The sequence below is a fragment of the Phaseolus vulgaris genome, chromosome 8 (genome assembly GCF_000499845.2).
Source record: "Phaseolus vulgaris cultivar G19833 chromosome 8, P. vulgaris v2.0, whole genome shotgun sequence".
Taxonomy (NCBI): Eukaryota; Viridiplantae; Streptophyta; class Magnoliopsida; order Fabales; family Fabaceae; genus Phaseolus; species Phaseolus vulgaris.
In genome coordinates this window covers 27,166,287-27,238,375 of record NC_023752.2, presented here as the reverse complement: position 1 = coordinate 27,238,375, position 72,089 = coordinate 27,166,287, and the positions used below count along the sequence as shown (strand labels likewise).

At 43.8% G+C, this 72,089-nt stretch overlaps 1 protein-coding gene across 1 annotated transcript; it reads right to left on the bottom strand.

The window, feature by feature from the left end:
* Positions 1-39,959: 39,959 nt before the first annotated feature.
* Positions 39,960-57,944, bottom strand: LOC137824140 (RGS1-HXK1-interacting protein 1). Its single transcript, XM_068629607.1, has 9 exons — positions 57,597-57,944; positions 57,322-57,388; positions 57,142-57,219; positions 56,661-56,713; positions 55,337-55,420; positions 46,992-47,044; positions 46,838-46,902; positions 46,670-46,728; positions 39,960-40,365 (listed from the first exon to the last, which is right to left on the bottom strand). Exons 1-9 carry the CDS (start codon positions 57,831-57,833, stop codon positions 40,276-40,278), a joined length of 786 nt encoding a protein of 261 aa, XP_068485708.1. The 5' UTR covers positions 57,834-57,944; the 3' UTR covers positions 39,960-40,275.
* Positions 57,945-72,089: the final 14,145 nt, after the last annotated feature.

Here is a 72,089-nt window from a genome sequence, read left to right as displayed (position 1 = left end):
CCCACAACAAGCCCACCTGGCGCCTCTCCAAGCAGCAAACCTTCCCCTTGAGGTCACAAGGATGTGGGAACCTCTAACTGCCAAGCTGAAAACCATAGCAGAGGATATCCCAGCGATCATAACCAGGGCTGTGGAAGGCTCAACCAGGAGGCTCCAGGACGACCTCTTCGACCTCAAAACCGAAAACAGCACCATGAGGATCGAGGTGGAGAAGTTGTCCTTCAGCCTGACGCTCGCAGAAATCGAACACTCCCGAGTGGAGGATGCAATGAATACCGAGCTCAGGCTGGCGCGCAAGGAGGCTACTGACCTTCGCCGCAAAGTTCACGAACTTGCCCAAGAGAAGGTCGAGCTGGAAAGCAAAATTGTGCCCCTTCGCGCCAAGGCGGGCGACCTGGAGGCTCTTATGAAAGCTGACGCCGCTAAGGTGCAAAAACTGGAGCAGAGGTCGATCGACCGAGAGAAATTACTTGGGCAAGTAGAAAAGGCGAGGGACGACGCCATGGCTGATCTCGTCGAGGCCAACAAAGAGAAGGGAAAGGTGGCTGCTGAGTTGGCCCAAGCACAATCAGAATCCAAGAAGGTTACTGAAGACCTTCTCCAGGCTCGAGAGACCAACGAACAACTTAAAAAACAGGTTGAAGAGCTGGAACAGCAGAATAAAGAGCTGAAAGAGCAAACTGGAGACCTCAAGAAGCGGATTGAGGAACTTCAGGGGCAAATCGAAGAACTTAAGCTAAACTCTGCTCAGATTCTGGCTGCTGGATTCGAAGCTGCTCGGGAACAATTCGCTTGCCTATTCCCCGATCTGGATCTCAGCCTGGTGTCGCTGAACAACGAAGTAGTAGATGGAAAGGTTGTTCCTGCTGAAGACTAATCAACTCCACTTCATCTGCTACTTTTATGATTTCCCTTGTATATACCTTGTAATAAACTCGTGCATATGTGCTTTTAACAGATACTTATCTCAATGACAAAGTTTGGATATTCCCTCTCCTGACTTCTTTAAGCGCTTTAACCTTCTTTGCATGTTTAACTTTGTCGGATTTAACTTAACGATTTTGCAAATACGACTTTGACTTAACTGCTTCGAACCGCTTCAAACTTAAGCAATAATCACTTTAAACAACTTATACTGTTAAGGCAACTAACCTTATTGTAAGAATACCTTTCAAGCAACGAACTGTAACTCAGTTATTGGCTCAAACACCGTCCCACTCGACCTGCTTCATCAAACAAGTCTTTTAACCTTCTCGCCGCTGTTTGAACTCTTCCCGATCGCCAAGAACTCTTGGTAACATCAGCTTTTCCTAGCCTCATGCTTTGGCAATTGTTTCTTTGCATGGGGGCAGAGACGCCTTTTGGGATCTCTCTTTACCCTCCTGGACTTCAGAACAAAGACCGGCTGACTAGGCGTTCTCTTCGAACCTACCTTAGCCACCTTCCAAACTTCTTCCACCCTCTGCGCCATACCTGAACTCGTTTGAGACGAGAAGGATTTTATCTTGCCTAAGCTCGCACGTAAGCGAGAAGGTCTTTAACTCGCCTGAACTCGCTCATCGGCGATAAGGTCTTTATCTGGTGCCTCAACTTGCCCAGGGTGTACATCTCCCCCCCCCCTGGATGCACTGAGGGCCTTTCTCTTTCTCGCCTGCACTCGCTCGACGGCGAGGAGGTCTTTAACTGGCCTTAACTCGCTCGACGGCGAGAAGGACTTTATCTGGTGCCTCAACTTGCCCAGGGTGTACATCTCCTCCCCCCTGGATGCACTGAGGACCTTTCTCTTTCTCGCCTGCACTCGCTCGACGACGAGGAGGTCTTTAACTGGCCTTAACTCGCTCGACGGCGAGAAGGACTTTATCTGGTGCCTCAACTTGCCCAGGGTGTACATCTCCTCCCCCCTGGATGCACTGAGGACCTTTCTCTTTCTCGCCTGCACTCGCTCGACGACGAGGAGGTCTTTATCTTGCCTCAAAACGCGCGAGGGCGTCGAGGTCATTCATCTGGTGCCTCCGATCGCCGAAAGACGATGAGGACTTTAAAACTTTAACTGGTGCCTCCAATCGCTGAAAAACGATGAGGACTTAAAAACTTTAACTGATGCCTCCAATCGCCGAAAAACGATGAGGACTTAAAAACTTTAACTGATGCCTCCAATCGCCGAAAAACGATGAGGACTTAAAAACTTTAACTGAAAGCATGCGATATATCTTTTCTTGCCTTAAATCACTTACAAGTGACAAGGTCTTTCTTCAAAACTTTTGGGAAACAGCAAACATGCAACCAGAAAACGCCTTATACTTCGAAAACTCTTCTTTTATTGGGTGGCCTCATTAAAAACCCTCCTTAGGGAAAAAAGAGTGCCCCCTTGAAACTGTTTTAACAGAGACATTGTAATATAACCTTTGTGTTTGTCTTTACTTACAAAGCTCTTAACTATAGTACAACTTCAGGTGTGTGGCGTTCCAGGTGCGAGGGATCGCCCCTCCTTCCAGCGTCTCTAAGCGGTAGGCCCCGTTCCCGAGCGCCTCGGTTATTCTGAACGGTCCAGTCCACTTGGGTGACAGTTTATTCTCCATCTCGTACTGGTGGGCCTTCCTCATCACCAAGTCGCCCTCTCTAAACTGCCTTGGCATCACCTTTGAGTTGTATCTTCGTTCAACCCTTCTCTTCACAGCTTCAGCCTTCAACCTCGCCTCTTCCCTGACCTCATCCAGTAGATCCAGGTTCAGCCTTCTTTCTTCATTCGAGTCTTCCTCTACGAAGTTCTGGAATCTCGGCGAGCTCTCCTGGATCTCCACCGGAATCATGGCATCACACCCATAGACCAAGCTGAACGGGGTCTCATGGGTTCCTGACTGCTCGGTGGTGTGATACGCCCAAACTATACGGGGCACCTCCTCGGCCCAACTTCCCTTGGCTTTCTCAAGCCTTCTCTTCAAACCTCTCAACAACACCCGATTAGCTGACTCCACCTGGCCATTTGTCTGAGGGTGCTCGACGGATGCAAACACTTGTTGAATTCCCACCCCTTCGCAAAGCTTCTTCAACAGGTGGCTTGCAAACTGCGTCCCATTATCTGACACCAGGCGTTTAGGCACTCCAAACCGGCACACGATGTTCTTCCATACAAAACCTTCGATCTTGTGTGCGGTGATCTGGGCCACTGGTTCTGCTTCAATCCACTTGGTGAAATACTCAATCGCCACCACCAAGTACTTCATCTGCCTGATCGCCAGCGGGAAAGGTCCCAGGATGTCGATTCCCCAAGTATGAAACGGCCAAGGGCTATAGATCGACTTCAACTCCTCGGGAGGTGCCTTATGCCAATCGGCGTGCTGCTGGCATTGTTTACAACATTGGGCATATTTCTTGCAATCTTCTCTCATGGATGGCCAGTAGTAGCCGGCACGGAGAGTCCTCGCGGCCAGAGCTCGACCCCCGACGTGGCTTCCGCATATACCCTCGTGGAGCTCTGCCATGATCCTCGTGCACTTCTCGCCGTGTATACATTCCAGGAGCGGGTGAGTGAACCCAAACCTGTACAGATCGCCATCAATCAACGTATACTTGCTGGAATTTTTCTTTACCTTCCTAGCTTCTATCGGATCCAGTGGGAGGAGGCCATCTGCCAGGCACCGTTTGTATTGTGTTATCCAAGTGTCTGGCTCATGGGTGGTGCAGACCTGCATCACATCCACCTTCTCTCCTCGACATGCTCTAATTCTCGGCGATCTCAGAGTTTCTTGCGTCAAGGACTTATGGCTTCTCGCTGCTCTCTCCGTCAACTTGCTTATTTGAAGGACCAGGTGATCTGCTACAAATGCCCTTGGCGTCTTCAGAGTTTCTTGAATCACCGTCCTCTGCCTACCCCCCTTGCCTGAGCTGGCGAGCTTAGCAAGCAAGTCAGCTCGGGCATTCTGCTCTCTGGGCACATGTACTACTTCAAAGGAGGCAAAGGAACTCTTCAATTCCTGCACATACGCCAAGTAAGCCGCCATTTGTGGATCTTTAGCCTGGAACTCGCCCGTTACTTGCCCCGTGACTAGCAGCGAGTCACTCTTAGCCATCAGCACCCTAGCTCCCATCTCCTTGGCCAGCAAAATCCCGGCGATCAGCGCCTCATACTCTGCTTGATTGTTGCTGGCTTTGAAGGCAAATCTCAACGATTGTTCGATCAGCACGCCGTTGGGTCCTTCCAATATGACTCCAGCACCGCTGCCCTGCTGGTTCGACGATCCATCCACCGAAAGTACCCAACGGAAATCGTCTCCTTCAACCTGCGTCGCCTCTGATGAGAGCTCAACCACGAAATCTGCAAAGATTTGCCCCTTGATCGGGCCTCGGGGCTCGTACTTAATATCAAACTCTGACAACTCTACCGCCCACTTCACCATCCTTCCCGCAACGTCGGGTTTCTTCAAGACCTTTTGGATGGGCAGGTCAGTCATCACCAGTATTGTGAAACTGTGGAAGTAGTGGTGCAACCTCCTCGCCGAAAACACCACAGCCAGCGCAGCCTTTTCCAGGGCCTGATATCTCGTTTCTGGGCCCTGCAACACCTTGCTCACAAAATAAATAGGCTTCTGAGCCTGATCTTGATCCTGGGCGAGCACCGCACTCACCGCCCTCTCGGTCACAGCAAAATACAACCTGAGAGGGATTCCCGCCAGCGGTTTGCACAGAACCGGCGGGCTTGCCAGATACTCCTTCAGTTTGACGAAAGCTTCCTCGCACTCTTTCGTCCAAGCAAACTTATTATTGCGCCGCAGACATTGAAAATAGGGATGCCCCTTTTCTCCGATAGCTGACACGAAGCGAGATAGGGCTGCCATCCGACCTGTTAGCTGCTGGACTTCTTTCACTGTAGCCGGGCTCGTCATCGCCAAGATGGCGGCACACTTGTCTGGGTTGGCTTCTATTCCTCTTTCAGTCAAGAGGAAACCCAAAAACTTTCCAGCCTCCACGCCGAAAATGCATTTCTCCGGATTGAGCTTTAACTTGAACTTGGCGATCGTCGTGAACAATTCTTCCAAGTCTGCAACGTGCTTGCTTTTCTTCTGCGAGGTCACGACCATGTCATCGACGTAGGCTTGCACGTTCCTTCCCAGCATCGGTGCAAGTACTCGAACCATCAGCCTCTGGTACGTGGCCCCCGCGTTCTTCAGCCCAAACGGCATCACCTTATAGCAATAACACGATCTCTCCGTCATGAAGGCTGTCTTCTCTTCATCCATGGGATGCATCTTGATCTGATTATAGCCTGAGAAGGCATCCAGGAAACTCAGCAACCTGCACCCTGCAGCACTATCAACCAGGGCATCAATGCTTGGTAAAGGATACGAATCCTTCGGGCAAGCTTTGTTCAGGTCGGTGAAATCGACGCACATGCGCCATTTCCCGTTACTCTTCTTCACCAGCACGACATTTGCCAACCATTCAGGGTACTAGACTTCCCTGATGTGGCCTGCAGCGAGGAGTTTCTGTGTTTCGTCCCTGATCGCCTGCCTCCTCTCCTCGTTGAACTTTCTTCTCCTTTTTCGCACCGGTCTCACCATGTTGTCCATCACCAGATGATGGCACAAGAAGTCGGGATCAATCCCGGGCATGTCCGAAGCGGACCATGCAAACGCGTCCAGATGCCGCTCAATCACCTTGGCGATCTGGTCCTGGAGATCGACCTCCAGAGATCTTCCTAGCTGAAGAGTTTTCCTCCGATCTCCTTTTCGAGCCACTGCTCGACAGGTTTAGGCCTGGATTCTCTGGCGATCACCGCCCTGGCGATTCCCTGTTCCCTTGCTTCCTCGGGGCGATTCCGCGTCTCTTCCTCCTCCAGGCCAGCATTCCTCTCCCCTAGCTCAGCGTCTACCATCTCTACATCCCTTCCGGCGGCCTCCTCTGTTACCGGCGGTCTGGGCTTCACACCGGGAGGCGGGGTGGTTGTTACATAACTCACTGATCTTTTGTTTTTCAGGCTATTCTCATAGCACCTTTTCGCTTCTTTCTGATCAGACTTGATCGTGATCACCACCCCTTCCATGGACGGCAACTTTACCTCCATGTGCCGAGTTGACGGAATGGCGCCTATCCTGTTAAGCGTGGGCCTTCCCAACAGGATGTTATACGCTGAGGGGGCGTTTACGATGAGGTACTTGATTTTCTCCGTCCTCGACCCAGCCTCATCTGTAAACGTGGTTCTCAGCTCAATGTACCCCCTGACCTCCACCTGGTCACCAGCGAACCCATATAAGCACCCTCCATAGGGCCTTAGCTGGTCAAGGGGCAATTCCAGCTGTGTGAAAGTCGGCCAGAACATCACGTCTGCCGAGCTTCCTTGGTCCACCAGAACTCTGTGGACCTTCCTTCCCGCTGTAACCAATGAAATAACTATGGGATCGTTGTCATGAGGCACAACGTCCCGAAGATCCTGCTTTGTGAACGTAATGTCCACTTCCGGCGAGTGATCTTCAAACATGTCCACTGTCATCACCGATCGCGCATACTTTTTCCTCTGCGATGCGGTGCATCCACCACCTGAGAAACCCCCTGCAATGGTGTGGATCTCCCCGTGGATAGGCATCTCGTGTTGCTGGGCTTCTCCACCTGCTGGCTGGGAACTCGACGCTCCCCCCGTCCTCCTGTCCAGCAGATAGTCATTTAGGAACCCGCTCTTAACCAGATCGTCGAGCTGGTATCCTAAAGACAAACACGAGTCCAAAGTGTGGCCAAAACACTGGTGGAACTCACACCAGGCGTCCGGCTTTGACCCCAGCACCTTGTCGCCCACCTTCTCAGGCGCTTTCAACCTCGCAGATATGTTAGGAATGGCGATCAGATCCGCTAATCCCATGACAAATTTGTGCTTAGGTGGGCGATTGTATTCCCGGCGTGCTGGTTTCTGGCGTGCTTGGCTTCTTCCCTTGTTTCTCCTATCGTAAGGATGGCGAGTCCTTTGGTCTTTCCTGGCCGCCGCCGCCGTTTCCAGCACCCTCTGCGGCTGGATCCTGGTCTGGGCCGTGGCCTGGCGGGAGCCACGCTGCCTCTTTTCTCGGCGACTTCACTCTCGTCGGCGATGTGAGCCACCGCAAGTCGCCTGACTTCAGCAAATGTCGCGGGGTGAGCCCTGATCAAGGCCTCGCAGAATGGTCCTGGCTGCACGCCCTTCTTGAATGCATAGACCAGCATTTCCTCATCCTTGGCCGGCGATCTGACCATCTGCGCCCCAAAGCGATTCAGGTAGTCTCTGAGGGACTCTCCCTGGTACTGCCTTATATCAAACAGATCATAAGACACCCTGGGCGGTGCCTTATTCACGATGTACTGCTCAACGAAGATCTTCGAGAACTGTTGAAAACTGGTTATGTGGTCGTTAGGCAGGCTCACAAACCACTTCATCGCCGTTCCCTGGAGCGTACTCACGAACATCTTGCAGTAGACGACGTCTGACCCTCCCGACAGCATCATCTGCGTATGGAACGTGGTCAGATGAGCCTCTGGATCCTCCACGCCGGTAAAGACAGCCTTAACCGGAACCACGCTCGTGGGAATTGGCGTGTCGGTAATCGCCTGAACGAAAGGCATTGGGAAAACACGAGGTGGCGTCGACGGCGCCGCCTCTTCAACAGAAGAACGTCCTTGTTGCTCTTGAAGAGCTCGACGCAGCTCCTCAGTCACCTTGCTGAGCTCCTCGTTTCTGGCGCGAGAGGCGACCAGGTCCTCATGTATCCTTGCCTGCTCTACGCGCGAGGCTTCCACAGTTGCCTGCAACGAGCGCATCATCTCTACCATCTGCGCCATGGTCATGGCGGCGTCGCCTTCAGCAGCGACAGGCGCCACGGGACTGGAACGATTGCTTCTCATTTTTCTCATTAACTTCAGCGAATCACAGGAATGCAGCGAACAACACTTCAGCCTCGATCGAATCAGTGATCAATGGGAGAAAATAGCGCGAAACTTGCGCAAGAAAACTCAAGAACACCGTAAGCCTTCAAAGAAAACCACAACTTCGCCAGAAACCACCGCTTCTCCGCGAACAATCCAAACAAGCGAAAGAACTCGAACCTCCACCAAACAGATCACGTGCAAACAGCAGGAAACCTTACTCCACCGATCGAAAAGCCAAACGAACGGCACAAAACGCAAATTCACCGAACGAAACTCAAGCAAACCGCGAACGACGGTTGCACCAGCACACAACCACGCAGAAAACTTCGAAAACTTCCAAGAACTCACTCTGTGGATGGGAGCAAGTTTTACACGGCCCCACGGTGGGCGCCTGATGATCCTGCCTCTTGACCGGAACGCTGGAAACTGCCTCGTCAAAGGATCGACGTGCGCACCGCTTCTCACCTCCGTTCCTCTTCGGGATCTACCTCAAGAACCTGCAAAGAAACAGTACGGCGCCGCTGCGGTCGATCGCACTCCAACGCTCAAGTCAGTGACGGTATCACCAAATACTAAGAGAACAAGAACCGTGCAAATCCTCTCTCACAGTCAGCTCTATCTCTCGCAAGCGTAAAGTGTATGAACTGAACGTGCGTACCTCAAAAAGTTTGTTAAGAACTCTTATATACCTGGTAGCTTTCTCTCTCCTGGCAGTTACAGACTTGGACACGTGGCTCACATCCAACTGTACACGTGCCATCATCTGGAGGCTCCCTGACTTGGCGCTGCTTCTACTCTCATTTTGGCTAAGTTACTTATGCATGGTACTGCCCAGTGCATAGCTAACTTAGGAGTGCGATCTCTACTGGAACTGGCGCGTTAGGGGCCTTCATACACTTTCCCTGTGGTCTCGCCGGCCGCCTTCACAATCTGCTTCTCCTTCATCTTCGGCGATGTGCTCGCTCTGGCGATCTCCAATGACTAGGTCGCCTGAATCTACATCTGGCGACTTCATCTTCAACCTGGCGATCGCCGATTCTGGTAAGCTGGAAATCGGAACACGCCAATATAACAACTGGCGACTACACGAGCCCCCTGACTTCCTTCCCTTCTGCCAACCTGGCGCCTTGTCAATACGCCTATACTGTAGGAGGATGCCACGTCATCACACCCGACCACCAGGGCAGTACAGAAACGATGCCCCCACTTTACAGCAACTCATGGAGACCATGAGGGCTCTTCAAGAAGCCAATGAGTAGTATAGACAAGAGCAGGAACGGATCCAACAAGAAGCTAAAGTCAAGCAAGAAAAGCTACGAGCAGAAGCTCGAGCTGAGCAAGAGCTTCTGTAGGAACGTTTAATGGCAGAACTCGAAACCTCTCGACTAGCTATGGAGGAGCACGTGCAAACCAATGAGGAGCTACGAAAGAGTTTGCAGCGACGTGACCATGTTCCATTAAGGAACTAGCTATGAATTTGTCATTGAGAGGAAATCCCTAGCCATTCTCACAAGAAATAATAGTTGAGGCCATACGATGGGTGTTAGGTCGGCTTCAGGGAAGATCAAGTAGAAGTACGAGGGTACGTTGAGCTGAGCACAACCTTCGCTGATGAAAACACGGGTAGGACCATTGCCATCAGGTATATTTTTGTTAATGTGTCTTCTACTTACAAATTTCTTTTAGGTTGAGCATCCTTGAACAGGTTGAGAGAAGTAGCCTCAACAACCCATATGAGGATGAGACTACCTTTTGATGAACGAGGAGTAATCACCATAAAAGCTTATCAGAAGACAGCAAGAAAGTGCCACATGAATAGTTTGAAGAATCGAAGGAGAATGTAGTTGAGGTGCTCGAGAATTGAGCGTATAGGCTGAAGACCCTAGAGGGGGAGCCATTCCTCGAACATAGAATGTGGAAAATCTAAAGTTTTACTTTAGTTAATGTATTTAGCTTTAATGCTTTCCTTTTGAACAATAATGTTGTTTTAGGTGACGCTCTTCTTCCCTCGAAGGGGTTTTTTAACGAGGTCACCTAATGAAAAAAAAAAACTTGTCCTTGAAAAGTGGTGCATTAGATTTGTTTATTTGTTAGCACATAATAAGGCGACCTTCCTGGGTAAGATTGTCCGAGTAGGCGCCATGTGTGTACAACTGATTGTTTGATGCTAGGTAAGGCGACCTGTTTTGGTGAGATTATCCGAGCAGGCTCTCTACGCACGAATTTTTTATCTATCATACAGATAAGGCGAACTTTTTCTTGGTAAAATTCCAAGTTCAGGCGCTCTGAAGTACAATCGGCCATAACTAAGATTGTTTGGCTTGAAACAGGTAAGGCGACCTCTCTCGGTGAGATTACCCGAGACGGCGCTTTGTGGATTGAAACAGGTAAGGCGACCTCTCTCGGTGAGATTATTCGAGTAGGTGCTCTGTGTGCAATTATTTTATCCATGATCAGGTAAGGCGACCTGTCTAGGTGAGATTATCTGAGCAGGAGCTCTGTGTGCGAATTGTTTATCCATGATCAGGTAAGATGACCTTCCTCGGTAAGATGATTAGAGTAGGCGCCTTGTGTGAAATTGGTTTTCTGTTGTCAGGTAAGACGACCTTTCTCGGCAAGATGATCCGAGTAGGCGCCTTGCGTGTAAGTTGATTTTTTGTTGTCAAGTAAGATGATATGTCTCGGTAAGGTTCTGAGTAGGCGCTTTACATGCAAATTGATTATTTGTTGTTAGGTAAGGCGACCTTTCTCGGTAAGATGATCCGAGTAGGCGCCCTGCATGAAGTTGATTTTCTATTGTCAGGTAAGACGACCTGTCTCGGTAATATTATTTGAGTAGGCATCCTGTGTGTAAATTGATTATTTGTTGTCAGGTAAGGCGACCTGTCTCGGTAAGATTATCTGAGTAGGCGCCTTGTGTGTAAATTGATTATCTATTGGCAAGTAAGACGACCTAGCCTAGTGTCAAGTATGACCATTTGAGTACAGGAACTCTGCAGTTTAGTTTGTTATGGTTAAGTTGTTTGATGTAATGCAAGGTAAGATGACCTAACTCGACGTCAGAACTAGTTATAGGCACTTTGCAAGCAGATGTCATGTTTAAGTTGTTTTGGTGCATGGTATAGGGGGCTATCTCGGTGACCGAATGATCAGATGATGAGCCGAGTAGGTGCTCTGCGAAACAAAGCTTGGTGAGATCAAGATATATGGCCCCGTGCCAAGTTTGCGAGATACACCTATGCAAGTCAAGAGTGAGCATAGGCTTGCTGTAGATATGGGTGTATAGTTCATCAAAAGGTTAATTCTTTGTTAGTTGAGGACTCCACGGTTTTTCATGCTTAGATTTTGCCTAAGTTGCATTCTTGTTATCTCTATTACTTTATGCTTAAGAGGTATAGATGGGTTGGCTCGCATGTGTGTGTGATAGTAGTTGTTATACTTAAGCTAGTTTGCTATATGATAAGTTAAGTAGCGAGCACCCGGGAATAAAGGTGCACAAGTTTCTCTTTTGTTGTTAGCACCGTGAGTAAAGGTGCCCGTTGGCAGAATATTTTTATGTTATATATGTTTTCAGTTGAGATTATATTCTCGTAAGCCTCTTCGCCTAGTCAAGCTCGGCTCGAGCCTAGGGGGCTTGTGTACTGGACAAGAATGCTTGGCACCTCGGTCCAGGTACTTGGGGGAGGTCAGCTCGGTATTTGGGCCCAAGAGGTGGGTAGTGAGCTCGACCCAAATGTTGGTCACCCCAGAAAAGGTAGTTAAGATAAAAGATAAAGAGGTATTTTATCTGTTATCGTATTATTCTGAAGATAAAGAGATATTTTATCTCTTATGATAATATGCAAGTTAGTTGTATATTAATTGTACCGATCAGGTAGTCGGAAGTGATGACGTGGCAGCAAGCGATAATATAGGCGTGTTAAGCGGAACACCTGGCTGACAAAAGGGAAGCACATCGGGAAGTTTGTGTGGTCACCAGTTATTAGCTTGGCGTTCTCCGATCTCTAGTATGTATAACCGGCGGTCACCAGGCTCGCGTCATAGTCGTCGTATGTGAGTTTTAGGCGATCAAGTGGTTAGAGACCGCCGAAAGGGGCACATCGCCGAAAGATCAGGAAGGCTTGCTTAAGGCTTCCAAGGGGTACTAGTACGAAGGACGAAGTTATCAGATGATCATTCCCTAGCCAGAGGTCGAGGCAAGGGAACAGTTTACCAGAACATGCACGATGTGCAAGTGAAGCAGATCATGATAGCGGCAGGCGAGTCCACAGAGAAGGTGTGCATGGTGACACCCCGTACTCGCCACTTAGAAGAGATCGCGCTCCAAGGAAGTTACGCACCGAGTTACTCCTTGCATGGGTAACTTAGTCGAATAGCTTGAAGAGTAGAGGTGACGCTCAAGTAGAAGGGGGCTCCAAATGGTGACACGTGTACAGCTGGATGCGAGCCACGTGTCCAGAGGTGTAACCGTCAGGAGAGAAAAAGTGCTCAGGTATATAGGGAACTCTAACGAACTTCTGAGGTACGCGCGTTTAGAACACTTCTTTACGTTTTCCAGAACTCTTGAGTACGCTGAGAGAATTCTTGCACGGTTCCTTGAGTTGAGATTTTCTCTCCTAGTATTTGGTGATTCCGTCACTGACTTGAGCGTCGGAGCGCGATCGGCCGCAGGGGCACCACTCTGTCTTTTTCAGGTTCTTGCGGAGAATCGAGGTGTGAAGGACGGAAGCTAACGTGGTGCGAAGCCGATCCAGAAGGAGAAACCTTTGACGTGGCAAGGCTCTTGCACTCAGGTCAACCGGCAGGATCATTAATTATTACATGTTAGTTACATATTAGTTAATAGTTGTTGAGAATTATATTTTTGTCATATATTAATATAAGATTATTAGCAGAATATGTTTTTTTAACCTAACATATAAGTGTGTGTGGTTGTTAAAATACGTAAATACATGCATACAGTGGTTGGTTGAAAAGATAAAATTGTTAAGTAAGAGAATCACTCTGAGTAAGGGTGCCCACGTAAAACATTATATTTTCTTGCAGTTAGCACCTGAAGTGGTGCCTCGTTAACAAGTGATTTTCGGTTATGCTTTCAGTAGAGATAAGATTCTCATTAGTGAAAGCTATTACAAGAGTAGTTATAAAATGAGCTTGAGTCGCCCGGTAAAGGTACATTGTTTCTAAGAATGAAACTGAATACTTCTTTAATTTTTAGTAAGCTCTTAGTGACTTAATCGTCGGAGTGTGATCAACAGGTAGAGTGCCCTTTGTTTCAACGAAGCCACGTTCCAGTGCAACAAGACATAGAACAGATTCCCGAGGAGACAGACCGAAGCTAGAGCTGATCACCAGAATCAATCGGCTATGAAGTCAACTGGCGAGAACAGATTCGTTTGTGAAAATCCTCTTAGTAGATGAGAACCCCCAGAAGGTTTTTGAATATCATCCTTAAAATTCTTTATCAAAGATGTCAAGTATTTAGAATGATTTGGTAATGAAAAAATAAGGAAGAAGAACACCTTGGAGATGTAGTTTGTATTTTTGTACTGGTCAACATGATTGTTTTTACTACGTGAGGTGAGGTACTGATACTCGTTTTATCTTTTCTTTCTTTATTTTTTTAATTTTCTCTTTTTGTTTTCATTTTTATTTGATCCTCATTAACCTCTTTCGAAGAGAGAGATTTTAACATAATTTTGTGCCCTTGGAAGTGGAAAGAAATTTTATTGGTATGGCCATCATGTAAAAAATTTCTATCATATTGCCAAGACCTTCCCAAAAACACATGTGTGACTTCCATTGGCACAACATCATATAAAAATTCATCTTTATATTTTCCAATGGAAAATGTTATGAGGACTTGTTTATTAACCATTATTTCACCCTCTTCACTAAGCCATTGTAATTTATAGGGCTTTGTATGAGAGATAGTGGGTAATCTAAGCTTCTCCACTACTCTTGTACTTGCCACATTACCACAACTACCCCCATCTATGGTCTTGGAACATAAGTTGTTGTTCATAAGGCAGTGGGTGTGGAAAATATTTTCTCTTTGGGTTTCATCAAAAGGTTTTTGAATAGTACCCAACATTCGTTTTACCATCAATAAGTCACCTTCACAAGGCATCTCACACTCGTCCTCACTTGGCGTTTTTTAAGAGGAAGGGGAAATAGCTCTAGATGCTTGGGAACTATGATCACTCATGACTATCCGCCCTTTAACCATCATTATTCTTTTACTTGGGCAATTAGCAGTAATGTGCCCAAAACCTAGACATTTAAAGCATTTTTTACTTAAGGTTTTGTTGGGTGATTTAGGAGTAAAAGTATAAGGTTTATATTTACAATTTTTATGATGTGGGGTGTTTTCTTTTGAGAAACTGGAAGGAGAGTCTTGGTTTTGAATTTTTTGTTTGTCCTTCCAAGAGGATTTGTAACAGCCATCATTATGAGTATTTTTAAAAGAATTTCTCTTCAAAACTTGTGATTCAACCTTGATGGCTAAGTGAACCAATTTTTCCAAAGAAGTATACTCATATAATTCTACAACATCTTGTATTTCTCGCCGTAATCCACTCACAAATCTAAGACTCTTTGACTCTTCACTTTCATGCATATTAATTTTAGTCAAAGTTACTTCTAAATCTTTGAAATACTCGTCTACACTCCTAGATCCTTGATGAAGTCGTTTGAGCTTCAATAAGAGTTCCTTCCTATAGTGAGTAGGAACAAAACGTGCGCGCATGCATAACTTTAAATCACTCCAAGAGATCACAATTGGTCTCTTGTTTAGCCCAATTTCCATTATAGTTTGATGCCACCATTGCATGGCATAATCCTCAAATTCTAGGGAAGCTCACTTAACCTTTTCGTCCTTTTTGACCTCATACACATTAAACATTTGTTCTACTTTAGCTTCCCATCCTAGATAAATGTTTGGGTCACTATCCCCACTAAAACTAGGTAACTTTATGAAAGGAATGAACATCTTTTGTTGATGGCGCCTGGCTTCAAAATTTTGCACTCTCCAATCTTCTTGACTTCCATAGTGCATGTAATGTCTTGTAGCTTTTCTAGTCTCCCATCTCCTTTCCCTGGCTTATATCTCTTGGGTGTCTTCAAGGCGTTGCATCCTTTCTACCAATTGTCTCATGCCTTCCTCCTTTTGAACCAAGCTCCTCTTGGCCTCTTCAAGTTCCACCAAAAGGTGTGTCTTTTGAGGAAAGAGTGGTTTGGAAGATTCCCTTGAGGATAAATGATGCATATTTGCGTATAATAAAAACTAAACAATTAGTTTTAAACAACAAATAAGGCACCCACTAACGTGTATCACTTGGCTATTTAGTAAAGGATGGGTAAAAGGTTGAATTCATTCAATAAAGGTTTTCAAATGTGTTTTTGCTAAAGGGTCTACACTTGGTGGCAACACTTCAAGTGAAAGAGATCAAAGATTTTATCACTTGCTCATATATAGAATCCCCGACAAAACTTTAAGAGACTTTAAAGACAAACAAGAAAAGTTGAAAGAAAGAAAGTTAAACCAAAAAGGAAGTAAGATGATTACAAAACTTAAACAAGAAAAACAAGAAAAGCACTTTTGAAGACTCAAAGAAACTTACTTAAACTTTTAACTATGAAATTTTAATTTTCTTAGAAATTATGAAAGCAAGAAGGATAAAATTCAACAAATATGAACACAATTTGTCACACAAAAAGAATCCTCTTTTAACATTTTTGAGGTTGAAAAGTGAATTGCACTAATTTTGTTTTTGTCTTAGTTTTTGTTTTATGGATTCAAAATGTCCATAATCTTGGCATGCATATTTTTAATTCACTTTCAATTTTCACAAATAGATTGTGATTCAATTCATATGATCACTTGAATTCTTTGTTTGGAACTAAATCAACTACCACTTAAACAAATTCTAATTACTTTGACTTCTTCACAATTAAAAGCAAAATACGTAGAGTGAATTTAAAGACTCTTATAACACTAAGAACATAAGACTCAAACAAACTAGGTAAGGTAAAAGAAATTGCACAAATAATTTAAAAGCAGAATTTAAATTGCCTAATGAATAAAAAAAAGGTAAAATTGTAAATGACAAAGAAGTTAAAGACTGAATTGAAAGGTGCTGAATTGTAAAGTGAAGTTCAAATTGTTGGAAGATAAAGACATAATTGAAATGTTATGGAATTTTAAAGCAGAAAATCAACTCAGAAAAGATAAGCACAATTAAAATCATGCTCTAATAGCACATGATGTGAGTTGATTTTTAAGATAGCAATTATGGTGAGAAACCCAAAGAAGATTCCCACTGGACACGAACTTAACCAAATGGTTAAGTAAGTGTGAAGGTGCACTTCTAGAGGGCAAAGAGAAAACACAAGTATGGTGATTTTGATGATGAAGGTGCAGAAATAAAAGACATGAAAAGAAGCATAAGATGATGAAGAAAGCTAAACATAAATGAATAAAAGTATGGAAGAATGGCGTAAGGAAAAGGAAAGAAAAACACAAAGGTGAAGAGATTAAGAGATGCTTATGGAATAATGAATCATGCCACTTGGAGGGGGAGACTCCAAGATATGTGGTGAAGAGCCGCCACTTGAAGTTCACAAACACCCAAGATAAGACCCAATTTCTAGGAGACAAGCCTCACTAAACACTCATGCGGAGTTTCCTTTCTATTTCAAATTCAAGTGTGAAATATATGAGGCAAGGCACTCTATTTATAAGAGAGATTGTCTTGGAGAGCAAGATAGAGGGGTAGGGGTGTCATTGGTGAGAAACCTTCTAGAAGGTAGGTAAAAGTGGAGTGTCTCCCAAGCTAGCCTACATTTTCTAGAAACTAGGTTAAAAACCTTAATCCTAGTTGCATTGTCATGAAAAGTGGGCTTTGGCACAAGCCCAAAATATACTAAGTGCACCTTACTCTAGCTTATTCTTCTATTTAGGCCCCCAGAATGAACCCAATTCATTTACATAAACTTGTCTCTTAAAAAGACTAGAAGAAAGAACATCTTATGCTCTGGCCTATGTCCAGTTCTTCTTTTGTTGAGGTCCTTTTGAAGTTTGGTGGGGCCTTGTCTTGGATGCTGGGATGACTGACTTAATTGTGAAGTGTTTATTGTGCCCTTGGTTATCTCCTTGTCTAATTGGGTTGTATCACAATATCCTCTAAATCCTCTAGTCCAAACCAAGGCACTCAAATGATACAAACCACAACAACCAGCAGATGAGGCAGTTCACAAAAAGGTCCCTTGTCTCAGTATACAAAGCCAAACCCTACCAAACCTCGAGAGAGCATCAACAGAAGAAGAACCAGATACAAAGCAGAATATCAGAAGTTCTTACTTCTTGTCTTTCCACAAGAGAAAATTATTTGGGCATCCAAATAGAAGAATAGGCTAGAGTCGGTTCATATATCATAAATGAGAGTGTATGTGGAAAATTGGCTTGTCCCAAGCCCACTTTTTCGAGATAAGACACCTAGAATTAGGGTTTTTAACCTAACACTTAGAAGCCATGCCTAAGGGGAAGTTTTGACCATGGACAACAACCCTAAGCCGCCCCCCTCCCCTTCCCTTTCTACCCTTCACTTGTCTTGCCTTCCAAGTCACTCCTTCCTATATAAAAGGTGCCTCCTCCATGTATGGACAAATTAAAATTGAATAGAAAAGAAACTCTGCTTGAGTGATTAGTGAGCTTTGTCTCCTAAAGTTCTTGGGTCTTATCTTGAGTGTAGTGTACCTCAAGTGGAGACTCCTCACCACTCATCTTGGAACCATCCACCATTCCATGTGGCATGATTCTCTGCTCCATTTTCCATAAGTTTTCTTCATCTCTTCATCTTTTTACTTTCTTATTTGCGCCATTTCCATTCCTTTTTATGTCCTTGAGTTCTTCCATCTTGTTTCTTTCCATTATATGTTTTTATTTTCACACCTCATCATCATCAACACCATATAATTGTGTTTTTCTCTTCGCCCTTTAGAAGTGAACTTTCACACTTACATAACCACTTGGTTAAGTTCGTGTCCAATGGGAATCTTCTTTGGGTTTCTCACCATAATTGCTAATTCAAAAAATCCTAAACAAAGTGCAACCCATAAAATGTGCAATCCTAAAATCAACTCACATCACTCTAAATCCTATAGTCCAAACCAAGGCACTCAAAATGAGGATATGATGCAATCCATGTTGATGGATTATGGATGAAGAATGGAGTGGCAACGAAATAGGAGTGTTTGCATCAAGAATTGGAGGTGATTTGGTGAAGAATGTAGTGAGAAAAGGTGTTAGAATTAGAAAAGGCTTGAGCCAACTTTATAGGGTTCCCTAGGCCTTTGATGCTCTCTAGCAAAAAGAGATTTGGGAGAGAATGAAGTATCAATATTCAGTTTACCCATTCAATTATATCAAACTTGAATTCAAATGTGTAATAGGCATCTATTTACAGACTTCCATGGGTGAAGGTAGCTCAAGGTTTAAGCTACCTTAACCTTGGTTAGTCTAGCTAACCTATGGTGAGTTCTTGATGCTTTTTTTAGTAGTATGTTGTGTTCCTATGAGCTTTAAAAACCCTTGCTCGTATGTTAAGTGAGGGTTTCTAGAGTGTACATGTTTTATGGTCCAGAAATATAAGACTTGAAACTATTCTACTTGTTTTTACAATATTTACAGACTAAAATAGCTTATTTGTGTTGGACATTCTTTTTCTCTTAGCCTTGTGTATGGTGATTGGAACTTATGGATAATCCTCCATCAGGATAACTCTTATCCAATACAAGCTTTCTCACAAAGAGAGTTAGGTTGAGAAGCTTCAAAAAGAGCATTGACAAGGATCTCATTAAAACCTTGCTTAATCATGTAGAAGAATTAGAGGCTAACGCCAATGACGAATGGTTCATCAATAAAACATAGGAGATGATCAACAGGGCAACATATACTGTCATGAAAAACTGTTGTTGATGTACTATTTCGTTTATGATTGCAATATGGTTATCCTATTATGCTTGTATTTTGTGGATTGCTCTATCCTTCTATTTTGCAGGATCTCCTTGTATCAAAATCTACAACACAACATCAGGGACTTGTCTTCATGAAATAGGGGGAGATTGTTGAACAAGGAAGCTTTGATGATTTCCAAATTTGTCATGAAGACCTGTTATTATGTGTGTGTCTCGCTAGGTAGATTTTGTCTTGTAAATTTACATCTAGTTATGATCCAAATAAACTTTATTTGAAATCTCCTTTAAATATTTTGTTTTCCAAATTTGTGTTTATTTTAACTAGTTGATTCATATATTAATTAGTTGAAATTACTTTTGTTTAAGTTTGATGACTATAGCAAGTATTTTAACAAATTGATTTGTCATATCAATCAGTTGAAAACACTTAGAGGTTTTTAAAGGATTTAAAAATGATTTGTTTACTTTTTGTCTTTTCTGTTAAGTAAAATCAACTAGTTATTTCAATAAATGAACCAACTTTTTATATGGTGATTTCATCAGTTAAAGAAAACAATCAGTTTGTTCCAAAAATCAATTAAATGACTTTAACATAATACTTCTATTAATTGATTTAAATTGATTTCATTAAAAGATCAAATTGTTTTAATAATCTTTTTGTGCCTATATAAATTATCATTTAACATAACAATTTTTCAAAAGAGAAAAGAAAACTATTTTAAAATCACTCTTAGAGATTGCATTGCAATCTTGGATCATTATTGTGATGTGAAGTAGGTTTTGGGTTATCATTTCGATTGTTTTTTTTTTTATCAAACCCTAGTGTATTCAAAATCTTTGTACTATATTGTGTTGTAAGCATATTCAGGTAAGGTTTGTAAATTTTTTGTGTGGTTTAGAGTGTTGAGTGTTCTTGAAGGGTTCAAGATCAACACTTTTGCCTGTTTTTGTAATCTTGTTTGATTGCTTTAATGAATTTTGAATGGTGTGTTTAGGACTGGATGTAACTCTTGGTTAAGAGTGAACCAGTATATTTCTCTTGTGTTATCTCTCTCTCCCTTACTCTAATATTTGTCATATAAACTATTTTAAGTGTTCTGCGTGTAAATCAATCAATTGAATTCTTGAATATATTTTGGTAATATACCTGTTATAATTTTTATAATAAGTTGAATAGGTTAATCAATTAGTTGATTGAATTAAATTTTTCATTCCAACACCAGTATTTGTAAAAATCTTACGAAAACAATTCACCCCCCTCTTGATTCAAGCCACCTATTCTAACAATTGGTATTAGAATTAAGTTCTTGTATGTTATTCAAGTTTCGATCCTAAAATCTTTTTTTTTTTAAATAGCTGAAAAACTACCTTTTGGTAAAGGGACTTCCATAAACAAACCACCGCTATTTTGTGGAGTGAATTATCAATTCTTGAAAGTTAAAATGAAAATCTTTGTTGAATCAATTGATAGAAGAATCTCGGATGCTATTATAAATGGTCTTTTCATTCCTAAGCATGAAATCGATAAAGTTTTTGTTGAAAAACCTTGGTCTCATTGGACCAAGATTGGGGGAAAGAAAGCTCGATATTATTGTATTGCCAAGAACATAATAACTTCTGCTTTAAGTTTTGATGAGTTTTTCAAAGTTTCTCAAGGTGCCTCAACAAAGGAAGAGTGAGACATCCTAGAGGTGACTCGTGAAGGGACAACAGATGTGAAAAGAGCAAGGAAGCATGACTTGAATCAAGAGTATGAGTTGCTCAGAATGATGAAAGGGGAAACAATTCAGATGTACAAAAGTGGTTTACTCATATAGTAAATCATCTCATCAATCTCGACAAGATCTTTGATAGAAAGGTCATTGACAACCTTGATCACTGCATCTCTGCTTGGAAAATCAGGGAGCACAAACTTGAAATGAACATGTTGAATAAGCAATAAAGTGAGGAAAAACAAGTAAAACGGATTGCCTTGAGATTTGCAGTTCAAAAGACTGATCAAGAATCCAGTGACTGTAGTGATACATAGACTTTTAACCTATTAATAAGGAAGTTTGGTAAGTTCTTGAGGAAGAATAGGAAGGACAAATCACAGCCCTCAAACAAGTATAATTCTAAGAAAAAAAAACTAATTTTAATTCCTCAAATTATACTTTGTTTTGGTTGTGGCAAACAGGAACATATCAAAGCTGAATGTCCAAATGTTGTTAGCAAAGACAAAGTTCTTGACATGAAATATGAGAAAAAAGGAAAATCCAAAAGAGAATACATTGCATGGCAAGACAATGATGACTCTTCATCAAACTCAACATCAAGGAATAATGAGGAAGTAAGTATGAGCTTGATGGCCAAAGAAGATTCAGACACAAGCAGTGCAAGTTCTAATTCCTCTGCAAATTTTGAGAACTATAGTCAATTGCTTGATACTTTCAAAGAAACCCATGAAGAAGCTAACATGCTAGCCTTCATACATAATCGGTTGAAAGTTTTAAGCAATTGGTTGGAAAATAAAGTCAAACCCTTAGAAGAAGAGTTAAACAATTCGAAAAATTATTTTCATTTATAAAAACTCTTCTTGTAAGTGTGTTGACTTAAAGGATTGTGAAAATTATGACTCCAACCAAAAAATTGTTCATTATCTTTTAAAAATTGTGGACAAATTCTTAAGAGGGCAGTCAAATTTTGAAACTGTTTTTTGCTTCTCAAAACTGTGTTTTTGGCAAAGATGGCATGAGTTACAACCCAAGCACCAAGAACAAACCTTTTACAAGTTTTTTTGAAAACAGAAAACCAATATTTAAACATGTCATAACTTTTATTGTTTTTAAAATCTTAGAAAAACAATTCACCCTCTCTTGTTTCAAGTAGGGGTGGCAGTGCGGGTGGGCCGACCCACAGTCTGCTAGCCAAAAGTGCGAGACAGGCTCACTAATCCAACCCGCTGACCCCTTTAAGCCCGCCTCACGTAACCCGCAGCCTACGCGGGCCAACAGTCGGGTGGGGCAGGTTGGCCTGCTGACCCACGTAATTTTTTTTTATTAAATTTTAAGTTTAAGCACCAACCCCCTCCCCCCAAGTTGTAGGTAATATCTCATTTTCCCCAATTCAAACCTAATTAGGTTTGCCTCTACCTTTGCATCTGCATCCGCTACGTGTTTGCCTCAGCCTCCGCTTTGCACACACTCTACGTCTGCCTCCACCTCTGCTCTACGCACACTCCTCGACCCTCACTTCACACACGCCCCTTTGCCTTCACTTTGCGCATGCTCCTCGACTTTTCCCTTGCTCTGTGCACGCTCCACACATCCTTACGCGGGCTACACCTTATGCGGTGCAAGCCAAATGCGGGGCGGGCTAGCCTGCATTGCCATCCCTAGTTTCAAACCACCTATTCTAACATACTGGACGTAAACAAGTTAACCAACATGTTCCTAGGCTTGAAGAGAAAGTGTGAAAAACCACAGAGTAAGATACGTATCTAATCCAGCATATGGAGGCATGTTGGAAGTCTAGACTTGAAGATCTAACCCTTAGTGTCTCCATCAGATCAACCAGGCTCTTAGTGGCAACCCCTATTCTGGAAAAACCTCTCAGCCACCACACTCCCTACGACTGTGATGATTTCTTTTCTATCTCAAGCTACCCCTTTTGCTCATGTCAAAACGGGGGGAATAAAGTTTGTTTTGTTTTGTTCTATTTTTCATTTATTGTTTTGTATTTTAAATTCAATAAAAAAAAAATTAAGAGTGAATCTTTTACCAATTGTGCATAAATTCTTAAACAATTGATATTATCACTTGTAAAAACACAACAGTGCACTCAAAGTTTTGTCATGATCTAAAAGGGGGAGATTGTTAAGACGATTCAGTCTTAGACTATCTCATAGTAAAAGAATGTATCAAACACATAAGATAATATCACAGACAAGGGTCAGATCATACAGAGCCACACTAAAGGACTTATCAAGTTGACAAACAATGCGTGCAACAGAACTCATTGGAGAAAGTGTCATATTCTAGTGTTAGATGAAAGCTAACATATAAGTGCTTAAAGCTAAAAGCGACAGACTATGTTGTTGGAAGCGTTGGACAATACATTGAGATGAACATATAAACCATGAGTGTTACACATACCAAATGATCTTTTGCAAAACAGTTTTAATTGAGATTCATAATATTTTATAATAAACTCCAATGAATATATCACGTGACTAAATTGTCCATATATTGAAAACTTGTTTGAAACACAGTGAGCATAATTGATACATCTTAAATGCTTAATGAAATATATTTTCTACAAGCACAATTGTACTTCAATTTATATTCAAATTTGTGTTTGAAAAGGATTTCAAAAAGTAGAGCACACATGTATCCTATTTATTTAAAGGTTTTTCAAAAACATATTTTGTGGAATATATTTAAGAGAAATTAAAATGTGATAGATTTATTCTAAACTTGAATATATTGATATTGTTTGGATTAATATATAAGAATGGAATGTATTGATAATTCTAAGATACTAAGAGATTATTGTTTAGTGATATAATTGCTTAGACATTTTGAAAATATTAATATCACTAGTAATTACTGATCCTGCCTGTTGACCGGAACGCTGGAAACTGCCTCGTCAAAGGATCGACGTGCGCACCGCTTCTCACCTCCGTTCCTCTTCGGGATCTACCTCAAGAACCTGCAAAGAAACAGCACGGCGCCGCTGCGGCCGATCGCACTCCAACGCTCAAGTCAGTGACGGTATCACCAAAAACTAAGAGAACTAGAACCGTGCAAATCCTCTCTCACAGTCAGCTCTAACTCGCAAGCGTAAAGTGTATGAACTGAACGTGCGTACCTCAGAAAGTTTGTTAAGAACTCTTATATACCTGGTGGCTTTCTCTCTCCTGGCAGTTACAGACTCGGACACGTGGCTCGCATCCAACTGTACACGTGCCATCATCTGGAGGCTCCCTGACTTGGCGCTGCTTCTACTCTCATTTTGGCTAAGTTACTTATGCATGGTACTGCCCAGTGCATAGCTAACTTAGGAGTGCGATCTCTACTGGAACTGGCGAGTTAGGGGCCTTCATACACCTTCCCTGTGGTCTCGCCGGCCGCCTTCATAATCTGCTTCTCCTTCATCTTCGGCGATGTGCTTGCTCTGGCGATCTCCAATGACTAGGTCACCTGAATCTACATCGGGCGACTTCATCTTCAACCTGGCGATCGCCTATTCTGGTAAACTGGTAATCGGAACACGCCAACTTAACAACTGGCGACTACACGTGCCCCCCGACTTCCTTCCCTTCTGCCAACCTGGCGCCTTGTCAACACGCCTACACTGTAGCAGGATGCCACGTCATCACACCCGACCACCAGGGCGGTACACAAGCCCCCCAGTCTTAAGCGAAGACTTGTCTAGCGAAAAGACTAAAAGAGCCTTCGTTAACACCGATCTACATGGCCTTGACGCGGAATTCCAAGCGGTTGTACCTTCTGCTGCTCTGACGCCCCACCAAACCCCTCACTCATCGCTCGACACGTGGCTTCATCAACGACTCTCTTCATTTGCCGTTTGCGCTTCCTAAACCCATTTCGAAAAACCCTTACACCCATTTCGCTTCACTGTTCCATCACTTTCTTCGTGCTTGCAAACGCTCTAACTTCCTTCTGCGAAAACTCTCAACGCTCTTCAACGCTCGAGATCACCATCTTCCTCCATCGTCTTCCTGATCATCGAAAGGTAACTACTTTCCTTCATCTGCTGGTTTTCCTTGCATTTTCACCGATTTGCATCATCCTGTAACTGCTTGGTGCATACGCTGTGGGTTGTTTTTCCATTTCTCCTTCTGCGTAACTTAGGGCTTTGTCGATCGTCGCAACGAACCTACATTCGTTCGTTTTTTCACCTTCCTTCTATGATCGAGTCAGCCTCTGTAACCCCCTGATCATTTTTCCTTTCTTCTTCCTTTGCAGTTGCTATCATGACTCGCACAAAGATTACCCCGAACCCCCCTCCTTCAGCACGAAACCTCCCTTCACGAGCACACGACCCAACACAAGTTCGTGGCGCTTCATCCTCGCAGGCTGAGAGGCCTGCGTCTTCCCAACCTGTCCTGGCCCAGGCGACTCCATCTAACGCTGGAGGAGCCCCCGTTCCTCCGCCAGACTTCAAAACTTTATACCCCTGGGCTAACTCAACCCTTCTGAAAGAAACGTCCTCTGTGAACACCGCGGGAGCAGTCTTGCGGCTGATTAAGGGGGACGAGATCTACCAATCGTTTCACAAGGAGCACGACGAAAAGATGATGGTGCTGCCTTGCCCCACCGACCTGCCCGTGTGTGCTGATGACAAAGTAAGCGCCGACGGGCCCTTCTGCTTTGTCTATACGACTCTGTTCAAGAAGGTCAAGCTCAGGTTCCCTCTCACCCGATTCGAGAGGGAACTTCTTACCGAGCTCAACATTGCGGCCGCCCAGCTCCACCCCAACAGCTGGGCGTTTGTTCGAGCTTTTCAAGTAACGTGCGCCCACCTGGGGTTGCCCGCGTCGGTGGACGTGTTTTTGTTCCTTTTCGAAGCCAAGCACCCAGGAGACCGCCTGTGGGTCAGCTTGAATGCGATTGCTGGGAGATCCATCTTTACCATCTTCCAGCAATCGTACAAAGACTGGAAGGGGAAATTCGTCCAAGTACGTGCAAACGACAAGGACACCTCCCTTCTTGATGGCTTCCCCTTGTACTGGGTGGACAAGGGGAAAAAGGAGTTCAAGAGCTGCTTCAGGAGGCCCAGAAGTCCTGATAGCATGGGAGCATTGGACAGAGACCTTTGTCTCTTCTGGAAGAAGGTGGCGGACGCCAATATAACTTTCCTCACCACCTCCCTGATCAGCTTTGAATTCTACGAAGATCAGCTAGAATTTCAAATAGGTTAGGTCATTTGAACTAATGCTTTAATACTGCTTCTGTTTAGCTGTTTCTGGGCGTCTTGTGCGTTATGCGCAAGACTTTGGCTTTACTTTTTCTACACATATCATCTGCTTTGCTATTTATTACATTATGCACTTATCTGTTTTCCTTGAGTTAACCCATGCATCTCCGTCCCCTGCAGACAACATGTTGCCCAGGAACATGCTCGCCGAACTAAAGACGCTCGCCCGAAACCACGGGTTGGCGACCGGTTCCCAAACGGTGCCCAACTCGGTGGTAGAGGCCGCCATTGTCCAAGGGCGATCACCACCGAAGCAACCCGCCCAACGCAAAAAATTGGTCCTTAAGAGACCCAAAAGGAAAGCCCCTCAAGTCATCCATGAGGAGGAAGAAGAGGATGACGAGGTCACCGAGGATGGCCTCGTTACGAAGAGGAAAAGGGTGGCACCATCTTCACCACCTGCCCCACCCCCTCTTCCAACCTCAACACCACCATCAACGCCTGCTCCTCCTCCATCATCGCCAACACCACAGGCTCCTTCCTCACCAGTCCAAGCGGTTCCACTGGCCACTACGCCACCTGCAGCTGAGGCCCAAGAGCCAAATTTCCTGGAGGACCCCCCAAGCGCCTCTACGCCATACGTGTCAGCCGGAGGGGGCCCCCCTTCAAACACTTCAGCTGCAGAAAATGTTCCAGTCGGGGATGAGGTTGCTCATACCTCTCCGATTCTGATTACCGAATCCCCGATTGCGTCGCCACGCCAAGAAGCAACCACTGAAGAACCTGCTAAGGAGGGTGGCAACGAGAACCCACTACAAGCCCCCCTGGCGCCTCTCCAAGCGGCAAACCTTCCCCTTGAGGTCACAAGGATGTGGGAACCTCTAACTGCCAAACTAAAAACCATAGCAGAGGATATCCCAGCGATTATAACCAGGGCCGTGGAAGGCTCAACCAGGAGGCTCCAAGACGACCTCTTCAACCTCAAAACCGAAAACAGCACTATGAAGATCGAGGTGGAGAAGTTGTCCTTCAGCCTGACGCTCGCAGAAATCGAACACTCCCGAGTGGAGGATGCGATGAATACCGAGCTCAGGCTAGCGCGCAAGGAGGCTACTGACCTTCGCCGCAAAGTTCACGATCTTGCCCAAGAGAAGGTCGAGCTGGAAAGCAAAATCGTGCCTCTTCGCGCCAAGGCGATCGACCTGGAGGCTCTCATGAAAGCTGACGCCGCTAAGGTGCAAAAACTGGAGCAGAGGTCGATCGACCGAGAGAAACTACTTGGGCAAGTAGAAAAAGCGAGGGACGACGCCATGGCTGATCTCGTCGAGGCCAACAAAGAGAAGGGAAAGATGGCTGCTGAGTTGGCCCAAGCACGATCGGAATCCAAGAAGGTTACTGAAGACCTTCTCCAGGCTCAAGAGACCAACGAACAACTTAAAAAACAGGTTGAAGAGCTGGAACAGCAGAACAAAGAGCTGAAAGAGCAAACCGAAGACCTCAAGAAGCGGATTGAGGAACTTCAGGGGCAAATCAAAGCACTCAAGCTAAATTCTGCTCAGATTCTGGCTGCTGGATTTGAAGCTGCGCGTGAACAATTCGCTTGCCTATTCCCCGATCTCGATCTCAGCCTGGTGTCGCTGAACAACAAAGTAGTAGATGGAAAGGTCGTTCCTGCCGAAGACTAATCAACTCCATTTCATCTGCTACTTTTATGATTTCCCTTGTATATATCTTGTAATAAACTCGTGCATATGTGCTTTTAACAGATACTTATCTCAATGACAAAGTTTGGATATTCCCTCTCCTGATTTCTCTAAGCGCTTTAACCTTCTTTGCATGTTTAACTTTGTCGGATTTAACTTAACGATTTTGCAAACACGACCTTTTGACTTAACTGCTTCGAACCACTTCAAACTCAAGTAATAATCACTTTAACCAACTTGTACTCTTAAGGCAACTAACCTTATCACAAGAATACCCTTCAAGCAACGAACTGTAACTCAATTATTGGCTCGAACACCGTCCCACTCGACCTGCTTCCTCAAACAAGTGTTTCAACCTTCTCGCCGTGTTTGAACTTTTCCCGATCGCCAAGAACTCTTGGTAACATCAGCTTTTCCTAGCCTCATGCTTTGGCAATTGTTTCTTTATCTGGGAGCAGAGACGCCCTTTGGGGTTCTCTCTTTACCCTCCTGGACTTCAGAACAAAGACCGGCTGACTAGGCGTTCTCTTCGAACCTACCTTAGCCACCTTCCAAACTTCTTCCACCCTCTGCGCCATACCTGAACTCGTTCGAGACGAGAAGGATTTTATCTTGCCTAAGCTCGCATGTAAGCGAGAAGGTCTTTAACTCGCCTGAACTCGCTCATCGGCGAGAAGGTCTTTATCTGGTGCCCCAACTTGCCCAGGGTGTACATCTCCTCCCACCTGGATGCACTGAGGATCTTTCTCTCTCTCGCCTGCACTCGCTCGACGGCGAGGAGGTCTTTAACTGGCCTTAGCTCGCACAACGGCGAGAAGGACTTTATCTGGTGCCTCAACTTGCCCAGGGTGTACATCTCCTCCCCCCTGGATGCACTGAGGACCTTTCTCTTTCTCGCTTGCACTCGCTCGACGGCGAGGAGGTCTTTAACTGGCCTTAGCTCGCACAACGGCGAGAAGGACTTTATCTGGTGCCTCAACTTGCCCAGGGTGTACATCTCCTCCCCCCTGGATGCACTGAGGACCTTTCTCTTTCTCGCCTGCACTCGCTCGACGGCGAGGAGGTCTTTAACTTGCCTCAAAACGCGCGAGGGCGTCGAGGGCGTCGAGGTCTTTCATCTGGTGCCTCCGATCGCCGAAAGACGATGAGGACTTTAAAACTTTAACTGGTGCCTCCAATCGCCGAAAGACGATGAGGACTTTAAAACTTTTAACTGGAAGCATGCGATATACCTTTTCTTGCCTTAAATCACTTACAAGTGACAAGGTCTTTCTTCAAAACTTTTGGAAAACAGCAAACATGCAACCAGAAAACGCTTTATACTTCGAAAACTCTTCTTTTATTGGGTGGCCTCATTAAAAACCCTCCTTAGGGAAAAAAGAGTGCCCCCTTGAAACTGTTTCATCAGAGACATTGTAATATAACATTGCGTTTGTCTTTACTTACAAAGCTCTTAACTATAGTACAACTCAGGTGTGTGGCGTTCCAGGTGCGAGGGATCGCCCCTCCTTCCAGCGTCTCTAAGCGGTAGGCTCCGTTCCCGAGCGCCTCGGTTATTCTGAACGGTCCAGTCCACTTGGGTGACAGTTTATTCTCCATCTCGTACTGGTGGGCCTTCCTCATCACCAAGTCGCCCTCTCTAAACTGCCTTGGCATCACCTTTGAGTTGTATCTTCGTTCAACCCTTCTCTTCACAGCTTCAGCTTTCAACCTCGCCTCTTCCCTGACCTCATCCAGCAGATCCAGGTTCAGCCTTCTTTCTTCATTCGAGTCTTCCTCTACGAAGTTCTGGAATCTCGGCGAGCTCTCCTGGATCTCCACCGGAATCATGGCATCACACCCATAGACCAAGCTGAACGGGGTCTCATGGGTTCCTGACTGCTCGGTGGTGTGGTACGCCCAGACTATACGGGGTACCTCCTCAGCCCAACTTCCCTTGGCTTTCTCAAGCCTTCTCTTCAAACCTCTCAACAACACCCGATTAGCTGACTCCACCTGGCCATTTGTCTGAGGGTGCTCGACGGATGCAAACACTTGTTGAATTCCCACCCCTTCGCAAAGCTTCTTCAACAGGTGGCTTGCAAACTGTGTCCCATTATCTGACACCAGGCGCTTAGGCACTCCAAACCGGCACACGATGTTCTTCCATACAAAACCTTCGATCTTGTGTGCGGTGATCTGAGCCACTGGTTCTGCTTCAATCCACTTGGTGAAATACTCAATCGCCACCACCAAGTACTTCATTTGCCTGATCGCCAGCGGGAAAGGTCCCAGGATGTCGATTCCCCAAGTATGAAACGGCCAAGGGCTATAGATCAACTTCAACTCCTCGGGAGGTGCCTTATGCCAATCGGCGTGCTGCTGGCATTGTTTACAACATTGGGCATATTTCTTGCAATCTTCTCTCATGGATGGCCAGTAGTAGCCTGCACGGAAAGTCCTCACGGCCAGAGCTCGACCCCCGACGTGGCTTCCGCATATACCTTCGTGGAGCTCCGCCATGATTCTCGTGCACTTCTCGCCGTGTATACATTCCAGGAGCGGGTGAGTGAACCCAAACCTGTACAGATCGCCATCAATCAACGTGTACTTGCTGGAATTTTTCTTTACCTTCCTAGCTTCCGTCGGATCCAGCGGGAGGAGGCCATCTACCAGGCATCGTTTGTATTGCGTTATCCAAGTGTCTGGCTCATGGGCGGCGCAGACCTGCATCACATCCACCTTCTCTCCTCGACATGCTCTAACTCTCGGCGATCTCAGAGTTTCTTGCGTCAAGGACTTATGGCTTCTCGCTGCTCTCTCCGTCGACCTGCTTATCTGAAGAACCAGGTGATCTGCTACAAATTCCCTCGGCGTCTTCAGAGTTTCTTGAATCACCGTCCTCTGCCTACCCCCCTTGCCTGAGCTGGCGAGCTTAGCAAGCAAGTCAACTCGGGCATTCTGCTCTCTGGGCACATGCACTACTTCAAAGGAGGCAAAGGAACTCTTCAATTCCTGCACATACGCCAAGTAAGCCGCCATTTGTGGATCTTTAGCCTGGAACTCGCCTGTTACTTGCCCTGTGACTAGCAGCGAGTCACTCTTAGCCATCAGCACCCTAGCTCCCATCTCCTTGGCCAGCAAAATCCCGGCGATCAGGGCCTCATACTCTGCTTGATTGTTGCTGGCTTTGAAGGCAAACCTCAAAGATTGTTCAATCAGCACGCCGTTGGGTCCTTCCAATATGACTCCAGCACCGCTGCCTTGCTGGTTCGACGATCCATCCACCGAAAGTACCCAACGGAAATCGTCTCCTTCAACCCGCGTCGCCTCTGATGAGAGCTCAACCACGAATTCTGCAAAGATTTGCCCCTTGATCGGGCCTCGGGGCTCGTACTTAATATCAAACTCTGACAACTCTACCGCCCACTTCACCATCCTTCCCGCAACATCGGGTTTCTTCAAGACCTTCTGGATGGGCAGGTCAGTCATCACCAGTATCGTGAAACTGTGGAAGTAGTGGCGCAACCTCCTCGCCGAAAACACCACAGCCAACGCAGCCTTCTCCAGGGCCTGATATCTCGTTTCTGGGCCCTGCAACACCTTGCTCACAAAATAAATAGGCCTTTGAGCCTGGTCTTGATCCTGGGCGAGCACCGCACTCACCGCCCTCTCAGTCACAGCAAAATACAACCTGAGAGGGATTCCCGCCAGCAGTTTGCACAGAACCGGCGGGCTCGCCAGATACTCCTTTAGTTTGACGAAAGCTTCCTCGCACTCTTTCGTCCAAACGAACTTGTTATTGCGCCGCAGACATTGAAAATAGGGATGCCCCTTTTCTCCGCTAGCTGACACGAAGCGAGATAGGGCTGCCATCCGACCCGTTAGCTGCTGGACTTCTTTCACCGTAGCTGGGCTCCTCATCGCCAGGATGGCGGCGCACTTGTCTGGGTTGGCTTCTATTCCTCTTTCAGTCAAGAGGAAACCCAGAAACTTTCCAGCCTCCACGCCGAAAATGCATTTCTCCGGATTAAGCTTTAACTTGAACTTGGCGATCGTCGTGAACAATTCTTCCAAGTCTGCCACGTGCTTGCTTTTTTCCTACGAGGTCACAACCATGTCATCGACGTAGGCTTGCACGTTCCTTCCCAGCATTGGTGCAAGCACTCGATCCATCAGCCTCTGGTACGTGGCCCCCGCGTTCTTCAGCCCAAACGGCATCACCTTATAGCAGTAGCACGACCTCTCCGTCATGAAGGCTGTTTTTTCTTCATCCATGGGATGCATCTTGATCTGATTATAGCCCGAGAAGGCATCCAGGAAACTCAGCAGCTTGCACCCTGCAGCACTATCAACCAGGGCATCAATGCTTGGTAAAGGATACGAATCCTTTGGGCAAGCTTTGTTCAGATCGGTGAAATCGACGCACATGCGCCATTTCCCGTTACTCTTCTTCACCAGTACGACATTTGCCAACCATTCAGGGTACTGGACTTCCCTGATGTGGCCTACAGCGAGGAGTTTCTGTGTTTCGTCCCTGATCGCCTGCCTCCTCTCCTCGTTGAACTTTCTTCTCCTTTGTCGCACCGGTCTCACCATGTTGTCCATCGCCAGATGATGGCACAAGAAGTCGGGATCAATCCCGGGCATGTCCGAAGCGGACCAAGCAAATGCGTCCAGATGCCGCTCAATCACCTTGGCGATCTGGTCCTGGAGATCGACCTCCAGAGATCTTCCCAGCTTGAAGACCTTTCCTCCGATCTCCTTTTCGAGCCACTGCTCGACAGGTTTAGGCCTGGATTCTCTGGCGATCACCGCCCTGGCGATCACCGCCCTGGCGATTCCCTGTTCCCTTGCTTCCTCGGGGCGATTCCGCGCCTCTTCCTCCTCCAGGCCAGCATTCCTCTCCCCCAGCTCAGCATCCACCATTTCCACGTCCCTTCCGGCGGCCTCCTCTGTTACCGTCGATCTGGGCTTCACACCGGGAGGTGGGGTGGTTGTTACATAACTCACTGATCTTTTGTTTTTCAGGCTATTCTCATAGCATCTTTTCGCTTCTTTCTGATCAGACTTGATCGTGATCACCACCCCTTCCATGGACGGCAACTTCACCTTCATGTGCCGAGTCGACGGAATGGCGCCTATCCTGTTAAGAGTGGGTCTTCCCAACAGGATGTTATATGCTGAAGGGGCGTTTACGATGAGGTACTTGATTTTCTCCGTCCTCGACCCAGCCTCATCTGTAAACGTGGTTCTCAGCTCAATGTACCCCCTGACCTCCACCTGGTCACCAGCGAACCCATATAAGCACCCTCCATAGGGCCTTAGCTGGTCAAGGGGCAATTCCAGCTGCGTGAAAGTCGGCCAGAACATCACGTCTGCCGAGCTTCCTTGGTCCACCAGAACTCTGTGGACCTTCCTTCCCGCGGTAACCAACGAAATAACTATGGGATCGTTGTCATGAGGCATAACGTCCCGAAGATCCTGCTTGGTGAACGTAATGTCCACTTCCGGCGAGTGATCTTCAAACATGTCCACTGTCATCACCGATCGCGCATACTTTTTCCTCTGCGATGCGGTACATCCACCACCTGAGAAACCCCCTGCAATGGTGTGGATCTCCCCGTGGATAGGCATCTCGTGTTGCTGGGCTTCTCCACCTGCTGGCTGGGAACTCGACGCTCCCCCCGTCCTCCTATCCAGCAGATAGTCATTTAGGAACCCGCTCTTAACCAGATCGTCGAGCTGATATCCCAAAGACAAACACGAGTCCAAGGTGTGGCCAAAACATTGGTGGAACTCGCACCAGGCGTCCGGCTTTGACCCCAGCACCTTGTCGCCCACCTTCTCAGGCGCCTTCAACCTAGCAGATATGTTAGGGATAGCGATCAGGTCCGCTAGTCCCATGACAAATTTGTGCTTAGGCGGGCGATTGTATTCCCGGCGTGCTGGTTGTTGGCGCGCTTGGCTTCTTCCCTTGTTTCTCCTGTCGTAAGGATGGCGAGTCCTCTGGTCTTTTCTGACCGCCGCCGCCGTTTCCAGCACCCTCTGCGGCTGGATCCTGGTCTGGGCGCGTGGCCTGGCGGGAGCCACGCTGCCTCTCTTCTCGGCGACATCACTCTCGTCGGCGATGTGGGCCACCGCAAGTCGCCTGACTTCAGCTAACGTCGCTGGATGAGCCCTGATCAAGGCCTCGCAGAATGGCCCTGGCTGCACGCCCTTCTTGAAGGCAAAGACCAGCATTTCTTCATCCTTGGCCGGCGATCTGACCATCTGCGCCCCGAAGCGATTGAGGTAGTCTCTGAGGGACTCCCCATGGTACTGCCTTATATCAAACAGATCATAGGACACCCTGGGCGGTGCCTTATTCACAATGTACTGCTCGACAAAGATTTTCGAAAACTGTTGAAAATTGGTTATGTGGCCGTTAGGCAGGCTCACGAACCACTCCATCGCCGTTCCCTGGAGCGTACTCACGAACATCTTGCAGTAGACGGCGTCTGACCCTCCTGACAGCATCATCTGCGTGTGGAACGTGGTCAGATGGGCTTCTGGATCCTCCACGCCGGTAAAGATAGCCTTAACCGGAACCACGCTCGTGGGAATAGGCGTGTCGGTAATCGCCTGAACAAAAGGCATTGGGAAAACACGAGGTGGCGTCGACGGCGCCACCTCTTCAGCAGAAGAACGTCCTTGCTGCTCCTGAAGAGCTCGACGCAGCTCCTCAGTCACCTTGCTGAGCTCCTCGTTCCTGGCGCGAGAGGCGACCAGGTCCTCATGTATCCTCGCCTGCTCTACGCGCGAGGCTTCCACAGTTGCCTGCAACGAGCGCATCATCTCTGCCATCTGCGCCACGGTCATGGCGGCGTCACCTTCAGCAGCGACAGGCGCCACGGGACTGGAACGATTGCTTCTCATTTTTCTCATTAACTTCAGCGAATCACAGGAATGCAGCGAACAACACTTCAGCCTCGATCGAATCAGCGATCAACCGGAGAAAACAGTGCGAAACTGTGCAAGAAAACTCAAGAACACCGTAAGCCTTCAAAGAAAACCACAACTTCGCCAGAAACCACCGCTTCCCCGCGAACAACCAAACAAGCGAAAGAACTCGAACTTCCACCAAACAGATTACGCGTAAGCAGCAGAAAACCTTACTCCACCGATCTAAAAGCCAAACCGATCGAAAAGCCAAACGAACGGTTCAAAACGCAAATTCACCGAACGAAACTCAAAGAGACCGCGAGCGACGGTTGCACCAGCACACAACCACGCAGAAAACCTCGAAAACTTCCAAGAACTCACGCTGTGGATGGGAGCAAGTTTTACACGGCCCCACGGTGGGCGCCTGATGATCCTGCCTGTTGACCGGAACGCTGGAAACTGCCTCGTCAAAGGATCGACGTGCGCACCGCTTCTCACCTCCGTTCCTCTTCGGGATCTACCTCAAGAACCTGCAAAGAAACAGCACGGCGCCGCTGCGGCCGATCGCACTCCAACGCTCAAGTCAGTGACGGTATCACCAAAAACTAAGAGAACTAGAACCGTGCAAATCCTCTCTCACAGTCAGCTCTAACTCGCAAGCGTAAAGTGTATGAACTGAACGTGCGTACCTCAGAAAGTTTGTTAAGAACTCTTATATACCTGGTGGCTTTCTCTCTCCTGGCAGTTACAGACTCGGACACGTGGCTCGCATCCAACTGTACACGTGCCATCATCTGGAGGCTCCCTGACTTGGCGCTGCTTCTACTCTCATTTTGGCTAAGTTACTTATGCATGGTACTGCCCAGTGCATAGCTAACTTAGGAGTGCGATCTCTACTGGAACTGGCGAGTTAGGGGCCTTCATACACCTTCCCTGTGGTCTCGCCGGCCGCCTTCATAATCTGCTTCTCCTTCATCTTCGGCGATGTGCTTGCTCTGGCGATCTCCAATGACTAGGTCGCCTGAATCTACATCGGGCGACTTCATCTTCAACCTGGCGATCGCCTATTCTGGTAAACTGGTAATCGGAACACGCCAACTTAACAACTGGCGACTACACGTGCCCCCCGACTTCCTTCCCTTCTGCCAACCTGGCGCCTTGTCAACACGCCTACACTGTAGTAGGATGCCACGTCATCACACCCGACCACCAGGGCGGTACAATTACAAAGGTTTCTTAATGTGATTTTAGGAACAATCAAAATCTAGAGAACATGCATAAATTTCCTTATTAAGCGCCCAACGAGTATAATAAAGTTATTGCATAGTGAAATTAATGGGAATTCATTGAAGACATTCAAAGTTGCAGCAAATAAAGAAGAGAAAGTGTATCTCATAGAAATACATTTCAAGTCAAAAAAGCATTAAAGATGCAAGCCAAAACCTTCGTAAATCGACATCAAAAGCAACATAGCTCAAGTGGAGAACAAGAATATGCAACGTTCAAATCCATAAAAAGATAGAAAGAATTTAATAAAGCATTAAAGCCAAATATAGATGGCAAAGATGAATGTAAATGACCAAGCAATCATTTCCATATTCAGGGTCGAAGGAAATTACAGTAAAGCAATCGTGACAAAGATATGAGTGAAGAATCAAGTCACATGCTTTAAAGGGTTAATGTTCACATAAGATATCATAAAGGAAACTATTCAAAGATTTAAGCAAAGCAAAAGGTACCATATTCAATGTTCGGCTTGATGAAGATGATGAACAATATAAAAAAATGAAGGATATTCACATATTACAATATTAAGGAATCGTCGTTCATATTAGAACTGAAAGAAGAAACAATTCAAATACATTTGAAGTCCAAAGACATAGGAGAATCAATCAACAACAAAGATTTTCTTCTCACGTGTCCAACAGCTATATGAACAAAGAGAAGAATCAAAGCTTCAACGATCACAATTTGAAGTTTATTTAAAGACCTTTAAAGCGAAGAAAAAAACACACAAGAACACAAGCATAAAAAATTACCATAAGTAATTAAGAGTTCATTGTTTTAGTGTGTCTAGTCTTTTGAGAGAATATTTGTTGTTAAGAGTGTACCGTCCCGTATCCGGGCGCTGACTAAGTCAAGGTCAAAGTCAACGACTGGAAGGTCAAAATTCAACGCAAGGCGTCGCCTAGGTGTAGAGATGCCAAGAGGAAGCGTCGCCAAGGCCAGGCGTCGCCAAGGCAAGGCGTCGCCAGGGGAAGGCGTCGCCAAGGCAAGGCGTCGCCAGGGGAAGGCGTCGCCAAGGCAAGGCGTCGCCAGGGGAAGGCGTCGCCAAGGCAAGGCGTCGCCAGGGGAAGGCGTCGCCAAGGCAAGGCGTCGCCAGGGGAAGGCGTCGCCGGGGGAAGGCGTCGCCAAGGCAAAGCGTAGCCCAGATGGAGGCGTCGCCTCGCTAGGGCGTCGCCAGATCAAACAGTGCTAAAGTAAGGCAATCACGGTGTGGTTCCCCGATACCCATGGGTAGGAAAGACCATGGAGGGAGCGACGCCGTGAGAAGGCCTCAGGTCCCAATAGCACGGGGCAGCAGTAAAGAGAAAGAAAAGGTGGCTTCAAGGCCATAGTAACAGTACCAGTGAAGGGCAGCCTGACTCGTGACGTGCTCCTGCCGCCCCAGAGACGCCCGTAGGGCAGATACGACTCAAGAGGAAAGTCACGCCCAAGGCAACCGGGTGCAGAGTACAAAAGGAAGGCAAATACGCTCTCAAAGTAAGTGACTAGATACTTGGGGGCATGAGTTGGCACCCCAAAAAGTCACCCCTAGCGCAGTAGCACTCCCAGCAGGACGACTCACACGTAGAAACGTCCCCAGGTGGGCCGAAGCGCCCCCAGATGGGGTCATGGCGTCGTGAGGCCCTCCACGTGTACGACAGCCATGCCAGAATAGAAACACCCTTTAGTCAGGTGCCAGGTAATTAAAAGTCATTCAATACAGTTTCCCTTTTCGAGCATTCAGGTACTATAATGACTCCCAAGCGTTTCAACGTCTTAAATGCGCTACGTTCTCTAATTAAACGCTTTAATGAGTGCGTTACGTTTGTAATTAAAAGCGCTTTAAGGCGCTTTAAATGCTTGGGTAGTTTAAATAGCGCGGAGAATGTTGGAAAAAGGGTTGGAACCTTCGGCAAATTTACCAGAGAACTCTCTAGTTGCTTGCTCGTGCTTCAAGGTTGCGTACAAGTGACTGGGGAATATTTTTGCCTGAAGGAGACAACACACACATATACGCAGTTATTTTACCACCTTCAGAGTGCCACACGCGGTGCTCAGACACGTAGGTGGACAGTTTTTGGTGTTTCTTGCTGGCTGACTTGAGCGTCGGAGTGCACACGGCCGCTAGGGCGCCTCTTTGTCCTCTTTTTTTTTGCAGGAATCCACAGGCAACCAGTGGGAAGGTGTCCCTAGCTGACGGTTGAGGTCGCGCACGAAGACGTCCCGGTCAACCGGACGGAACAAAGAGCACTCAAAGTTTGGGGAGTGAGCTATATTGTAAATCCTTCATTGTGTGAAGATTACCCTGTGAGCTTTCATTGTTTGCTCTCTGTTCAAGAGTGTTTTTCTCACTTGTTAAGAGGTCTTAGTCTCAAGGAGAGATTAAGACTTGCTTCCTGGAGAGGTGTTCAATACTTGCTACTTGTGGTGAGGTATTCAATACTTATTACTTGAAGAGGTGGAGAATATTTTTTACCTGAAGAGGTGGAGAATACTTGTGTACCTAAAGAGGTGGAGAATACTTGAGTTGATAAAGGCTCTTAAGCGAGTTGCTTAAAGGGACAACCCAAGTTAGAAATTAAGTTCATGTGCACTTTTCTCTCTATCTTTTGTCTTTTGGATATTGTTTTGTCTTGATAATTTTTTATGGTACTAAATTAAGTTCAAACTCTATTCAACTCCCTTTTGGAGACAATTGCACCTTCAGAAATGTGTCAGACAAAATCTTGAGTTCGTTTATGCTTTAGAGTTTGAAATTGGTCAGACGAAGGGAATCAGACGAAGGGAATCAGGCGAAGGGAGTCATACGAAGGATGTCGAACGAAACCTAACGTTTGTCTATCCTTAAAAGCTCATCATACCAAGCATCTCAAATGAAATCTTTCATTTTTCTAACATTTATTATTTGTCTTACTTAAAAAGTGTAACTAAAACTGTAATCACAAATCCAATCACAAATCATTTGAAAGATTCAATAAAAAATTATCTTCAGAAATTATAAACATGCATGTACGAAAAAAGAAAAAAAAATAATAAAATGCACATTATGTTTTAAAAAGTAAATAATAATTAGTGTTTGTTTTTATATTACGTAAAAAGAATATAATAATACTACATATCCATCCAAGAAATTAAGTCTTAAAAACATAGCTTGTCTTAAAAAAAATTGCATTTATAATTTTCTATTTGAATGGTCCTTCACATTTATGTGAATCTCCATCCAAATTCCCATCAATTCTTAAAAGATGCAAACTCATTATTTGGTTTTGACTAATGCATGTAATCTCATGGGAAAGAACGACATTCTCATTAGTAACCTCTCCAAGGGACAACATTGCCCAAGGGAGGGCTAATAAGTTGAATTCTTTTGACAAGTAACTTAGAGATTATCTTAACACGTTGCAAAGACTTATAGGTCTAAAGTCTTTGATTTGTTAAAGGTGATCAATCTTAGGGAACAATTGGTAAATAAGAGATACCCACGTCACTCGAGTAGGATTGGCGATTCACTTGAACAGTCCTAATAGAATTAAAGAAGGGAAGAAAAAACAAGTTACGAAAGAATATCATTGCTTCAATTTTCAATGGTCTTAATATCAGAGCACCATATGCCATTATCCAATTCAGGGTATGAATTTAATCCTTCATCTCAAACAATAGTTTGGTAAGTAGAAAAGAGTTTGATATCAACTTCGCCCAATTCTCTAGATTTTTGTTTATATCGATGCAACTCTACTTTCCTAATGAATGTATACACATACTCATCCTGGAATATGTTATTAATAAGAGAAGTTACTAGATTGTATAAATAATCAGAGTTGTGAAATTGGTCAACTTTACCTGTTCCAACCCATTGAAAACATAAGAACCAATTTGTTCTAGTCCGAATATTTTGAGAACTGTATTTTCTTAAATTGTTGGAATAGAATGGGCCACATTAGCCTATCATTGAATTTAAAATTAAATGACTATCATATGACTAGATTTGAGAGTATTCGTATCTATCTACATTGTCCCTTTTCTTTCCATTATACTATTTTTGTAACAGTTACAAAGATATTTATTGGCTTTTATTTTTTATTTTTTTATGATTTATTCTTGCACCTCCCACTTTTTTAAAATGGCCAATTTATCTTTTTATGTTATAAAAACTATGTTAATGGAAGCGTGCGCATTGGTTTTTTAAGTTTTTTTTTCTATATGGTTCAACAATTATAGATAGAGCCATGTGGTCATTGATTTGTAACTTGTAACAACTCCAAAATGTCAAATGATGTTTTGAACTAAGTCATGCTCACATTGATATGTAACAACTTCAAAATGACCATTCCCAATATATATGTAAAAATTGTCATACCGATGCGTTGTACTACAATGTCACCGTAGCTATTGAACTTTATAAATTGTGGAAACAAAGACCAAACAAAAATTCATTTATGTGAAGTTATGTCACTCGATGCCTTTTCATTCACAGCCTTCCTCTCAGGAAGGGTTCAAAAACCGAAGGAATTTAAAATACTATATATTATAATATAACAACGGAATTTTGTTAGTCCTGAAAAGATTGATCAAAAGAGTCGGTCGGATGCACGTAAATTATAGAATGCTGAAGCGAAGTCTCTCAAACCGAGATGCCATAGTTGCTAATTTTGGAGATCTCCTTGCTCAAGGATCTTTTTTCTTTCTTTGCCTCAGAAGCAAGTTTGGAAACCTGTGAACCAGACAGTAAAAAATTTAAATCACTAAAAGCAAAGTGTGTTAATACTCTATTCCTTAATAGCTGTTAAAAGTCGCAACACTCGATATAAAGAAATTTGTTAAATTAACATTAAGTACAAGTGATGGAAAGTCGTCAACATGACAGCAAAGCTGTAGTTCATTTTTCAACCTAAGTTATTATTCGAAATTTTCAACCTAAACACGACAGAGGCTCAAACACTTATCTTTCAAGCATTTCGATTGGACAAAACAAGAAGCACAAAGCTAGGAAGGATAACGACAACGGTGAGACTGAGTAACATTCAAGGAAATCATCCTTTTATATTAGAAAACATTATCCAGAAATATAACATCCATTATGAAGCAGATCTAAATTAAGACCAAAGATGGAGGGACAAGAGAAGACAAGAAATACACAATACATCCGAATGACAAAGTCCAATTCCACCAGAAAAGTGAAGTAGTGATAACCTTGGAAGGTGACATGTGAAAAACCGTTTAGGACAAAAAAATTGCATACCAAAATCTCTATTGGTAAGTTAAAAAACAAAGATTTTTCCAAAAATTCTCTCTCAAATGGGTATAAATATCCATTATAGAAAGCATATTTGAAAGACAGAATTCTTGGAAAAATATTCTGAAGTTCTATACTTTTCTTACTAATCAAGATTCTTCTGTATAATTTTTTCATCATAAAGGGTTTTCCACAACGAACACCACTATCCATTTGGTCAGGGGAATATTCAAGGAAGATACAATTAAGGATGTAACCCTGGCCATAATTTGTTCCTTTGAAAAACCTATCTACGCATTCAGATTCACATTTGACAATTGTTGAGATACATGGTGAAGAGACAAAAATAATCTGTGTCTATTCCAAGAAAGGAGCATGTATACATGTGTCTCAAAATACAAAGAGATGGCCCAAGATCCATATATTAGTTACATTTAACATCCCCTCTAAAGCTGGTTCATATAAATCATAAAACCAAGCTTGTTACAAATATAATCAATTCTAGGATCCCACAAAGATTTAGTGAAGATATCTATCTGTCAACTGGCCACTAGAGTTAACAAATTGAGTGATGTCTCCGGATTGAATGTTTTCTCAGATAAAGTGACAATTTACCTCAACATATTTAGTCTTCTCGTGAAATACTGGCTTGATGAAATATGTAGGGACGTTTGGTAATCACAGTAAGAGTCATTTGGATGAACTCCCCAAATCTCAATTCTTTAAGCAACTGTTTGAGCAAAATGAGCTCATAGGTGGGCCATAGCTCTATATTATGTCTCTGCACTAGATCTTCCTACTACAATATGCTCCTTGATTTTCTAAGAGATCAAAATGTCCTAATTAGACGAAGATCCAACCCAATTTGCATGAGTAACCCACAACACTGTGTCCATATAACAAGCCTTTTTCCAGGGGCACCTTTAATATACTTCAAAATTGGTGTAACAGCATTCCAATGTCATGTACATGGAGAATTTAGAAATTGGCTTGCCACACTAACTGCAAAGGAAATGTCAAGACATGTAACGTGGGATAGTTCAATTTTCAGACCAATCTTATGTATTTCTTAGGATCAAGTAGTGGCTCCCCTTGACTAAGTAGAAGTTTGGAATTGGGATCCATGAGTGAGTCAATGGGCTTGGAATTCATTAGTCCAATTTCCTCAATTGGCTTGCCACACTAACTGCAAAGGAAATGTCAGGACATGTAACGTGGGATAGTTCAATTTTCAGACCAATCTTATGTATTTCTTAGGATCAAGTAGTGGCTCCCCTTGACTAAGTAGAAGTTTGGAATTGGGATCCATGGGTGAGTCAATGGGCTTGGAATTCATACTTGCTTTGAGAAAGGATAACTCCATTGTTGGATTGTGTTACCTCAATCCCAAGAAATATCAGAGTTTGCCAAGGTCTTTTGTTTGAAAATGATGACACAAGTGTTGTTTTATCTTAAGGATGACACGATGATCACTGTGTAAGAACAATGCATCAACATACACTATCTAGTAGATATATATATCCAACAATTGTGATGATAAAACACCAAATAATCAGCCTCACATCTAGTCATACCAAATTGTTGAACTTCGTTGAATCGACCAAACCATGCCCTGGGAGACTGCTTGACATATAAAGATTTGCGAAAGCGACATACCAATTTGAAAGACTCCCCCTAAGCAACAAAACCAAGAGTTGCTTCATATAATTTCCTCTAGCAAATCATCATGAAGGAAGCCATTCTTGACATCCAACTAATAAACAAGCCAATGACAAAGAGCAGCCATGGAAAGGAATAATCAGACAAAAGCCATCTTGGCGACGGGAAACGTGTTACCATAGTCCAAGACAAAAATCTAGTATAAACTTTGACTACCAAGCGAACTTTGAGTCGATTAATAGTGTCATCAAGACCAACTTTGATAGCAAAAACCCACCTACATACAACAACAGATTTTTCAGAAGGCAAAGGAACAAGATCCCAAGCTCACTATTTTGAAGAGCACGCAGTTCAACAATCATAGCTTGTCTGTAACCAGGGTGGGCTAAAGCATCACCTACAGTTTTAGAAATTTACACAGAATAAATAGAAGAAAGACAAGTATAAAGGTATGGAGACAATCGGTGATAACTTAAAGCAATATAATGAGGTGAAGGATTACAAGTGGAGTGTATACTTTTAGGAAGAGCAATGGGAAGATCGGTAGATTGTCCAGCTGGAGGGTGTAGACATTGTCAGCGATGGTACACTCGAAGAGGGAGCAACGATGGTGGATCAAGTGGTATATCGAACACAATTGTGGTGATGGTGGTAGTTGGACTATCATAGGGGAAAAAAGTAAACATAAAATCGTGAGAAAACTAAAAGAAGGTATCATCAGCTGAGATCACATAGCGATAAAGGGAAGTGAGAAACACTTATATCCTTTTTGAGAGCGAGAAAAACCTAAAAGACACATCTATAAGACTGAGCATACAAATTATCAAGACTAGGAGTATGGATATGAACAAAGCATGAGACCCGAAGACTCAAGGAGGTAAGGGGTGGAGTGGTTGATAAGGAAATAAAATAGAATGAGGAATTTAGTTATCTAAAACTGAGGATGGCATGTGATTGATGAGATAGCACATAGTGAGAATATCATCACCCAAAGTTTTTGTGGCCATGAAGTAAAAAGGTTCGAGTTGTTTCAATAAGTTGTCTATTCTTGCACTCAGTAACCCCATTTGTTAAGGCATATACACACATGAAGTTTGAAGAATACCGTGTGAAACCATAAAAGTTTGAAAGGAATGAGAAAGATACTCACGAGCATTGTCAATGTGAAATGTGCAAATAGAAACACCAAATTGATTTTCAATTTCAATGTAAAAGGATTGAAAAATATTATACAACTTAGAATGATTTTTCATCAAGAACAACCAAGTATAGTGAGAATAATCATCACTAGAAGTTACAAAATATTGAAATCTCAAAGTGGACTTAACACAACTCGGTCCCCAAATGTCAAAGTGAACTAAAGCAAAAGAAGACAAAGCTCTATTGGAGACGCTCTTGGGAAAAGGACTACACTATGTTTTCCTATTTGACATGATTCACAAGACAAGGTGGAAAACCTAGACAAACTCGGAAGTAGTTGTTGGAGCTTGACAAGGCTAGGATGACCCAATTGAGCATGTATTACATAATATGTTTTTTAATACTATTTTTTAATCAATCTGCTCCATAGCCTAGTTATTTAATAATTATATAATATTTTTTTTAATTCTTTTATTGAAAATTGAAATTTGGGAGCAATTTAAGATATGTTTGAGAGTGGATCAACTTCAACCTAGAGTAATCCAAATGCGTCCTCATCTATTAAAAGTACAAATAAAAATCTCCAGGAAATAGGGTAGATATTGGATGGAAACACATAATAGACATCAATGGCAATGGTAGAAAAGTGAGATTTTGTCACTTTAACAATTTATGTTTCATTAATATCTGTATGAACTTATTTATTTTGTGCACTTTAAACTTATATAGTACTCATTCACTATTAAATGTAGTTATTTTAGTATTGTGCACTTAATTTTTTCAACTATTTTGCTTAATTATGCTATTGAAATATTGTGTTATTTATATAAATTATTTATTTTTCATATGAAGTAAACTCTTACAAATTTACGAGTTGAATTTATAGAGCTCCCACGAGTTTAACCTTGGGACCAAACATACAGATAGATTGACATTTCATTAAAGATAAACTAGATAGTGACCTTATCACCGCTTCTTATATCCAATCTAAGCTTTATTTAGCAACGCTATTTTTTCCCACGGAATGATTTCATGATTTCACAAGCAAGCTGGTATATCCATTCACCAACTTAAAGGGAAGTTGAGTTAGGATAAAATAGTTCCTAAGTTACAAGAGGATATTGTAATTTACAAATACAAGTGTTGTGTTGTAAAATACTAGAGATCTTTTTGAAATCATTACTTTAAGGATATGTTTCTCAATTTATATGCTCATGTATTGCTTCAACTCATTCCATTCAACATATCTTTTCTATCATATAGCTAAAACCTTTCCAGTTGAGTGCTTTCATTTATGAAAGTGTTTGGACCCACAGAGCCTATGTATGGAAACAAATACCCAAGACTTCTCATGTAAAGCCTTATTTTTGGCCTAGGCTTCTCCCTTTTCAAGCTCAAAATTGAAAAAATTAAAAAAATTGAGAGCATTTTCTCTCCATTGGTCGATAGTTTCTCTTTGAGAGGCATGAACCTCTCTCTTTAAATCTTATCTTGAATTTCTTACATTCAAGTGATGATTCTCCTTTGTACTTATCTTGATTCTTCAAGCTGTGTGCTCATTATATTCTAATACTTTCCATATTTCTTTTTTCTATGGTTAATTGTTGTTAATTTGATCATAAGTCTTTGGAACCAAGAAATGAGTTTTATACCCCTTTTTGTTCATGAGATTTTATCCATGACTTCCTCTTGGTTCTTGCTTTCTTTTGCTATGCTAAATCATTTCTACTGAATATTGTGTTCTTATCTTACATATCTATGGTTTACTTTGTTGATTCTACCATTCGTTCCAAAAATGGTATTCATATCCATTTCCATATTTGGATTTCTATGTCTCAATTAGATGAATTTTATTCGTAGATCACAACAAGACAACCTATAAGGAGGGTCATACTTCTATGGCTTGATTTTGGCTCATAGTTTGATAGATCCTAAATTCCATAACCATTTTATGGATTTACACCAATAGTTAATAAACAGTAATAGAGGATAGAAAATTAATCTCAAGACAATCTAGAATACACTATTAAAAAATATAAACCAATTTCTCAGCCCTTCAAATTCCTCCAATATTAGAGGTGAGAGAAAAAAATAGGGAGGGATTTTAGCCTCCTCATTTCCCTTCCCCTTCCTTGCAAATACCTAAACCAAATGAGGTAAAATTTAGAGAGAAAAAATTATTGGATATTTTCATATATGCTAACAAGGAGAAGCCAAACAACTCTAATTTAGAAGCAATGGAAGACCAAAAAAACACAGATACATGCTTTGGCAAATAGAATGGAACAAAAGACGAGGTCAGTGACAGTGTGGAGAGCAGCATCTGGAGAACACATGTCGAAGTTGTCAGTGCAAAAACATGCCTGAGGTATCGTTACTAAATAAAGACTGACAATGCACAATGGGTTAGTCAACTGGAAGATCATTGGTTGACTAAGACAACTACCAACGATGCTAAACTGGCACCAATAGCAGCTGGACAGCTAGACTACCAGCTATGGGAGCTTTGTGCTCTCGTAATGCCAAGCCACCGTAAAGTGCACTTTGATATCAACTTAAGAATCAAAATATGATAGAAAAATGTTTCCAGATTGTCTCTCAACTTGGATTTATATCACAAATCTATACAAGTAACTCCCATGATTTTGGGAATAGGTTAGGTATTTACAGCATGCTTTTTAATCTGAATACCTACTCGTATTCATGTTTAATAAGGAAATAACAGACTGCGAAAGCTCAACAGATCTAAATAATTACAAGTTGTGTTATCCCTGATCCTATAATTAAATTAATGCCTTGATTGGGTCTAGTAAGTATGTCTTAAGTTATTATATATTATAGCTACAATTATTTCACGTTAAGAATGTTTAAAGAAAAGTAAAAAAAGGTTTACATTTTTCAAGAGCGATCTCCAGGATTGAGCTCTTGAAGACTTTGATCTAAACCTAGGCAATGAGACACAGTCTGCCAACAGAATAATTACCTGTGATCGGAAAATAGATGCTTCTCTTTTAGGGAGTTCTCCAAGGATATCTTTTAAACCTAGCATACCAAAAACAAGCCAAATCATCAAAACCAAAAGGGCAAGGTTCCACTACCAACTTATTATGTTGGGTATCCTTATAAAAGAAATTACAATATTTTTGCTAACCTCCTGCTCGCCTTTCAATTTTATAAGCTGACTGAATGACATTCCGGATCTGCTTTCCTGCTTGTCTGTTATTATAAATTAGAAATATTTATAAATTATTGTTATCAATGCATAAATACAAAATCATTTGGCTTCTCATCCATAATTTGCAAACCTGAGTTTCCTCCTTCCATGTAAGAATTGCTCTTCTGCATGTAATGCACTCTTCTGAAAATAACAAGTATACCACCATTAATATTTGAACAGAAATACCAGTCAAAGTGAATAGATTGTTAGGTTCCTTTCTTTAAACCAAAGAATCAAGTCTTTCCAAGAACCAAAGAGAGAAAAGTTTGGAAAGAAAGAATGATTTCCTGCACTAAAGAACAAAAAGACAAGTACATCCACACTGGGTTTCCAGTCTATCGCACAAAACAGAGAGATAACCCCGTTGCTGGACCAAGAGGGTTATTTTTACCAGAGGATTAATCTAACCCCATAATAACTACCCAACACCCACTAATATCTCCTCTTATTCTTTCTTATTACATATACTTTTAAAGTCTGTTTGGGTAGTTCACTCTATCGCCAAATAGATTATCTCATATTCATACTAGGTCAGCCCCATGACATTAAAGGGATGGTGTAAAGTCATACTCCCTCTAACAATCTCTAAAAGTATCTCCTTTATTGTAGTTCCAAAAATATCATCATTTATGTCAGTCAAAGTACTAGGTCAATGAGTCACTAAATCCCTAGACACACTATCAAATTAGCAGGGTACCCTCTCTCCTCATCAAATTTCCTGAGATTACAACTCCTTTGATTGAGCTACTTCTATGCCCAAAAAATATGAGATTTCCAAGATCTATGATCTAAAAATGATTACACAGGTGTTTCTTTAACTGAGATTTTAGCAGCATCATTCCCTATAATTACTATATCATCAACATACACAACTAAGTACACACATTTTCCAGGGGAGGTGTGACAACAGAAAACAGAGTGGTCTACCTCACTGCATTTCAGCCCAACGGATTGAACAATGTAGCTAAACTTTCCAAACCAAGCACGGGGAGATTGCTTGAAACCATGAAGGGAGCGACGCAGCTTACAAACCAAACCAGACTCCCCTTGAACAACAAACCCAGGAGACTTCCTGTTTTAGATCCCCATGCAGAAAAACATTTTTAATATCTAATTGATGAAGGGGTCAATGCCGAATGGTTGTCATGGCAAGGAAAAGTCAAACAGTAGTCATTTTGACCATCAGAGAAAAAGTATCACCATAGTCAGAGTCAAGCTACTTTGAGGATATCAACTTCACCATTAGGTCCAACCTTAATGGCATAGACCCAACAACAGCGTACTGTCTTCTTCCCAAACAGAAGAGGAACTAAATCTCATGTTTGTCATATTCAAGAACCTATATTTAAGTAATCAAGGCTTGTTGCCACACAAGATGATTTTGTCACTTTTAGAAATAGTAATAGAAGAGACGGAAGAAATAAAGGAAGAATATGAAGGAGACAACTAGTAGCTAAGAAAATTGTAAATAGGATGAAGATTACAAGTTAATCGAGTACCTTTGCGAATGGCAATGGACCAACTTGAGTTATCATGATCAGGAGTCGTGGTATTAGGTGATGATTGAGAAGGACCTACTAAACAGAACTCACCTTAGAGTACTGGACTAGCCATTTGGTTCCTACATTGATAGGTAACAAGAGTTGGTGATGATGGTTCAGAAGGATTTTGTATGGTATTCTAGGTGTTGGGTGCAGAAGGAACGGAAAACTCAACTAAGGACACAAGAAGGACATGTTAGAGAGAATTAGAATCATGTGTAGAAGGAGGAAAGAAGGGAGTCAGTTCAATACAGGTGACATTGGCAGACATGTGAGCTTAGAAGTTTAGATAAATCAGAGGAAAAATATTCTTTGGCATTATCGCTTAGTAAGACTTGGATTACTTTTCCAAACTGATTTTTGACTTCATTAAAGACGTAAAAAATAAACAAATGTTCAGAAACCCTAAACCCCAAACCCTAAACTAAGGACACGAGAAGGACATGTTAGAGAGAATTGGAATCATGTGTAGAAGGAGGAAAGAAGGAGTCAATTCAATACAGGTGACATTGGCTAACATGTGAGCTTAGAAGTATAAATCCGAGGAAAAATATTCTTTGGCATTATCGCTTTGTAAGACTTGGATTACTTTTCCAAACTGATTTTTGACTTAATTAAAGACATAAAAAATAAACAAAAGTTCAGAACAATCTTTCATTAGATAAATCCAAGTACATCCAAAAAATTCATCAATGAATGTAACAAAATATCTAAACCCAAAAGACGACATAAGGCTTGGCTCCCAAATATCAGAGTGAATGACAGAAAAAGCAAAACTACATCTAGATTTAGAATGTTTAGGAAAAGACGAGTTGACATGTTTTCCTTATTGACATTATTCACTTTCCAAAGTTTGGAGACTACTAAGTTCAGGAACCATTTTTCAATTTTGTCAAATGAGGATGTCTTAAGCATTCACAATTTTGTCAAATGAGGATGTCTTAAGCGTTCATGTAACAGTTTAGGAGGCAACACAAGATACAAATGTGCTAGTACCAAGGTAGTATAGGCCTCTAAATTATGTCCTTTGTCAATCATCCAACCCATACCACGCTCGTATTAACAAAAGAATTGGCATTAAAGGTTACTGAACAATCAAATGATTTAGTTAATTGGCCTAAAGAAATGAGACTAAAGGGGCAGGCAAGCACAAAAATAAATAGATTATAGGTTTAAAGAGGGAGAAAAAGAAACTTGACAAATTCCCTGATAGGCTACTTTAGATACGATGGCTAGGGTTTTGAAATGAGGTGTTTTAGAAAAGGAGAGAGAAGAGAACAAAGAGATATTACTAGAAATATGACCAGATGTACCTAAGTCAATTATCCATAGATTTTGACTCTCCACAGATTATGAAATGCAAGTTGTTGACAAACTAGGAGTTGTAGATGATTGAGCTAGGTTGTTGGATTTCAACCTTAAATATTCCTGACATTCTTCATAAGAGAACTTGGCTTAGAACCTTCAGATTTGGAAATATTGGTTGTCTTTCCAGTAAAGAGTAACAGTTCTCCTGGGTGTGTCCAACTCTCTAACAATATGTGCATTGAGGACATCCTTTATCACCACGACTTCTTTTTTCCACGAGCAGAAACCATTTTAAAAAGACTCGGCAAATTCTTGAATATTTCTATTCTTTAGAGTTGGGACACGAAGGAGTCGTGTTGTCAAGTTTTCCATAGAAAAAACTTCTTAACCAGTCAAAATTTAATCTCTAACATCAAAATCTGGATTCATTGTATAGAGAATCATAACCATATAAAACTTATCTAACTTGTTTTTTATCTCTTCTAATGAGTCAACTTCCAGGAAAATCATCAATTCCTCCCTTGTTGATTAGGCTTCAACAATAAAAGACATCATATCATATCAGACTGCTTGAGAGAAACCAATCGATTATCCAGATTGTAGAGACGTTGAATTTCATTCACGAAAATATTTTGGGCCTTTTTACAAAAGGAATTACATGTTTTGAATAACTTGAGAGTGCTCAAAATATTGGGTTCTACTAATTGTCAAAGTAGAGCACACAACTGAAAATTAATTTTCTTCCACCATTGAATTTGATTTGGTGGAACTAAACTTTCATCTTCTAAATGATCATGGAAACCTTGGCCAAAGAACCAAAGTTCAACAGACCAAGCATTCTTGACTTCATCACAAATGTGAAGAATTACTACCACTCAAAACAATGCAAAAGTGAAGCACAACACTTAACTTCCTTACCTCACAATGTTGCCATCGAGGTCTCCTATACCACTACCACCATCAGTTCATGCCTCCCATCAACACTCTCCATTCCACAGCCTTACCTGAATTCCATCAAAACTCGCCACCTCGTTCTTTTGGCCCAACAAGTATCATGACACCAAGAAATACACTAAGGAGTGCCTCCCTTGCCAACAAAACAAACCAATTAACCAAAAACCATTAGGCCTACTCCAATCCATACCCACCCGTTGCCAACTAAGGGACGAGCTAACCCTAGATTTTATCACACACTTACCTTCGTCCTTTGGACACAGTCATATGGGTACTCTTTGATAGACTGTCTAAATATGCCCACTTTACTGCCCTTTCCACATCCTTCAATGCCACTCATTTAGCTAATCATTTTCCTATTGAGATTTGCAGGTTATATGACGTTCCCAAGTCCATATCTTCGATTGCGACCCTTTGTTTTGTGATCATTTTTGGAAGAAATTATTTCTCCTACAAGAAACAAAGTTAAAATTCAGCACAACCTACCATCCTCAAAGTGATGGCCAAACCAAAGTCATCAATAGAGGTTTCGAGATTTACCTGAGATTTTTCACCAATGATAACCAACTTGGTACAAATACTTGCATCTCATGATTTTCGTACAACTCATCCTACAATTCCATCATCAAAACCACCTCTTTTCAAGACCTATATGAGCGACCTTCGCTAGCCATACATGCATTTGTTTTAAGGTATCGCCACTGAGCCTAGCCTTGACACCACGTTACAAGAATGCTCGCAAGTGCTCCATGAGTTAAAAGCCACTTTAGATCAAGACAAAAGGTGAATAGCGCACACAGTTAACCAATCTTGTCACCACCACAATTTCAACGTCGACAACTAGATACTCCACCATTGTGCACATCAACAAACGTCCCCCACATCTAAACCCCACAGAAAACTGTGACACAAATTTTACGGACCCTACCCCATTAAGCATTGCATTAGCACGGTTGCTTACGTATTGACCTTACCACCCTCCTCCCGGATTCACCCTGTTTTCCACATATCCCTACTAAAACCATACCACGACCCAAAACCTTCCCCCACATTCCACTACCCTCCAGAACAAAATGCTCCATCTCCCACATCAAACTCACTACCCACACTTTTTTCCAATCTCTAAGCAAACCCAACTACTTTACCCTTCTTATCAAACTCTAATCCACCTACCCCAGCCACTATTTCCACATCTAACGACATACATCCCGCAACAACGGATATTATTAACCCTCTGACCCCCTCCCCCACTTACAAACAACCCATGTGCACCCCTCGTAAAACACATGCTGCCAAGACATGAAACACTCGAGTTGTCACCCACATTTCACCCACACCCAACATCCAGAACCTTCCTCTCTTATCACCCAAACCTAATAACCCTATAAACCATCCAAAATTACCTCCAAATGCCCACTTACCAAATTTAACTACGCATGACCCAAACCACCTACAAAACTATTTCTCACCCAATATAACCCTCCCATAGCCCAAACCCAAAAAAATTGAACCAATAGCCCACATTCCACCAGCGTTTTCTTCTTCCCCTTCTAGCCCAACCATTCCCTTAGCCACATCATCAAACCTTGATGACAAGGTTGGTCCACAAGAGGAGGCAATTGATAGCAAGTCGATTATCAAGGCCCACCAGGAAAATGACAAAGCCCTTATGGTTAAAGGATTACATCTAGATCTTAGTTGTTACTCTGTCAAACTTAATTTTTTGTTAGAATAAGAGACAGATGTCCCTTAGGAACTAACTCAAAAAACATAATTCAAGGTTTTTATAAGGCCTATCCTTAGTAAAAATAATGACTAAGTAAAATTTGAATTTCTTCTTGTCTTTTGTTAGTTTACTTTTTCCTTCATCCTGTCGCATAACATCTTTCATAAATTGAACTTCTACCATTGTCTCTAAATCTCGTCATCAAAGCTTTTGAATAACTGTTCCAAGAAGGATTATTGGTTTTCTAGCACTAGTATTGAAACTAGTGTATAGCAGTACCTTCCATAATGCAAGTCTGACTTGTCATACTTCAAAAATTTCCCTGTTGGTGCTAGCCATCACAAAGGAACCCTAACACAAAAGGACTTTCTCTTACAAAACGTTGTGACTTAAAGCAGTAATATTTGTTCAAAACTTACAATAATCAAAACAATAGGGTAAACAAAAATACCCCCAAAAGGAGCACTCTCCTTTTTACTCTAAAATAACTAGATTCACCAATGTTGGAAAACAAAAGCTGAAAACTCAATTATAAAAGAAAGCACATATTTCTTAGGTCCTTACTCTCAAACTACATAACTAACTACCTAGTTACAACTTACTACAATTTAACCCATTCTTTTCCTTCTATAATAGACCTGTAAAGGTCATTCTCCTTTCCTAAGATCAATTGTCAAATCAGAATCCAATAAAATATGAGATAAGACAACAAAATTTAAGCCCAAACATATTTTAGTCACAACTTGATTTAGTAGGCTTGAAGTCTGAATAGTCCAAAAAATACAAGTGTGTCATGCTACAATTGATAGAATGTAAGGAGAAGGAGAAGTTTGTGGAGATAGTTAGAGTATTAATGGGTTAGTTAGTTGGTTACAGGGGTCAATTAGATATAAATAGGGGAAGATGAATATGAGAGATACAAAAAAGGCTTGGCAAAACATTGGTGGTGGTGAACATTGATGTAAGTGGTGAACTATGACGACAATGGTGAATAGTATATCTAGTTGAACAATGACATTAAGGGAAAAAATAGAAACCGAAAAACATGCAAGATTTTCCTATGAATAGTGAGCCCACAAGGAAAGAACAAATTTGAGTTTCCTTCTCATTAGGCTCTTGATACTATGTTGAAAGGATTAGTGACGAAACAAGACACCAATGATGGTATTGCTCTTATACCATGTTTAGAAAAGAGAAATCAATAAGGAATACAATGAATTTTGAGCATTGAGTACACACAAGTATTCTTATTTATAATGAAGAAGATATACATTAATATGGAACAAAATCAATATCTAAAATTGAGAAATATTTGGTAAAATATTTCCTTATCAAATCATATCATATCTCCCTATTTAATGCAATCAAACTATATTTCTAACATAATCAATTCATGTCTCTAACAAAGGGAAAACCCTTGGAAGAGAGATTTCTTTCGTATTTCTTATTCTATTCACTTCTCTCCTATTTCTTGTTCTTTTCATCCTATTCAATAGAAGTCTTTCTTTTCTTTTTGTTTCCAATTCTTTGTTTGAAACAACACATTCAATAATGATACTCGTTTGATATGTTTTGATACATATCCGAAATGTATCAATTGCTCTTTTATTCTCTTAAAAAATAACTTGCTCAATTCTACTCGTATACTCCACAATTGTGGATCTAATACTCCATTGATACATCTCCAAACATAACTATATAATAACTACAATATATTTTTTTCAAAAAGGAACCCAATTGCATCTATTGTTAAAAGGAGCATGCCACTTCCCAACAATGAGCTAGGACAAGTGATTCTCAAATTCAACAATGACTAGGACTCTTGATTCTTATATTCTAGCTTCCAAAAGACAATGTCATTATTCTATAGAGCCAAAACTTCTTCTTGATAGGACTAAAGATCTTAATGTACTCCCTCTAATCATTAATATAAGGCATAGATTAGAAGAAAATTGTGGTCCTTTTTATAAGGCATTATACACTTTCTATGAAGCATTAAAAAAAATTCCTTGTTTGCCCTTATTAAATAATATGAGTGTGCTTTTTATTACTAAAGAATGAGAAGAGAATTCTAAAAGTCATTAATAATGAAGGTAAATTTGGTACATTAGTAACGTTTTGAAAATTCAACAAACTAAACTGAATCAATTACTTTTCTTGGTCTGTGTGATTATGTTAGAAGATTTTTATATTAAGGACTAGAGGGAGTATCTTATAATAACTGCTACAGTTTTTTTATTCTTAAAAGGCACCCAATAGTGTCTATTGTTAAAGGAGCTTGTCTCTTGGCAACAATGAGCTAGGACATGAGATTCTTGGACTCAACAGTGAGCTAAAACTTGTGATTCCTATATTTTATCTTCAAAAAGACAATGATGTTATTCTATAGAGACCGAACTTCTTTTTGATAGAACAATTGATGTAAATGCATCTTCACCTTCTCAATATGCCTTAGTGATAATTCCACCCTACAGAATAGATTTATTATTATACAAGACAATTACAAGGAAAATTAATGTCAAATCAATTAAAAAGAGAACAATAAGATACCACTACATATATATGATGCATTAAACCTAACCTAGCCATACAATGTACTTAGGCAACTTGGAAAAATAAACATTAGAGTTCTTATCTTCAAAAAAAATTCATGTTTCCAATAGTAAAGAATGCTTATATTTTCCTTTCATAGTTGTTAACTGGAAACCGTCCTTCAGCTCTCGGTGATTCAGTTTTTCAAATTTCTTCCCACCATTTTTTTTATCTCCAAATATTTCAAGGGCTAATATTTTATTCTATGGTTTTTCATCTATATCAAAAAAATTGTAAACGCATGAAATATTGAAAATTAAATATTACAAGCTCTATAAGACTACTTCCATGGAAAATGAGATATAGTTTTACCTCCAACTTTTCACCTTCAGCCTTTAAAAGCTGAATTGATTGCCGCAACTCTTTAACTTCAGCATGGGCTCTAGAAATCATCGACTACATCCAAAAACAAATGCCAAAGATATAATAATCAAGGTTACTATACAGCTTTGCCTGCTCTTCAACACATGCTACCATTGGATTTCTAGTGAACAAATTGCAAGCATTTTTCACAACCAAGCAAAAAGAAAATAATCAGTTTAATAACACTCATTTGTATTACATGTCACAACTCACATCGATGTCCACTTCAATTTATACTAATATTTATATTAATAAGATAAGGAATTGAGCATTATGGAATGCCTAAGTCCCACATCGAGTAGTATGGGATGCTTGGTTCTTCCCCCTTAATAGCTAGCTTTTGTGGGTGAACTCCCTAAGTGCTTGGGTGCTTTACAATTGATATAAAAGTTCATTGTGAGAATCTCAAAAAGGAATACATATGAAGGATTCTCACCAGTGGAAGGTTCTAACCAATGAGCAATTGAAGTGAAGCATTATCGAGTAAATTAGTGTAGAGTAAAAGTTGTCAAAAAACATCAACTTTGATGGGTAGTGCTATCATAGGCACTAGGGCATTATGGGGTGCCTTAAGTCTCAAATTTTAAAGGTGGATTCCCCATGTACCTAGATACATCAATTGGTATAGGAGTTGGTTGTCAATGTATCAGAAAGGATTACCTATGGAGGGTTCTGATCTATGAAGGATTCTAAGCAACCATGAAGTTGAATGAAGTGCCAGCGACTAAAGTGTTGTGGAGTGAAAGCCTCCTAGACTTGGGTATTATTGGGTGCCTAAGTCCCATATCAAGTAGTATGGCATGCTAGATGAAGTAATTTAACTACTTGACTCCCCCCACTTAAAAGCTTGCTCTGGAGGATGAGTTTCCCAGTCCAAATGCTTGGGTGTTTATCATAAGACTATGCGAGTTTGTACATTCGCGAATAAAAGTTCTAAGCTCTACCATTTCTGCATATGGTCTACACTTAATGAAAAGTGAAAAGTTACAAAGGAAAAATACAAATTAAGCATGTTCCTTCTACCCTTTTTGTGTTCTTGTTTTAAGGATTTACTAACTTTTGGCCTTGCCTCCATTTATGTCCAACACAAGTTACACAACAAATTCGAAATTTATATTCACTAGCATTTTTCAAGAGATGATACTTCTAACAAAACATACTAATGGAATGTGTTCAGATCCTCCTTGACACATATACATGTTACGATTAATTAACTTAAATCCTGCCTCTGTATCCCTGACAAGTCAACATATATAGTGAGGTCATTACTCACCTCTTCTTTGAGAAAAAGGCGCAAAGTATTATAGTACAAGTCCCGTCGAGGCCCTACAAGATAACCAAATTTGAGGAGAAATAAATAATATGCTAATTGAATAACATATTGAACAAATAGAAAAAGGTCAATAGCATTGTTCCGGATAACATAAGTTATAGTAAGAAATGATACTATCAGCTTTAAAAAATAAAGAGTATACCCTCAATTTAGTACCCCAAAATGCTAAGCAGTTACCACCACGTCTAAACATTGTTGTAGCAAAACTAATGACAAATATTATTCCTCAAATGTTTTTTGCACCAAATGACTCCCTCAAACACAAAATCGTCACCAGATTTATACATTAGGAAGATTAAAGCGTTGCAGGACAAATTGGGACACTTTGGGGAACCAATAAAAACATTTAAAGGAGAAATTTAGAGACACCCAAAGCAAGAACCAAATTGATAGTTCACTAGTAAAAGGCACAGGATCTCACTCTTAAGTACCGTAAGACCCAGGGCAGCAGCAGCTCCACATGTAATCAACGGACGTGAAGCTGCAACAAGTACACCCTCTGCAATGAAAGATCAACCACAAAACCCTAAACATTAGAAACTTCATAAATGGGAAACAGAAGAAACCTATCGCCAGAAAAATAAAACCACAAAATGCAAACCTTTGATCTTTCCAAACAAAAGATCCTCATAAGCATTGTACTGAGACTTGAGGTCATCCAAAGAATCCTACATTCAACAGAAATCAAAATCATACAAATAAGATGACGAAATTTTGAAGGAATAACCAAACAAACCAACGGAATGAGTTATGTCATCCAATTATACATTGGCGCATCAAATTTACAAAAGGCCCGTTCTTTGTATTTCTCATTCCAAGTCATTTTCCTAGTGAAACTTTTTTTCTGGTAAAGAGAGAGAGAGAGAGAGATTTTACCAAGGTCTGGTTAAAATGAGCGTAAGAGGTAGAGCGAATTTGGGCAAAACGGGATTTTGCAGCATCAATTGTTGAATCGACCCCGTCGTTGAAGGCCTGGTGGTAAAGCTGGGCTTGCGCAGTAGCGTAATCAATAAACGGCGTCGTCTCATTAAAGGTTTGAAGACTGTTGGTTTTGGAGTAGTCGAGGGATGGTGGGTGTGTCTCAGATTCCGGTGATTCTGCCACCGTTGCCATTGTCAAAGGTAATTCCTGATGATGCACTTTCTTTTCTTCCGTGTTATTCTCCTTACCTTACTACTCTCTGTGTTATTCTCCTTCTCTTAATACTTTCTGTACTCACACGACATTTTTTGGGATTTTAGTAACAAATATGTATTTATCATTTAATTTTAATTTGATTAAAAAAAATAAAGTATTCAGTTATTAATATATTTATTTATTTCAAACTATAAAATATATTTAAAAAATATATAATTTAAGTTGTGCAGGTAATATTTTAAAATTTTGTATTAATATTACAGATAACAAAATTTGAAATACATTATGCATTTGGAATATAACATATTAAATAATATCATATTTTACACAATATCAAGTCTCTTGAGAAAATTAATATTAATATTGTGGAACACATAACTTATGGTGTGTTTGTGTATTCGCATTTTTATTTATTTTATTTATATATATTTATATTTAATATTAAAATTTAAATAAATAATATTATTATTTAAATATTTATATTAACAATTGTTTCGGTCGGTTGACCTGGATCGTCTTTACGAGTGGCTTATAACCACGAGCTAGAGCACCTTCGTTCTCTCTTGTATATGAGTACCTGAAATAAGAAGAACAAAGGGGCGCCCTCGCGGCCGTTTGCACTCCGACGCTCAAGTCAGCTAGCGAGAAACACCAAAGTGACTGAAAATTGTATGATTATCTCAATAACTGGAACTGCGTGGCTAAACTGTGTTGCCCTAATTGCCTTGTGCTCACAGCTGGGTGCGCCGTCAAGAACAACTAGGGTCTAATGTTCTGAGTAACTTTATGAGAACTAGATTAAAGCTTGTCAACTGTAAAAAGACGTACCTTACTAGGGTTCTTCGTGCCCTTTATATAGGTGAAAACTAGGGTTTACCTTTGTGTTGCTGTTATTATCTAGGGTTCCTTGGAGAAGGTCCTTGCGCCGCTATCCTTAGGATCTTAGCGTATTTGGCCCATGGACTTTCCTTATCTAGAGTGCAATGATTAACCTTGCGGCCCCTTGAGCTCTAACTTAGGTACTGTATTTCTCGCGCCATCATACTGTTCGAGTGCCCTAATTAAACACGTGTCATGCATGCAGTCTTCCTTGGAGGTCTTTAACGAGCATGTGGGCATTATCACGTGCCCCCTTTGACTTGATTGTTTACTCTGTGCGGAGGGTCCCACAGCGCCGCCACCCAACTTAGGGTTATCCCATCGTGGGGGCCCTCTTCTCTGCGAAATGCTTCTGTCACGCGGGTTGACTTTTCGGGCGATGTCTTACTGGGGCGACGTCTCGTCTGGGCGATGTCTTGCTTAGGCGATGTCCTTCTCTTGGGCGATGACTCATCTTGGCGGTAACCGGCTATGTATACTGCAGAACGCCGCTTCTACATACGGCGACTATGTTGACTTCTGGACCACCTACTTTTCTTTTGTCCATGTCATCACACCTGATGACATGGTCGGTACACACGCCCCCAGTCTTGAGTTGATAACTTGTTTTCAGCAAAAAGACTAAGGCCTCGCCCTGCTGCCCCCGCGGCGTCCTGATGATGTGTCGCCTCCTGACCGTTTGACTTGACATTCTCTGCGTCGCCGGCACAGCGTACCCTCAAGGACTCTGACGATGTGATATTCTCTGAGCGAGAAAAGTGACACTTCAGTTCGCACCTTAACTCCGTGACACGTGGCCCAGTCATGGGACGTTTGATTTAATTGTAGCGCTCGGATCTTTGGAAACCCCGTACCTTAACTCACTGTCTTTACCCCTTTTGTATCTTTCTTGCACTATTCATCTTTTTCTCAAGAACTTTCCCTGTGTTCTTTCTTTGCCTTCTTCTTCCCCTACACTACTGCTGAGCCTTTCCTCTTTGGTCTTTAGCTCCTTCACCGATAGCACGTTCTAAAATGCTTGCCAACCCTGCTTCTTCCAGAGTGGCTCATAAAGATCTTTACCCTTGGGCTTCGAGTGAACTCCTTGACGATTATTCTTGCTTGCTTTCTACTAGGGCCCTGAGGGAACACGTGGGGGAAGCGTGTTCCTATAACCGTCGCGCCTTCGCAAAGAGGCACGATGATGACATCGTCGTGCTCCCTTGTTCCATGGGGGAGCCGGTGTGCGGTGATGAACGATCCAACAACGGGGTCCCCTTTTTCTATTTTTACCAAGTAGTCTTTAAGTGCGTCGGCGTACGCCTTCCCTTTTCCAGGTTCGAGAGGGAGCTGTTAACGGAGATGAACACCGCCCCAGCCCAACTGTATCCTAACAGTTGGGCCTTCGTGAAGGCCTTTGACATCCTATTTGGCTTTCTTGGATGTGCACCCTCCGTAGATATTTTCCTTCACTTCTTCGAGGTGAAGAGGCAGAGAAACAACCTATAGGTAACTCTTAGCAACATCCCTGGCAGGATTCTTTTGACCCCTGATCCTGCCTGTTGACCGGAATGCTGGAGAATGCCTCGTCAAAGGATCGACGTGCGCACCGCTTCTCACCTCCGTTCCTTTCCGGGATCTACTTCAAGAACCTGCAAAGAAACAATACGGCGCCGCTGCGGCCGATCGCACTCCGACGCTCAAGTCAGTGACGGTATCACCAAATACTAAGAACAAGAACCGTGCAAATCCTCTCTCACAATCAGCTCTATCACTCGCAAGCGTAAAGTGTATGAACTGAACGTGCGTACCTCAGAAAGTCTGTTAAGAACTCTTATATACCTGGTGGCTTTCTCTCTCCTGGCAGTTACAGACTTGGACACGTGGCTCGCATCCAACTGTACACGTGCCATCATCTGGAGGCTCCCTGACTTGGCGCTGCTTCTGCTCTCATTTTGGCTAAGTTACTTATGCATGGTACTGCCCAGTGCATAGCTAACTTAGGAGTGCGATCTATACTGGAACTGGCGAGTTAGGGGCCTTCATACACCTTCCCTGTGGTCTCGCCGGCCGCCTTCATAATCTGCTTCCCCTTCATCTTCGGCGATGTGCTCGCTCTGGCGATCTTCAATGACTAGGTCGCCCGAATCTACATCTGGCGACTTGATCTTTGACCTGGCGATCGCCGATTCTGGTAAGCTGGAAATCGGAACACGCCAGCTTAACAACTAGCGACTACACGAACCCCCCCAACTTCCTTCCCTTTTGCCAACCTGGCGCCTTGTCAACACGCCTACACTGTAGGAGGATGCCACGTCATCACACCCGACCACTAGGGCGGTACACAAGCCCCCTAGTCTTAAGCGAAGACTTGTCTAGCGAAAAGACTGAAAGAGCCTTCGTTTACACCGATCTACGTGGCACTGACGTAGAATTCCAAGCGATTGTACTTTCTGCTGCTCTGACGCTCCACCAAACCCTTCACTCATCGTTCAACACGTGGCTTCATCAACGGCTCTCTTCATCTGCCGTTAGCGCTTCCTAAAATCATTTCGAAAACCCTTAAACCCATTACGCTCCACTGTTCCATCACTTTCTTCGTGCTTGCAAACGCTCTCACTTCCTTCTGCGAAAGCTCTCGACGTTCTTCAACGCTCTAGATCACCATCTCCCTTCACCGTCTTCCTGATCATCGAAAGGTAACTACTTTCCTTCATCTGCTGGGTTTCCTTGCATTTTCACCGATTTGCATCATCCTGTAACTGCGTGGTGCATACGCTGTGGGTTGTTTTTCCATTTCTCCTTCTGCGTAACTTAGGGCTTTGTCGATCGTCGCAACGAACATACATTCGTTCGTTTTTTTTTTCCTTCCTTCTATGATCGAGTCAGCCTCTGTAACCCCCTGATCATTTTTCCTTTCTTCTTCCTTTGCAGTTGCTATCATGACTCGCACCAAGATCACCCCGAACCCACCTCCTTCAGCACGAAACCTTCCTTCACAAGCACACGACCCAACACAAGTTCGTGGCGCTTCGTCTTCGCAGGCTGTGAGGCCTGCGTCTTCCCAACCTGTCCTGGCCCAGGCGACTCCATCTAACGCTGGAGGAGCCCCCGTCCCTCTGCCAGACTTCAAAACTCTATACCCCTGGGCTAACTCAACCCTTCTGAAGGAGACCTCGTCGGTGAACACTGCGGGAGCAGTTTTGCGGTTGACTAAGGGGGACGAGGCCTATCAATCGTTTCACAAGGAGCACGACGAGAAGATGATGGTGCTGCCTTGCCCCGCCGCTCTGCCAGTGTGTGCTGATGACAGAGTAAGCGCCGACGGGCCCTTCTGCTTTGTCTATACGACTCTGTTCAAGAAGGTCAAGCTCAGGTTCCCTCTCACCCGATTCGAGAGGGAACTTCTGACCGAGCTCAACATTGCTGCCGCCCAGCTTCACCCCAACAGCTGGGCGTTTGTTCGAGCCTTTCAAATAACATGCGACCACCTGGGGTTGCCCGCGTCGGTGGACGTGTTTTTGTTCCTTTTCGAGGCCAAGCACCCAGGAGACCGCCTGTGGGTCAGCTTGAATGCGATTGCTGGGAGATCCATTTTTACCATCTTCCAGCAATCGTACAAAGACTGGAAGGGAAAATTCATCCAAGTACGTGCAAACGACAAGGACACCTCCCTTCTTGATGGCTTCCGCTTGTACTGGGTGGACAAGGGGAAAAAGGAGTCCAAGAGCTGCTTCAGGAGGCCCAGAAGTCCTGATAGCATGGGAGCTTTGGACAGAGACCTCTGTCTTTTCTGGAAGAGGGTGGCGGACGCCAATATAACATTCCTGACCACCACCTTGATCTCCTTCGAATTCTTTGAGGATCAGCTAGAATTCCAAATAGGTTAGGAAATCCAAACTGTTGCTTTGATACTGCTTCTGATACTGCTTCTGGGCGTCTTGTGCGATACGCACAAGACTTTGGTTTTACCTTTCCTGCATATACTACCTGTTTTGCTATTTTATTACCTCATACACTTATCTTTTTCTTCTTTGAGCTAACCCATGCATTTTCGTTTCATGCAGACAACATGTTGGGCAGAAACATGCTCGCCGAATTGAAGGCGCTCGCCCGAAACCACGGGTTGGCGACCGGTTCCCAAACGGTGCCCAACTCGGCGGTCGAGAAGGCCATCGTTCATGGGCGATCACCGCCCAAGGAACCCACCCAGCGCAAGAAATCCTTAAGAGACCTAAGCGAAAAGCCCCTCAAATCATCCATGAGGAGGAAGAAGAGGATGACGAGGTCACAGAGGATGGCCTCGTTAAGAAAAGGAAGAGGGTGGCACCATCTTCTCCACCTGCTCCACCCCCTCTTCCAACTTCAACACCACCGTCGACGCCTGCTCCTCCTCCATCATCGCCAACGCCGCAGGCTCCTCCCTCTCCAGTCCAGGCGATTCCACTGGCCACTGCGCCACCTGCAGCTGAGGCCCAAGAGCCAAATTTCCTGGAGGACCCCCCAAGCGCCTCTACGCCACACATCTCAGCTGGAGGGGGCCCCCCTTCAAACGCTTCAGCTGCAGAAAATGCTCCAATCGGGGATGAGGTGGCTCATACCTCTCCAATCCTGATTACCGAATCCCCGATTGCGTCGCCACGCCAGGAAGCAACCACTGAAGATATTGCCAAGGAAGGTGGCGGCGAGAACCCTCAACAAGCCCCCCTGGCGCCTCTCCAAGCAGCAAACCTTTCCCTTGAAGTCACAAGGATGTGGGAACCTCTAACTGCCAAGTTGAAAACCATAGCAGAGGATATCCCCGGGATCATAACGAGGGCTGTGGAGAGCTCCACCAGGAGGCTTCAAGACGATCTCTTCAACCTCAAGACTGAAAATAGCACTATGAAGGTCGAGGTGGAGAAAATGTCATTCAGCCTGACGCTCGCAGAAATCGAACACTCCCGAGTGGAGGATGCCCTGAATACCGAGCTCAGGCTGGCGCGCAAGGAAGCTGCTGACCTTCGCCGCAAAGTTCACGATCTTGCCCAAGAGAAGGTCGAGTTGGAAAGCAAAATCGTGCCTCTTCGCGCCAAGGCGATCGACCTGGAGGCTCACATTCAAGCTGACGCCGCCAAGGTGCAAAAACTGGAGCAGAGGTCGATCGACCGCGAGAAGCTACTTGGGCAAGTAGAAAAAGTGAGGGACGACGCCATGGCTGATCTCGCCGAGGCAAACAAGGAGAAAGGAAAGATGGCTGCTGAGTTGGCCCAAGCTCAAACGGAATCCAAGAAGGTTACTGACGACCTTCTCCATGCTCAAGAGACCAACGAACAACTCCGAAAACAGGTTGAAGAGCTGGAGCAGCAGAACAAAGAGCTCAAGAAACAGGTTGAAGAACTTCAAGGGCAAATTGAAGAACTTAAGCTAAACTTTGCTCAGATTCTGGCTGCTGGATTCGAAGCCTCTCGGGAACAAATCGCATGCCTATTCCCCGATCTTGACCTCAGCATGGTGTCGTTGAACAACGAAGTAGTAGATGGAAAGGTCGTTCCTGCTGAAGACTAATCTACTCCACCTCATCTGCTACTTTATGATTTCCCTTGTATATATCTTGTAATAAACTCGCGCCTATGTATTCTTAACAGATACTCATTTCAATCACAAGGCTTGGATATTCTCTCCCCTGACTCCTTTTAAGCGCTTTAACCTTCTTTGCATGTTTAACTTTGTCGGATTTAACTTAGTGATTTTGCAAACGCGACTTTTGACGTAACTGCCTCGAGCCAATTCAAACTTAAGCAATAATCACTTTAAACAACTTGTACTCTTAAGGCAACTAACCTTATTGCAAGAATACCCTTCAAGCAACGAACTGCAACTCAATCATTGGCTCAAACAACGTCCCACTCGACCTGCTTTATCAAACAAGTCTTTCAACCTTCTCGCCGTCGTTTAAACTCTTCCCGATCGCCAAGACCTCTTGGTAACATCAGCTTTTCCTAGCCTTATGCTTTGGCAATCGTTTCTTTATCTGGTGGTAGAAGCGCCCTTTGGGATCTTCCTTTGCCCCCCTGAACTTCAGAGCAAAAGACCGGCTGACTAGGCGTTCTCTTCGAACCTACCTTAGCCACCTTTCAAGCTTCTTCCACCCTCTTCGCCATACCTGAACTCGTTCGAGACGAGAAGGATTTTATCTTGCCTATGCTCACACGTAAGCGAGAAGGTCTTTTAACTCGCCTGAACTCGCTCAACGGCGAGAAGGACTTTATCTGGTGCCTCAACTTGCCCAGGGTGTACATCTCCTCCCCCCTGGATGCACTGAGGACCTTTTCTTTCTCTCGCCTGCACTCGCTCGGCGGCGAGGAGGTCTTTAACTGGCCTTAGCTCGCACAACGGCGATAAGGACTTTATCTGGTGCCTCAACTTGCCCAGGGTGTACATCTCCTCCCCCCTGGATGCACTGAGGACCTTTTCTTTCTCTCGCCTGCACTCGCTTGTCGGCGAGGAGGTCTTTAACTTGCCTCTACATTGCCCCAGGGGTTCCATCTTCTCGCCCCCAGAAACATGGAGGACTTTTTACTCTTTCTTGCCTGCACTCGCTCGACGGCGAGGAGGTCTTTAACCTGCCTCTACATTGCCCCAGGGGTTCCATCTTCTCGCCCCCAGAAACATGGAGGACTTTTACTCTTTCTCGCCTGCACTCGCTCGACGGCGAGGAGGTCTTTTACTTGCCTCAGGACGCGCGAGAGCGTTGAGGGCTTTCATCTGGTGCCTCCGATCGCCGAAAGACGATGAGGACTTTGAAAACTTAACTGGTGCCTCCAATCGCCGAAAAACGATGAGGACTTAAAACTTAACTGGTGCCTCCAATCGCCGAAAAACGATGAGGACTTAAAACTTAACTGGTGCCTCCAATCGCCGAAAAACGATGAGGACTTAAAACTTAACTGGTGCCTCCAATCGCCGAAAAACGATGAGGACTTAAAACTTAACTGGTGCCTCCAATCGCCGAAAAACGATGAGGACTTAAAACCTTTTAGAAAGCACGCGATATATCTTTTCTTGCCTTAAATCATGTACAAATGACAAGGTCTTTCTTCAAAACTTTTGAAAATAGCACACATGCAATCTGAAAACACCTTATACTTCGAAAACTCTTCTTTTATTGGGTGGCCTCATTAAAAACCCTCCTTAGGGAAAAAAGAGTGCCCCCTTCAAACTGTTTTAACAGAGACATTGTAATATAACTTTGTGTTTGTCTTTACTTACAAAGCTCTTAACTATAGTACAACTTCAAGTGTGTGGCGTTCCAGGTGCGAGGGATCGCCCCTCCTTCCAGCGTCTCTAAGCGGTAGGCCCCGTTCCCGAGCGCCTCGGTTATTCTGAACGGTCCAGTCCACTTGGGTGACAATTTATTCTCCATCTCGTACTGGTGGGCCTTCCTCATCACCAAGTCGCCCTCTCTAAACTGCCTTGGCATCACCTTCGAGTTGTATCTTCGTTCAACCCTTCTCTTCACGGCCTCAGCCTTCAACCTCGCCTCTTCCCTGACCTCATCCAGCAGATCCAGGTTCAGCCTTCTCTCTTCATTCGAATCTTCCTCTACGAAGTTCTGGAATCTCGGCGAGCTCTCCTGGATCTCCACTGGAATCATGGCATCACACCCATAGACCAAGCTGAACGGGGTCTCGTGGGTTCCTGACTGCTCGGTGGTGTGGTACGCCCAGACTATACGGGGCACCTCCTCAGCCCACCTTCCCTTGGCTTTCTCAAGCCTTCTCTTCAAACCCCTCAACAACACCCGATTAGCTGACTCCACCTGGCCATTCGTTTGAGGGTGCTCGACGGATGCAAACACTTGTTGAATTCCCACCCCTTCGCAAAGCTTCTTCAACAGGTGGCTTGCAAACTGCGTCCCATTATCTGACACCAGGCGCTTAGGCACTCCAAACCGGCACACGTTGTTGGCGCGCTTGGCTTCTTCCCTTGTTTCTCCTGTCGTAAGGATGGCGAGTCCTCTGGTCTTTTCTGGCCGCCGCCGCCGTTTCCAGCACCCTCTGCGGCTGGATCCTGGTCTGGGCGCGTGGCCTGGCGGGAGCCACGCTGCCTCTCTTCTCGGCGACTTCACTCTCGTCGGTGATGTGGGCCACCGCAAGTTGCCTGACTTCAGCAAACGTCGCTGGATGAGCCCTGATCAAGGCCTCGCAGAATGGCCCTGGCTGCACGCCCTTCTTGAAGGCATAGACCAGCATTTCTTCATCCTTGGCCGGCGATCTAACCATCTGCGCTCCGAAGCGATTGAGGTAGTCTCTGAGGGACTCCCCATGGTACTGCCTTATATCAAACAGATCATAAGACACCCTGGCGGTGCCTTATTCACGATGTACTGTTCAACGAAGATCGTTGAGAACTGTTGAAAATTGGTTATGTGGCCGTTAGGCAGGCTCACAAACCACTCCATCGCCGTTCCCTGGAGCGTACTCACGAACATCTTGCAGTAGACGGCGTCTGACCCTCCCGACAGCATCATCTGCGTGTGGAACGTGGTCAGATGAGCCTCTGGATCCTCCACGCCGGTAAAGACAGCCTTAACCGGAACCACGCTCGTGGGAATAGGCGTGTCGGTAATCGCCTGAACAAAAGGCATTGGGAAAACACGAGGTGGCGTCGACGGCGCCACCTCTTCAGCAGAAGGACGTCCTTGCTGCTCCTGAAGAGCTCGACGCAGCTCCTCAGTTACCTTGCTGAGCTCCTCGTTCCTGGCGCGAGAGGCGACCAGGTCCTCATGTATCCTCGCCTGCTCTACGCGCGAGGCTTCCACAGTTGCCTGCAACGAACGCATCATTTCTGCCATCTGCGCCATGGTCATGGCGGCGTCGCCTTCAGCAGCGACAGGCGCCACGGGACTGGAACGATTGCTTCTCATTTTTCTCATTAACTTCAGCGAACCACAGGAATACAGCAAACAACACTTCAACCACGATCGAATCAGCGATCAATCGGAGAAAACTCAAGAACTGCGCAAGAACTCAAGAACACCGCAAACCTTCGAAGAAAACCACAACTTCACCAAAAACCACCGTTTTCCCGCGGACAACCAAACAAGCGAAAGAACTCGAACTTCCACCAAACAGATTGCGCGCAAACAACAGAAGACCTCAATCCACCGATCGAAAGCCAAACAAACGGTACAAAACGCAAACTCACCGAACGAAATTCAGACAAACCGTGAACGACGGTTGCACCAGCACACAACCACGCAGAAAACTTCGTAAACCTCCAAGAACCCACGCTGTGGATGGGAGCAAGTTTTACACGGCCCCACGGTGGGCGCCTGATGATCCTGCCTGTTGACCGGAACGCTGGAGAATGCCTCGTCAAAGGATCGACGTGCGCACCGCTTCTCACCTCCGTTCCTTTCCGGGATCTACTTCAAGAACCTGCAAAGAAACAATACGGCGCCGCTGCGGCCGATCGCACTCCGACGCTCAAGTCAGTGGCGGTATCACCAAATACTAAGAACAAGAACCGTGCAAATCCTCTCTCACAATCAGCTCTATCACTCGCAAGCGTAAAGTGTATGAACTGAACGTGCGTACCTCAGAAAGTCTGTTAAGAACTCTTATATACCTGGTGGCTTTCTCTCTCCTGGCAGTTACAGACTTGGACACGTGGCTCGCATCCAACTGTACACGTGCCATCATCTGGAGGCTCCCTGACTTGGCGCTGCTTCTGCTCTCATTTTGGCTAAGTTACTTATGCATGGTACTGCCCAGTGCATAGCTAACTTAGGAGTGCGATCTATACTGGAACTGGCGAGTTAGGGGCCTTCATACACCTTCCCTGTGGTCTCGCCGGCCGCCTTCATAATCTGCTTCCCCTTCATCTTCGGCGATGTGCTCAGTCTGGCGATCTTCAATGACTAGGTCGCCCGAATCTACATCTGGCGACTTGATCTTTGACCTGGCGATCGCCGATTCTGGTAAGCTGGAAATCGGAACACGCCAGCTTAACAACTGGCGACTACACGAACCCCCCGACTTCCTTCCCTTTTGCCAACCTGGCGCCTTGTCAACACGCCTACACTGTAGGAGGATGCCACGTCATCACACCCGACCACTAGGGCGGTACAACCCCTTTCCAACAAACCTTCAGAGAGTGGAAAGGTAGATTCTTCAAGGTGTGTTGTTCCAGCCTTGTGCCTTCTGCTCTAGACGGGTTTCCTTTGTATTGGACAAAGGACGCCCGAGCCTTGAAAGCTAAGCCTCTCAAGAAGCTGTCCTCAAGGGATCAGGAGGCTTGCAAGATCCTGGCGGGTGTTGGAGGTCTTGACACGGCTGCCTTGATAAGTTTAGAGTATAATGCCGAGCTCTTGGGGAAGTACATATGTGCGTGAGGCTTTCCTCATGACTCTCCTTCTTTCTGTTCTTGCTGGATTTTTGTACGATTTCGCTCGAAAATACCTTGTTTCACGTCTGTCTCTTATTGTGTTTTACTCCTTTTCTTTTCCTTTTTTTCCTTTTTTACGTAGGTTCGAAGATAAATGATCATCAGAGCGCTGCTGACTCAGGCTTTGAGGTTTGGGGACAGGGCTTCTTCGTCGTATTGCTCGGACTCTGGGGGCCACTGATGAGTGACATGTTCTTGCTTCCCGTGTAGACATTAGGATGTGTGTAGGACTATAATCTCATCTTGCCTGAACTCACTCGAGGGTGAGGAGGACTTTTTCTGGTGCCTCAACTTGCCCAGGGGTCCGCCTGGATGCACTGAGGACCTTTAATCTCATCTTGTACCGGGGCTAGTTATTCATACTTGAGGAGGGGGCGTCCCGAAGGAATCCCTTAACCCCTGCTTAAGGACTAGGCGCCCGGGTTTTAACTGTTATCTGGTACCGGGGCTAGTTATTCATACTTGTGGAGGGGGCGTCACGAAGGAATCCCTTGAAAATGTTTTAACTGTAATAAAACTTGAGATGGGTGGCATTCCAAGTGCGGGGAATCGCCCCTCCTTCCAATGTCTCTAGGCGGTAAGCGCCGTTTCCGAGCGCTTCAGTTATTCTGAATGGTCCCGTCCACTTGGGCGACAATTTATTCTGCATCTCGTATTGGTGGGCCTTCCTCATTATCAGGTCGCCGTCTCTGAATCGCCTTGACTTCATCCAGGAGTTGTACTTATGTTCCACTCTTCTTTTTACTGCTTCGGCTTTTACCCTCGCCTCCTCCCTGACTTCGTCCAGCAAATCCAAATTCATTCTCCTTTCGGCGTTCGAGTCTTCTGCTACAAAGTTCTGGAATCTTGGCGAGCTTTCCTGGATTTCGACTGGAATCATGGCGTCACACCCGTATACCAAGCTAAACGGGGTTTCGTGTGTTCCCGATTGTTCGGTAGTATGATATGCCCACACTATGCGAGGGACTTCCTCAGCCCAAGACCCCTTGACTTTCTCCAACCTCCTCTTCAGTCCTCTGAGCAAAACCCGATTGGCCGACTCCACTTGTCCATTCGTTTGTGGGTGCTCCACAAAAGCAAACACCTGTTGCGTCCCAATATCCTCGCACAGTTTCTTCAATAAGTGACTCGCGAACTGGGTGCCATTATCTGATACCAAACGCTTTGGTACACCAAAACGACACACGATGTTCTTCCACACGAAATTCTGAATCTTGTGTGCGGTAATCTAGGCTACTGGTTCCGCTTCAATCCATTTCGTGAAGTACTCGATTGCCACGACCAAGTACTTCATTTGCCTGATCGCCAACGGAAAGGGCCCCAGAATATCGATTCCCCACGTATGAAACGGCCAGGGGCTATAGATTGACTTTAGCTCTTCTGGGGGCGCCTTGTGCCAATCAGCATGTTGTTGACATTGTTTGCAACGTCGTGCGTATTCCTTGCAATCTTCCCTCATGGTTGGCCAATAATAGCCCGTGCGGAGAGTTCTCGTTGCCAGGGCTCGACCTCCGATGTGGCTTCCGCAAATTCCCTCGTGGAGTTCAGTCATAATTCTTACGCACTTCTCTCCGTGCACACACACTAATAGGGGGTGTGTAAATTCGAACCTGTATAGCTCCCCATCGATCAAGGTGAACTTGCTGGAGCTCTTCTTTATCTTTCTGGCCTCTGTTGGATCTACTGGGAGGAGGCCGTCTGCTATGTACCGCTGGTATGGCGTTATCCATGTATCTGGTTGGTAAACGGTGCAAACTCGCATTGTCTTCGCTTCCTCCACTGGGTGCGCCCTAACTCTCGGCGCTCTCAAGGTTTCCTGAGTTAATGATCGATGACCCCTTGCTATCTCTTCCGTTGACTTGCAAACTTGAAGAACCTGGTGATCTGCTGCGAATGCCCGAGGTGTCTTTAGAGTTTCTTGTATAACAGTCCTCTGCCTGCCCCCCTTGCCCGAACTGGCGAGCTTGGCAAGCAAGTCAGCTCGGGCATTCTGCTCCCTTGGCACGTGCACCACTTCGAACAAGGCGAAGGAACTTCTTAGCTCCTGTACATACTCTAGGTAGGCCGCCATTTGCGGATCCTTGGCCTGGAATTCGCCGATTACCTGCCCGGTGATCAGCAAAGAGTCGCTCTTGGCCATCAATGCCTTTGCCCCCATTTCCTTTGCTAATAGAATACCGGCAATCAATGCTTCGTATTCCACCTGATTATTGCTGGCTTTGAAAGCGAATCTCAGGGATTGTTCTATTAATACGCCGTTGGGACCTTCCAGAATGACTCCAGCCCCACTACCCAGCTGGTTGGACGATCCATCAACCGAGAGTATCCACCGATCGTCGTTTTCGGCACTACGCGTTGTTTCGTCGGACAGCTCGACCACAAAGTCGGCAAAGATTTGCCCCTTGATCGATCCTCGGGGTTCATACCTGATGTCGAACTCGGACAACTCCACTGCCCATTTCACCATCCTCCCGACCACATCTGGTTTCTTTAGGACCTTTTGGATGGGCAAGTCAGTCATCACCCATATCGCGAAACTCTGGAAGTAATGTCGAAGCCTCCTCGCCGAAAACACGACCGCCAGGGCCGCCTTCTCCAAGGCTTGGTATCTTACCTCTGGACCTTGTAACACTTTACTGACAAAATAGATAGGTTTCTGAGTTTGATCTTGCTCCTGGACGAGCACTGTACTCAACGCCCTTTCGGTGATGACGAAGTATAGTTTGAGGGGCGCTCCTACTTGGGGTTTGCACAGAACCGGCGGGCTCGCCAAGTACTCCTTGAGCTTTAAGAAAGCCTCTTCACACTCTTTCGTCCAGACAAACCTGTTATTCCTCTTCAAACACTGGAAATACGGGTGGCCCCTTTCCCCACTGGCAGATACGAATCGTGACAGAGCGACCATCCGACCTGTAAGCTGTTGTACCTCCTTGACAGTAGCAG

Coding starts and splice junctions, on each gene's coding strand:
- LOC137824140 (XM_068629607.1), bottom strand. CDS start 57,833: ATGGCAACGGTGGCAGAATCACCGGAATCTGAGACACACCCACCATCC. Junction 56,714..57,141: donor GGGTCTTACGGTACTTAAGA/GTGAGATCCTGT, acceptor GTTATCTTGTAG/GGCCTCGACGGGACTTGTAC. Junction 47,045..55,336: donor CTGAAGGTGAAAAGTTGGAG/GTAAAACTATAT, acceptor TGTTATTTTCAG/AAGAGTGCATTACATGCAGA.